Source organism: Cupressus sempervirens, chromosome 7, assembly GCF_028749045.1.
Source record: "Cupressus sempervirens isolate cs-2001-9-10 chromosome 7, ASM2874904v1, whole genome shotgun sequence".
NCBI lineage: Eukaryota > Viridiplantae > Streptophyta > Pinopsida > Cupressales > Cupressaceae > Cupressus > Cupressus sempervirens.
In genome coordinates, this window is record NC_143124.1 from 137,468,712 (window position 1) to 137,540,800 (window position 72,089).

General features: G+C 35.2%; 1 protein-coding gene across 1 annotated transcript; it reads right to left on the reverse strand.

Annotated features, from left to right (window-relative positions):
* Positions 1 to 5,803: 5,803 nt before the first annotated feature.
* LOC149545889 (uncharacterized) lies at positions 5,804 to 43,601 on the reverse strand. Its single transcript, XM_089793853.1, has 6 exons — positions 43,161 to 43,601; positions 23,409 to 23,624; positions 18,495 to 18,838; positions 17,624 to 18,163; positions 6,814 to 8,002; positions 5,804 to 6,687 (listed from the first exon to the last, which is right to left on the reverse strand). Exons 1-6 carry the CDS (start codon positions 43,599 to 43,601, stop codon positions 6,316 to 6,318), a joined length of 3,102 nt encoding a protein of 1,033 aa, XP_089649979.1. The 3' UTR covers positions 5,804 to 6,315.
* Positions 43,602 to 72,089: the final 28,488 nt, after the last annotated feature.

Below are 72,089 nucleotides of genomic sequence, written 5' to 3' on the forward strand. Positions count from 1 at the left end.
CCTATACCCTCCGAATGTGGCACCATCAATGTTTGCATTTCCGTTACTGCCCGACGGGGAAGCCTGCTGCGTAAGAAGCACCTGCGAAGATCCTCTTGTCTTCATGTTAAAGGGACAGTCCTTTGTCAAATGGCCCATGATCTGACAGATGTCACAGAATTGGCTCTTCGGACACAATCCCTTAGTATGACCGTCGGTCTTACATTCTGTGCACCACAGTTCACTACCTTTTGGCTCCTTCTGCATGTTTTTAAACTCCATCATTCAAACCATATCCTTCTGTAAGGCATGAACCTTTTTGCTACTACCTTCGTCGTCGCTGCTATCATCTCCGGCAGGCTCGTCGTAATTAGAACCAGGGGAGCTAGTTTTCTTTTTCTTTGTATTCTGTTCACTTCCAAGGTCCAGTGCTCTGTTATAAGCATTGGCATATGATGACGGTGGCACAACTTTCATTTTCCTCCGCAACTTCGAGCGTAGGCCGTCCACAAACCATCTTTTCTGCAATCCATCTGCTGGCTTGCTTTCCATTTTGTTTATTAAGTCTTTTAATCTCCTGACATAGATGCGGATAGTTTCATGCTTCCCCTGCTTGGTATTGAAAATTTCCACTACGATTTCATTATCATCCCGCAAGAGTTTAAACTCCGCCAAGAACTCCTTTTTAATCTTATCCCAGGTATCCAACTTTTGCGGATCCATATCTGAAAACCAATCAATCGCGACACCCCGTAGGGTTGCCGAAAATTGCTTGGCCCATTCGTCGGCATCTGTGATTTTATTTGCCTGCCAGATCGTCTCACATGTCTTACAATGTCGGAGGGGGTCGGCTGTACCATCGCCTTCAAATTTCGGCAACTTTTCTTTGGGTCCCGCCATAACACTGGAGGTCTGCACTCCTACACTGGTCGGCACTCCCACACCGGCGGTCGGCACTCCCACATTGGCAGTCTGAACTCCCACACCGACAGTCTGTACTCCCACACCGGCGGACTGGTCTCCCACACCGGAGGTTTGCACTCCCACACCGGCGGTCTGCACTCCCACACTAGAGGTGTCGACAGCTGCGAACCTTGGTGAAGACGAAGGATCCTCCGAAATTGTTTCCCACAGAAGTCTATCCTGGACGAAGAGGTCACTCCACGCTCGTGGTCCGTCGGCACTGCGAGCCGTGCGAGTTGATGCTCTCCCATCTGAATTTTCTTCCCTCGGCGAACACAAATTCAAGAACTCCTCTCGTGCTTCTTCCACCAATTCCACCCGCTGCTGAGTCTCCTCCAACAATTCATCCGCACTTCGGTTTCCGTCGGCAATCTTCTGAAATCTTCGTCGACGTTCGGCTTGCTGTGCCAGAATTAAATTTTCTTGCGCAATACGGATTCCATCTTTTCTCTTCGCCTTATTCCGATCCCTTTTAAGCTTATTTGGCATTAATCTTCATTCCTCCCACCTTCCAGATTCATAAGGCAACGGCGCCAAATTGTTTACCGTACAGGTAAAGAAAATGAACGCATACAGACAATGAACATGAACAGCAGAATTATATTCACAATAGTAGATTCTTGATTTACAATGATCCCAGACAGCTATAAATACTACTGCCAAACCTTCTCGAAGGAGTTTGTCGGCCACAATTATTCTATCCGCTACAAATTATTTACCACCAGACCGTCGGCTACAGAATATCGAAACACCGTCGGACCGTCGGCTACAAAATACAAAATACCATCGGAACCATCCAGTTGGCTAACAACAATTCGCTCATCGGGTTTAGACACTGCACTGCTAGCACAGAACATTATAGTGGTATCAGAGCTTCGGTCCTACTAGCCTGTGAACAATGTATGAGAATTTATAGCCAAAAGAGAAAAGGAACCCACTTTGTTGATAGAATGGTTGTCGAACCGGAACCCATAGCTGCCAAACTCGTGGCACTACTGAGAGAACTTGCGAAGAATCAGGCACAGATCAATGATACTCAACGACTCACGGAAGAGACTCTCAAGAAGTTGGCAGACAATAAAATATTCGGAGAACAAAATGGTCACATCGCGGACTCGGTGTCGGGTAAAGAAAATCCTCGTCCAACATGCTCTCGACCTTCCATGTCATCTTTTCCCCCACGGACGGGGGCAACACTCAGAGGGAAGCAGCCGACCTTTGAAGAAATGCAAAAACAATTGAGAGAAGATTGGAAAAATGCAAATTTGGAGGAAGATATATCCTATAAATATAGAGGATACTTTAATGATGATCTGAAGAGGAAGTTGAGTAAAGTAAATTTGTCTCCATTTGATGGATCTAGAACTATATCTGCACAAGCGTGGGTAATGAAGGCCGATACTTACTTCCAACTTAATCCTATGCTAGAAGAAGAAGCATTTAAATTTGTGGCATTACACTTGGAGGGAGTTGTGCATGAAAGGTGGCATTACAACACCATCACACTGGGGCATGATCAAATAAATACCTATGCAAAATTCACTGAGAGATTGATAGATTGATTTGATGGTAAAGATCTGGAACTCAATTTCAAAGATTTGGGATAACACCGAAAGAAGCCGTCATTGGATAAAGCTACCAAACAAAAGCTCCAAATGAAGAAACTATGTTTCAACTACAAAGGACCATGGGAAACTGAACACCGGTGCCTCAGGAAAGGAAAGATCCGCTACATTGAGGTTGTGTCCGATGATGAGGACAAAGATGAAGATATACCCATCAAAGACAGCCAACCCCACGAGGACACCAAAATGGTTAGTTTGAACTATACAGAAAGAATTACAGCATTGGTACAATGCGGAGGAACTATTGCCCAAGCCGGTAACCCAAGATGCACAGTGTTTCGTGTTTGGGGAACCCTTCAAGGACAAAGGGTTATAGTAATGCTCGATAGCGGAGCTACTGTAAACTTCATAAACTCCTTGCTGGAGATGCACTCAAGATTTTAGGTCAAAGTTGTCGGAGGAACTCTCCTTCCTTGCACACCTTATTCCTCAGCTAAGTATCACAGTGGCGAATCACATGATGATCGAGGATTTCTTCATAGTGGACCTTGATGATATGGAAGTTATTCTTGGCATACAGTGGATGGAGAAACTTGATGAATACACTCAGAGCTTCAAACAAATGGACTTCACTTTTGATATAGAAACTAGACATTGGAATTTCAATCCAAAATAAATCGCACCAGTACTAGAAACTATATGCATCCCAAATGCAGATATAATGGAAATGGAAGAACACTCAACCACCTTCAAATCCACATTGAACACTCTAATCTCTAGCTGCCCTTAGTCAGATCGATTCTTCCTGAAATGCAGGTGCAAAGATAGAGTATACCGCAGCCCACAGATACTAAATCTGCCCTCTTTCAATGCACAATCAACTCCAGATCCAAACGTAGGTAATTATCACTCCAGCAATTCACAATCTCATTACAATCAATGGTTATACCTTTCACAAATATCTCTTCTCAAATACAGAATGAAACAGTAGAGGAAGAGTAGACAAATTGTTAATCTTCAACAATAATTTGCAAGAGAACCTTCAGAACTATTTCCACACTTCCAAAAACCATCCACTAGATGTTAAGCAAAGCAAATAATAGTCAAGAAATAATCTCCTTAGCCACATAAAATAAAGTAGGAGAAATGGCCAATTGTATACCTCAGCACAATTGCCAATAATATCTCAGAGTCAACCCTTTTACTTCAGCAAGGGACACAAAATATCAAAACTCACAAAAAGCCACAAAGCCAGCAAAAGCAAATAAATATTCAAGCATTCTTTTTTCTAATGAAATGAGCTTCTATTTATAATCCTTTGTTGGCCAAAGTTTCCTAAAAATCTCCACTTCAAAAAATTGTGGAAGTTTCCCAAAAGAACTCAACATTAGAAACTTCCCAACACACATTTTAGAAATATCTCTTAATGCCATTATTATAATAATACAAATATTATTATAATAATGCAACTTAATAATTAATGAATAAATAAGAGCCCATGCAATTATTAACATTATTTATTGCAAGTGACAACCAACTGCCAAAGCCACCCACTGCACTACCAAAAATAGTAACTGTCAAAAAGAAACTTACTAAAAATAGTAAGTCCACAATTGGGACCCCCAAAATACCCTGTCAGCTCACGAGGGTCGCTATGATGAGCTAATTCCATCAATTGGACATACTTGCCAAAAACGGGGACATTGCAGTATATTTTGAACTGCTGCAAAAAAAAATGGCAGTCCATTAAATTTGTAACAGTAGTGACATAATTGTCATTAATTAGTTATATTTCATTGTGCTTGCAATTTGTTTCATTTGTATAACTTTCACATTGCAAAAACTTTACATTTCAACCCAAACACAATCTGAAAATAAAGTAAAACAAGATAAAACTTACATGCAAAGTGTTTGACGAAATGTCAAACATCTGAATAGCAAAGGAAATTGGTTTTGGTCAAAGTCAGAACCAGCTGGGCTTATTACACAGTTACTGCTGTATTGAATGTGATTGACAGCAAAGATGAATTGATACTTCCAGTGCACATTGAAGAGGTCAGTGCCAACAATCTTACAATATTAACAAGGTTTGGGCTATTTCAAACATGGAGTGAAATATTTTTAATCACTTCTGCAAACTGGTGAATTCATCATTTGGTTTCTGCAAACTGTTGAGTTAAAAGACTGAACTGGAATAGGAAAGAAGGATACAGTATCTTGTAGAGAAATAAGCAAACTTCGATTCTTTCTAAAATATGAGAATAATTCTGAAAACATTAAACAATGCTCAAATTCTGAGACAAAATGGGTACGGGACTTTACAAATACATAAATGAATTCTTATCTATTTATGAAATTAATTGTTGTATAGTATTCTTTAGATTCCAAAATCAACAAACAATAGAGCCTGACATCAAGAGCATAACTTATCATGATTAATATCCTTAATTAAAACAAATTAGACAACATTGACCTGATATTTGATGACATGTTCCCAAGCCCTCCTTTTTCTTTGTTAATAACTAATTGAATATAAATTAAATTCATTATAAAACTTAGAATTGGGTTTAAAGATGCACTGGCTGCACTGTAGTTTCCCAATATAATGAAGCAATTAGCAGCCAATTCTGGCCTCCCAATAGAAAGAAAAATTTCCACTGCGTCCGTTAGAGAACTCTTAGCACCTTCTTTGAATGTCTGAAGATTTCTCTCGCCGTCTTGCTGGAGCAATGCAGCTTTTGCCCATTTAGCCATTGTGAGATCTCGAGCCCTCTCAAAGCAAACATATGCCATGTCATATTTTTCCTCTTTGGACATCTGTTCATTTATTGAATTAATTCACATATCAAGGTAGTAAATGCAATGCTTTATGCATATAATATGATTTGCACAAGTATAACAAAAAGTAAGTATCTATGATACAAGTAGAAGAATGCACAAACTCTGTTGAATGCTTACAAATTGCTCTCAATTTTTAAATGTTTACAAATTGCTCTTTGAATCACATACACTAGTATACATCAAGTTAGGGTAAGTACATCTCGTTTGTAGCAGAGTTAGCTGCCTCCCACATAGAGTACGGGGTAGGTCCTATATTACTATCAACATGTGTAGACCCACAAACACATGGCTGGTATTGTGGACAATAGAAAGGTCCTTTTATTTCTTTCCATTAACTGTTTTCGGTCACTTTATAAGTTATTATCATTTACAACTTTTTCCTGAAAGCAAGTCTTACAAAGTTGCAAACAAATACTGTAAAAAGATGAATATAACCCACAAATAAAAGTTCTCTTGCTCAAAGTCATTTTATAAAAAAGAATAGGTCATATACATGTGTATTGCCTCTGCAATGTGGGAATAAGAGCTGTAATGTTTGACACAAAACTTCTAAGATGATAGCTATTCTTTCCCAATACATCATGAATATGGCATATTCATTCTAGTGACTTTGAATTTATTTTTCTCATGATGTTAATTTTAATTGAGAGCTACAAATGACAAAATGATGTCAGAGGACACAAGGTCACACCCAAGGTTTCATGTATGGAAGTGGATGATCCTTAAAGCATATGTTCACCTCCAGCTACATTTAATTCAACTTTTATGTGTACAGAATACAGGTCTTTCATTTTTTCCTATTAGAATTTCTTCTCTATTATTTCATACAGCTTCAAACATACTACTATAGTCAAGAATTTAACTCAATCAATTGACCAAAAATGTGACATTGCAAAAATTAGCTTTCAAACAGTATATTTTCACGAAAGCAGAGTTTCTTGCTTCCAATAGTGAAACCGAATGTTGTTTACTTATACATTCTACACACCTGAATACCACGCTGCTTCCAATCCTCACAGCTACTTACAACATACATCGATTCAACCAGGCATCTGTCCAAACATCTCAATTGTATAATATCCAGCTGTTTCCAATAATCTAGCATTGGTTGAGCATTTTGAGGGTTCTCATCATAAATCCATGATCTTTCCTTTGAACGTGTAATGGCAACATATAAATGTTTCATTTCACCGCACAGAAGATTATGCTTGGTATCATCAAACTTAGGATATTGGTTTTGCCCACAGCTGTTGAAACCTTTCTGAATCATGAAATCATACAGTACTCGCCACTTCATGCCCAATGGTGAGCTACTGAAGAAATTATACAGTAGTACATCCTACAAACAAAACAAATTAGATGATTATTTTGTACATTGGAATTAGAAATATTTGACACATTGAAGATAAACATAGCTGTGAACCCAAAATCTTCTTTCTTATAACATATAGGGAGGAACTGATACCTGAAATTCAAGACCTTTGCTTTCAAGTATTGTCAACACGAGACATTGCTTTCCCACTTGCTCAAGGACCTGTGCCTTTTGATTATCATCTCGTACTAGTATGACTTGTCCAGCACCAAATTCATAATTTCCCCTTCCAAAATTGTTTCCATGACTTAAAATGGTGGTAAAAAGACTTTCTCCATCGTTTGCATTTATAAATATAGGTGCCTCTCCATATATTGAACTGACCTCTGGACTCAATTTATCAACAGCAAAAGGAAAAAAATAATAAAGCACCTCGACCACACTCTGTGCTAGTCTGGTTATGCCAGCATGAGTTCGGAAATTTTGCCTGAGATGAAACATGTCAGGCATGAATTTTGATTTTGCATAGTCAATACTGTTTGCTTCCAGGAATTCCTTATAGAACAAATTTCTTATGTCTTCAAAACGAAAGTATACACCTCTTGCAATTGTTTGGGCAGTGTCACCAGCAAATACAAAGCCATCCCGCACATTAGAGCACACATATTTGAACAAAGAAATTTGAGCCATAGGAAGATCCTGAACTTCATCAACATAAATAAAGTTCATCTTCTTCCCTAAATACCCGGTAGATCCAATCTGGCAATGCAAGTGATTTACAACATCAGCAACATCGAAGTATCTGGTCCCTTTTTTTTGCTTTTCATACTGCATAAATATCTTGTATACCGCTTCTCTTTGTTCAACAGATAATGTCAAGGTACGACACTCTGCCATTTTGATGTAGTCGTCCTGAACCATCTTGAAGTCCGGAGAAACAAGAGATACTGAACTACCTTTGATGTGTGATATTATTTCAGTAAACACCACTGACGACTCAAGCCCTCTTCTTAAATCAGCACTAAAATGTGGCCAAAAGAATGAGTCAAAACGTTCATAGTTGACTTCATTTTTCCTCATTATTTGCATCAATGCAATAGATCGTTTATATTCAGATCGTTGTTCACCAAAGTGGTATTTTTGCTCTTCTGTGCATCTATTTCGGAAGAACGGGCACTGTACACTCCCATCTAACATTATCAAAAATTTCTGAAATGTTATAACCATAGGAAAATGCCTATCATCTATATCAATAAAATTATCTGGAATATTTTCCAAATCCTGAAGATTATCATTGTCACCCATTTTCATACAGAAAGTATGACCCTTTCCCTGCACGAAACTGCAACAGAAACAGTCTTCACCATGAGGATTTATATATTTTTAAATATTAGCTTATACACAATTAAGTGCATAAATTCTACTTTCCATATTGATCTAAAAACCACAGCCAAATTCTCTTAAGTGTGCTATTATAAACCATTTTCAAGACTGTCTTCTACCTAGGAGCTCCAAGACAAATGCATGACACTGCATGAATATTTTTACACCGATTTCAACGAAATTATAAAGGGTGATGTGTCAATTTACTGAGAATCTACAACAGAGCATATGTTCAGCTAGTAGAGGCATGGAATCAAGCTACCGAGTTCACTTATCTGCAGAGTCTATCTTTCCGGTAGAAATTTTGTGTAGGCTTATAAATCACATTAACAGTTATCTATAAAAAGACTTAAACGTAAGGAAGTAAGATTTCCCTCTAATAATTATACAATAAGCTGTGGTAACTATTTATCATTTCCCTATCAGTGTAACTTACTTCTGTTCTAGATGTTGCAGATGAGATGAAAATATTGTTAAGATTCCCTAATTGAATAAAAAAAAATATATTTTTTGAAGACCATACTCACTACATGTTCACTATTTTATAGTCAGCATTGCGCTAGTACAGGTTTACTTTTATAATCTAACATGCATGAGAAATTGGACTATCTAAAACAGAGGAATACCGCATTTCCGTCTAATCATTATTTAATAAGACTTGTAACTAGATTTTCCTGCCATTGTTGTTTTATATTTGCATGCATTAAGAATGGGATGAAAGTAAACGACTTTTGATAATAGTTATAATAAATGGAAAAACATTGTGATTTGCTATATTCTCAACATTATTTTTAGCGCTTATCTCATATGAAAATCAGCATAATCAAAGTTTCAGATGTTCCTTCCCAAGAACAGTTTTCCAGATAGCATAATATGTGACATGAACAAAAATAATTGGCTACGATCCCATTGCCATAGATTGCACTATCTAACTGAACAGTTGTGTAGGCTAGTTCTTAAAGAGAATAATACAATCTTTTCAATCCATATGAATAAAGTTCTTTGACATAATGCAACAATGTAATCTCCCCATTCTCCGTCACTTTACCATTTTTGTTGGCTTTGGCTTTCTCAGGTCTAACAACCTCATCAAAGAGGATGTTTATTATGGGCCATGGACTCACAAGGTCTGGAGGACTACAATGGCACTTTCTGAAACGATTCCTGGCTTCATAGGAATTCTTGGAGAGAACATCTGTTTACCATATTTCAGCTAATTGGGCCTAGCTTTTTGTATTCATCATTGCTATCACTCAAGTGTAACCTGATTTTGATTCAATACTTTTCGACAGTTTCTGCAACTCAGATGTACTAAATTAATTGTTTTACTTAGGTTGCTTCTTGTTTTAATAGAGAGAAACATTCACCGATCTTGGGTGCATGAGTTATTTTCTATATCTCACTACTTTGCTAGTGATCCTCTATTTGCAAGTCTTGAGCAGTGAGCTAATATCTATATCAAGTTTTGTTTTGGCTGTGAGCCTCTGTTTACATGTCCAAACCAGTCAGCTCCTAATATCTTTGTAATCAATTTATATATTTGATAATTTATGTAATGTAAACAAGTGCCCGCCATGGTTTTTCCTAGTTCGATTTATCCATGTGCAAAAATCTTGGTGTTGATGTGTTATTGTTTTAATTCACTATTTGTTGGATGTGTTATGAGATGAATATTCAAGATAGTTGATTACTTGAGATATTTGTTTATGCTAATTCTCCCCACGCCCTCCCCCCCAACCTTCTCAGTATTTGAAACTTATACCACTACTAGTGAAGTGTATATGTCCCATGTGTATTTGTGGCTTCCCGTCTTGATGATTCAGAACTTACGTTGGTGTATGTGTCCCATGCATATTTGTGACTGATGGAGTTATTGTCATTGATGTCAGAGAAGCGAAGAAGAAGTTGTCATTCATGAGAAAGATTGATGCATTCTTCTCATAATAATCGTACCTATGTAGCATGTCTAATAGAGACAAAGATCGAACAACAAATATGAAGCAAATTGTACCGAGCACATACAGTAGAGTTGAAAAGAGAGAAAGCAGTAAGATGGTATAAGGCACAAAGTATGTAAGCAGCAATGAAGGGAAAATGAAATGATTGTTGATTGATGGAAGTATAAATAGGATAACAAGATATTGAGAGGGGGGGCTGAATCAGAATTTCAAACACTTATTCTTTTCAGCAATTCATTCACACATTCACCAGTTGTCTTATGTATGCAAAACTTGTAAAAGTAAACTTGTTGTAACATGTAGATCTAATCTATCACATGCATGAAAATAAACACATAACACAATATTTGTTACCTAGAAACCTTCCAAGGTGAAGATAAAACTGGGATAGGGATGGCACTCACAAATCTTCACTACTGCAGTAATAAAGTTAACCTGTTAGGGTTACAATGTTTGAGCATAATATATGATTTACTCTATGAGTGGTCTAACCTATTCAAAGCTTTTGAGATTGTTAAATCCCACCTTGTGAGAGGATTTAACACTTACAATAAAGTAAGGACTCTGTAAGGAGACTTACATAGATCTGTTAAGACCACCTTGTTAAGATATTTACCCTGATTCAAGCTGATTAAAACTGATTCAGTGCCTGACTCTCGGTTTGCTCTGTAAGCTGATTTTGAGTCTCCTCTTTGCAAATTGATCCTGTCTCTGATCTAATAAAGCTTTTCTTCCCCTTCACTACACTGATTAGGTCACTTGTTTCGCTATTAAATAACAAAACACTTCTACTTGATGTCACAGTATATTTTTTGATCTAGGTTAAAACCTTATCTATTTAAAGAATTTCATAAAGAGTTTTCTAGATGCTTCCTTATCTCACCTCTTCATCTGAGTTGTTAATCACAGAACATAGAGATTTGTGATCCACGTCATAAAACACATAAACCTCTACAAATATTAAATGTTCCTTCCATGTCGGCTTGAAAATGATTTACCTCAAATTTTGTATCATTTCTAACTCACATGTAAACTCTATGTTGCTTGGCACTTACCATCTCTGATACTCAGCATGTTTCTAATGCTCGGTTTGTATTGTGTTCGGCACATGCTATTTAATTAGGTACTTATATGCTTCAACTGCTTGGTAAGTGTTGAACTCGCCCTGTATAAGAAACACTTGGCATCCACATACTTGCTCGGTTCCTATAGAGCTCGGTACATACATAGTTATGTACATGACTTGACCTATATAGAGTAGCACAATCGTAGTGATGACCGTCTGACTCTACCTTGTAAATGACTAAGTGTTTGACACTAATAGACAACAATAGTTAGAGATACCAACAATGATTGAGCAAGAACTATGACAAAGCAGTCTAAGACTTAATCTAGCACCAAAATGATAACATTTATTAAAAAATATTATATTTTGTTCATGCAATTTGGACAGAATGAAATATAAATATATATATATATATATAGAGAGAGAGAGAGAAGACTGCAAATCAAAGGAAGTCTAGGCAGTTCCAATCACACAAAGAATGTAATATTGTTAACTATATTCAATAGTGGAGAAAGAAATTGTTTAAATCAAAAATAATTATTAAACACAGCAACCATTGGAAGATACAAATGATTAGATGTCCTCAGCAGTGATAAGATGTTATCGAAAGATTATTGTAAAGAAGAAGATTTATGCCAAACACATATATGGCAGAAATCATTTGTACAAGCAGCACTATTAATATACAAATACATCCAGAATTTTTTTTTGGTTAAGAAAATTCTAGTCAATATTATTCAGCTGCCTACTCATACTCATAATGATTTAGTCAGGATTGCCATGATATACATACAACAAATACCAAAATGGAGATAGAATGTTTAGTAAACGTAACAAACCTACTAAGCATTGTATTATTTGAGTCAGCATGATTAAAGTCAAACATCAAACAAGGCATGATATAATGTTCCCGTTATAAAATAAATAATTAATCAAACCATTGTTTATGGGCCGATTGATTTAGTATATCTCGGACTCATTTTTATTTAATTATTCTATAGGTGTGGCCGTTGGCTATTTTTGTAAATCTTCGGGAGTTCCTCCAAAGGGTATTTAAGCATTGACAAAGAATCCATGGGAGAAGCAAGCACATAGAAATCGGATATCACTTCATTAGAGAGTTGGTGCAAAATGGAGAAATCAGAATAGAATTTTGTAAGTCTGAGTAGTAGCTATCAGACATTTTCACTAAGTCATTGGGTATAGCAACTTATGTGTGCTTAAGAAGAAGTCTTGGCATAGTTGATTTGGATAAGGAGTGATCCTTGCTTGTTTGGCTCGGGACAAAGGGTGAGTGTTGAAATTAATTGGTTGCCCTTGAGCCAAACGTCCACCTACCTACGTGACACGTTAAACTTACTAGGTGAGTTTGAAATACAAAAAGAGAGGGAAAGTTTTTAAGACAAGTCAAAAGGGAATGAAGTCTCATTCATTAAATAAGAGAAGATCAACTTATCAGAAGAAGAGCAGAGGAGAAAAGAATATCAGAGCAGTCAAAGAGCAGAAGGAAGGTTCAGGAAGAAGATCAGAGTTGCAGTACCACAGCATCACATTCTTCTTTTTCTCCATAAGTTTATTTTGTTTGTCTTGTTGAAGCAGTGATTGCTCCAGGTATTATTGTATGCGGCCCTCTAGTGCTGCAAGTTTATACCATAAATAGAAGTTTTAGGTTAATGTATTTTGATTTTGGCTGAAGCCCTATGCTCCCCAATTTGTAATAGTTGAATCAGTATTTGAATAGAAAGCAAGCAAGCAGGCATATTAGTCGATCCAGTCATTTGGGTCATTATTGTCTCCTCTCTATCTATTCTACATTGTGTTTAGTATTTGAGAAGATCAGAGTTGCAAGCTCTCTGATATTATCTCTGTGTTTAATGGTGGAATAGACCAGACAACAAGTCTGTTATTGACTCGCTCAACTCTCTTGTTAACTAAGCCCTCCTTGTGCTAACTCAATTAGTATATGTTTTGTTGTTCCTGTCATGTTACAACTAAGTCCATCGAGTTCCACTCCCATGCTTATCGAGTTCACTCGGTCACTATATCTACTGAGCTCACTCGGTGTAGTGTTGTGTTAAGTCTCCACTCGGTTCCTTAAGGTGTTGAGCAACTCGGCACCCACTGCCTATCACTCGGCTACTTCAAGTGTCGAGTAACTCGGCACTCATTGTGTCCTTTGACTGTCGAGAAAAAATTGTTGTGAAGCTATTTTTTACATGAATACTACCATTTGGTATTACTATTTAATGGTTGCTAAAATATTGCTCATGAAAATTCATAATTGCATAGCCATATCGATATATCAAACACAGTACTACACAGCTTTATTGCTATCAGTAGGATATTCATTGCGTATCTTACATCGATATATCAAGAAGAATAGAATTCTCTATATATCTGCAAGTTGGAATATCTCAACTCTGCATAATCCCTTAAGTCGTATAAGATACAACAGTGATCTAATATTTAACCCGTATTTTGTCAATTGCAGATTACACATATTATCATGATAATCTTAATATTTTCTTAATCTATATATGTAGACTTAATCACCTTGCATATATCAGACTGTCATATTAGTGATAGCAATGATATTGTCATATATGTTTGTCACCTAGTTATAAAATTGTTTCAATTTCTGAGCCACAGTTATTTTTTAAATTTGCCTCATTTTAAGCTTTAAATTGGTCTTTTCATCTCTGATTTTTTTTTAAAGATCTTGTCCTTCAACATCTCCAGTTCATTCCCAGCTCTGCCTAGCACTTGGAATTTTTGAAATCTGGCTTCTAAGCCCCAAGTTATCACAGGTTAATGGAGAGACCCAAAATACGTGTTTTCAAGTTTATCATTAACCATTAAACTCTCAAAAAGGTTAATGATAAGATCCAAATTACGTATTTTGGAGGAGGTTAATCAACCTGTCCAAAATCACGTATTCTCTCTCTCACCATTAACCTCTCAAAAGGTTAATGATAAGTTCCAAATTATGTATTTTGGAGGAGGTTAATTAACCTCTCCAAAATCATGTATTCTCTAACCTCTTCGAAACAATTATTAACCTCTTTGTTTAGCCGATTAAGGTCAAGAACTGGAAGTAAGATCATCTAAAAGGAAGTGCCGACATAGGAACATGAGATGAATAGTGGATATGGGGATACTGGACTTCTCCTATGAGGTATGGTCAGAATTCCATAGCCATCAATGAGTAACTTGATGATCAATTGAACAAGCCTAACAATGATATCAGCATTGATGAACGTACCATTGGGAAAGCAATTTTAAAGAGTTGAGACATGGTTACAAAAGATTCTTTTTACTAGATTTCCAATATTCTTTTTACTAGATTTCCATTGGAAATCTAGTCACCTTTTCAGTGTTGTTCAACATTTTCTTTACATTGGTGTTGAAGTACCTAAATCCTATTGGAAATCCTCAAGTCACCATCTTCGAGGAGGCCCTTGAAGAGAAACATGCCAATCATACAGGTGAAGAGTTATCTTCTAGAATTCCAAAACTTGAGGTTTGTCATCTCATTCGTTGGGTGCATTAGCCGAAGATATTCACCTGGCAATGAGACGATCTAGCATCTCCTTGGGTGGACTCTCTAACCAAGTCAAAGCTATTGATGCTGATGGTGTGGCTCCTAAGAGAGGGATGGTATTACCATTTCAACTTCTATCACATGCGTTTGATCATGTCAATTACTATGTTGACATGACTGCGGAAATGAAGAGACAAGGTATTCCAAGAGACAGGCTTCAAGTGCTACGAGTGTCAATGGCACTGGGAAAACCACCTTAATGGATTTTCTTGCAGGAAGAAACTTTTACTCGTATTGCAAGTTATTGTGAGTAGAATGATACCCATTCCCCATTCGTGACAACTCATGAAGCTCTAATCTATTCAACTTGGCTTCGTCTGCCTGCAGAAGTTGATGTACAAACATAGAATATGTTTGTAGATGAAGTAATGGAACTTGTTGAGCCATCACCTCTAAGACATGCTCTCGTCAGTCTCCTTGGAGTAGATGGCCTCTCAACAGAGCAGCACAAAAGACTTACCATAGTTGTTGAACTGGTTGCAAACCCCTCCATTATTTTCATGGATAAAAGCACACAATTGTTTGACTAAATGCTCTAAAAGCATTGCTATAATATCTTAGGTTCACCGCCATATTTTGCCTTCTATTTGTGCATGGGATAGGAGCATTCGAAGTTGGCAAATACAAAGCCTATGAACTGTTTGATGGAATGAGCCATATGTGCCATTTCATGGGAATCAAAGAGCATAGCCGCGAAGGGAGGATGAGCGGGAATTGTTTGATTTAATGCTCAGTCATGAATGCAAGATAAACCACACAGTCCTTATCATAATATTTTATGCAAACACCAGATATGAATATATGGTTGATGTATGTGGTTTGGAAAAGAGCATTCAAATTCTCTAGTGAGTTAAAACTCATTTGCTACCCTTGACTCGGCTTCTAGACACTATTATGTGAGGCATTTATAGCATATTAAAGCGTTGAAATTGGAGTGGGTGGTGGATGTTTGAAACACTCAACATCAATGGAAGAAACAGACTGCAGAGACATATTGAGAACCATTACAAGATATCGAATGAATGGGTTACCCGAAGGAAGAAGTGTTTCCTTGCATGAGGATGATGGAAAAATATGAGAAGGTACCAAATGGATGTTAATGTTTGAGTAGAAGATATAATGTGATGAGATGTAATCTCAGACTCCACAAATTGAACATTCCTTCCATATTGACAAAGCATCTTATATATATGAAATAACGTCTCAAGGAGGATACATATATGTCAAGGATGATGATGGATTGTTAGAATCTGTTCACCATTGCATAATTACATCAAAACTATAGAGGGAGGGCACATTTCTTACATGCGTAGGTAGATGAAGTCAATGCATTGGAATCAGTGAATAAAATGCCATCTCTTGGGGATGCAGTAATTGCATGAATCATAAAGTTTGTCAACTTTTATCAAATATTTGTAGAGGCATGAATCAAATTATAGATTGGGCACCTAATTGCATTCAATGGAATGTTATGTGATACTCTCACACAATATGTGATAATTGCAAGACAGATGAGAATTTTGGTACTGGTGTCTTTACAAGGGCCAACCTTTCAATAGATGTCATCATGGAAGTAAAGCACATTTGGTAGAGATAAGCACAATTGGATAGATTATGAACATAAAGTTAGTATTCAGCACATTCGTATATGCCACATGCTCTTGATCTCTTCATGAAAAGGAGGATATGCGTTCATTAATAAAGTGATGTAACTTGAATGAATCATTCAAATATCAAAAGGAGATCAGCAAGGATTAATTATTCAATCTTCCTCTCGAAAGGTGTAAGGTCTAAGTTTCAACTCATTCTTGGTTAATTTCGTTGAGGTTAATTAACCTCACCCAAATCACGTACTTGGGAGATAGTTATTAACCACAGAGGGGTAGTTATTAACCTCTGTGTCTATATAGGGCTCTTTTGGGCTTTGTAAAGGGACTTTTTGGTTTAGAATAAGGGAACACTATGCTGAAATTTTGATCAAGAGATAAATACTGGAAAGTATGTACAATTTTTTCTCTAAAATCGAAAATCTCTATTATGTTCTTGGTGCAAAGAAATGAAATGAGATACGCTTTTGATTTCTTGTTCTAAAATCAAAATTGTTGCAGTTGCAGTGAGCATCCTCATGGTATTGTGCAAATGTTCATGAATCATGAATTTGCATGGTAATACTGGTCCTTTTCAAGCGTAGTTCTTGATCACCTTTTTTATCATTCTTGTTGACTCAAGAAAGTTGTGAGGTCGTGTGGTGCATTCATCCTGAATGGCTTTCTCTCAATCTTTAAAGTTTTAGATTCTTTATTTAAAAACCCTTTAAAAATTATATCATACGAGGGAGCTGGCCCTCTAAACGTAGAGGAAGGCCGCATACCAAGGGCCTATCCAACTGTTGTGAATGGTTTGCCACATACACTCCGTTGGGCATTTTACAATGAAAAATCTGTTTACCAACAATGTTTTATCAATTATATGATGCAATCATGTAAACATTAATGGTGGTATCATAGATCAGTACTCACAGCATTAATTGAGACTTGGAGGAAAGAAGATTCTTGCAATCAATTTTGCAACTTAACCATCCGAATTTCATAAGTTATCACAAAAGGAGACATCACAATGCACCACTAAATTATGTTAAAATAATAGACAAGTTCTCATCTACTAATATTCTCTGCTCTAAACTATTCTAGTTCTCTTCATTTTTTATATTATATTGACGGTTTCCAATACAAATTGGGATGTGTTGTGTATGAGATGCGAAGTTTCACTCTTAGAACATTTGAAATAAATTCTAAAGGTCAGACCAATCGGAAGATAAACATTAACCATTTATAGACAAAATTAATAACTGACACTAATGTATTTTTACGTGTTTAAAATTAGCAATTTAAAAATGCACATAAGAAAATAGTCATTGGTCTATTTCTTAATGAATAGGATTCTGTCGAAACTTACTTGTCAATAGGACTAATATGATTACTAATTGCTGAGCAAAGCCTGGCACTAACAGTGACAAACATTTGCCGAAGACAATTTGAATTAAGATACTCTCGTTGAAACTCTACTCTCCCAATTGTGCTTTCTACTCTAGTCTGCTTCTCCGCAGACAAACCATGAATAGATAGATTAAACTGCTGTTCCTTCTGAAGAAGTCTTGCTGTAAGCACAGTTGTTTTGCCAGTACCAGAGCGACCCAGAATAAATGAACTTCTTGGGAACCTGATTATTCGTGATTCTTCATCATTTACCTCAAACTGAAGAGCAATCTCTGATCCATCTTTTGCTGTTAGCAATTGATTTGCGATGCCAGAAGACAGAGAATAGAACTTCATTAGCAATAAACTTTCTTCAACCTTTCCATGCTCCAATATAATAGTTTTTTTTCCGGAACCTTCAGAATCAATAGCCTCAGACTTTCCTAAACGTTGCATATGTTTATACCAAACAAAGCCAGGATCATCCTTCCATCGCATTGGTAGTACTGCTTTTGCATTCCTGTAACAATATAACCTTTAGATATTGTGATTCCAATAAATAGGCCAAATTTTATAAATATGTCCATTTCTCTCCCTTATTGCTACAGAAATTATTCATTCTTTTAGCTTTAATAACGTCTCAGAAACATAAATACTACAGTGTAAATTTTCACCCACATAAACTTTATTACCGAATAAGAACTTATCTCTAAGGGTTTTAACAAATCAGATTGTTCACCAAAAGTAAGGAACACCTCAATCAATGCTGGACTCAGGAACATTAACATAAAAGGTAAAAGGAAATTATAGAGTATTTTACAAACAAGATTTAGGAGAAAAATAAAACATACTTATCCAAAAGCTTTGCTTTGCAACGCTCAATGTACTGTGGAGTATATGTTGCAAAAAGAAATTCCAAGTTTTCCCTAAGCCTAGAAACTTCTACAAGGTTAAGAACATTCCATATTTTTAACACTTGCATTACTTCCTCTTGTCGTTCAACATCAGTTGTCCAGACAAGATATAATCCTGAGGTTGCGTATTCATTTATAAGATCTTTCTGAGCAGATCCAGCATGTTTCCATTTTTTCCGCCATCCATTAGCCAACTTCACTATCGTGTTAATTATGTGCTGCCGCACATATAAACCCTTTAACTTGGTAAAAGAATTCTTAAAATCACTGCTGAAAGTAACCTGAAAAAAGAACATGAAAGAGATGAAATATTAGACAAAATGCATGCATTCAAGTAAAGCATTTCATGAAAGTGGGTATCACCATGTAGCATAAAGAATTAAATGAGAAAATGAATAATTATAGCAGGGATACAAAAGAAATAAGACTTTTCAAATCATGCAATTCCACTGATAGAATTAAAAATAAAATTTAAAACAGTATTAGATAATAAGTTAATTGGTTGTACATGCGGCTCTTGCATCCAAATTGTTAAATTTTTCTACGAAGAAATTGTTGTATTTCAGACTGACAAATAAAGGAAGACTTCCCAGCAAAGAGTTACTCAAAATGCAAAGGAACACATCAACATGCTCAAATGGACAAGAATTACAAGAAGGAAATCTAAAGTAGGGGTATTGTAGAAGGAAAATAAATCCGAGGATTCAACAAGCTCGAGGGAGGACAACTACAACAATAAGAAGATGACAAAACAATTCCAAAGAACAAAGATGGAAATGCAAAGTAAGGAAACTAATGGTGAGCACAAGAGAAAGACTCAACAATACGAAGATCCAAAATTTAAAGTCATTAAAGAAGACGATAGCAAAAGATGAAGATGAAATTTGTAAGCATCATGTAATTTCAGAGGATTTAATCAAAGATAGAAACTCAGCTAGTGGAGATGGATATAGTGATACAAGAAAAGGCATTTCAAAGATTTCCTTGGATGAAGAAAAATGATACTGAGTATCCATAGATATTCCTAGAGATACAGAGGACTTCTTTATGATTAAGCGTGAAAGTTACAAAGATGTACATGCAAATGCAGTGTCTACTCATTTTCAACCAAAATAAAATCCAAGTAAGCATGTCCAAGTTCATCGAGGCTAACTCATCAATAACTAGACATATGGATCTCAATTGTTCATCCTCAAAAGGATATGTATTCAAGGATTTGTAAATTTCCCATAGGTGGATATTAAATGTATGAAGGTGGTAGTTGTATCATCCCAACTTAAGGTTTTCAATTATCTTGGCCATTGATTTTGAATCAACGTGAGCCAATTATTTGTAATTGGGAAGTCTATAAAAGGCTTGGCCTTTTCACTTCTAAAAGGTGGAATATATATTAGGAGAAAAATGTAGGAGGAGGTGGAGATCAAAAATTGTTGTCAAGACTATGTTTAATAATTTAATTTCATAAAAAATTTACCTTGATGCTATGGTGGATCTTTGGATAAGTTTTCTACAATTTGCATGGTTTCTACTTCTCATGTTCTAGTCAATATTCATTGATTTTGATGGAGAAATGAAGAGATATATGATGAATTTCTTAGTTCATACAATTGTATCTTGTTAATTGCAAGTTACTTTGATTGTTTTGCCTCAAAAATTAAGAATTTTTTCTTTTCTTTGTCTTTGTCAGCTCTCTTTCTCATTACAAAATCTAATCTAATCTAAACTTTGAAGATCTCTATTATAAACTTTGAAATCAATGCAAACATCTTCCTAACTTCTTAATCTAATATTCCAAAGATCAACTTGTCTTGAACCATCTCACTCTTTTCTCCAAGGGACTATTGGAAAATCTAATATGTACCAGACTCCTAAGTTCATGCACCACTTCTAAAACTAGGAGGTATACGAGTTGCAAGTTGCACTTGCACTGATGTCTTCTTCTCCTTTAGTTATCTTCTTTCTAAATACTTTTTTAGTTTTTCCCTTATGATTGTTTTGCCTCAAAAGTCAATAAGAATTTTTCTTTTCTCTGTCTTTATCAGCTGTCTTTCTTATTACAAAAATAGTTCCTTTTTGTTTTCTCTTTGTATAATTTATCTTATATTCTTTATGTGATTCTATAAATCTATATCTGCAATGTCACGCTAAGTAATCATTTCTCCATCCATTTGTGTTATGCATTCTCTCGCTCTATGACCAAGGTGATTACATAAGTGACAAGAAGCCATGTTGGAGTTTAGATGTATGCTCTTGTCTTGGAGTAAAGATTTTTCTGATTTCGTTCTTCTTTCTATCTTCATCTCTAATAGGGTTTATCAACTATAGTACATAATAAAGTAATATGGTACTTTGAACTTGTTTAGCTTGAGTGAGTTGGGTAGTTAAGAAGTGAGGGAATGTGTCAATTGGTTTTCCCAACCAACCAACCCTTTTATAAGACCTTTGGAATATTATTGATGTACTCATTATGTTTTAGTATTAATAAAATAAATCATTTCCTCACCATCTCAGTGTTGTGGTAAGAAGGCATGTTCTATGTTACTTCTCTATATGTATCTTATTATTCTGTGAACTTTGGTAATATTTTCATTCTACATTTTGGCGTCCTTGCCTAAGTCCGAACTCGAAAGTCATCAGCAAGACAGGATGGAGCAATGGGAAGACCCTTCCAACCATGTATATAAGTGAAATAGTGACAGAGAAGAGGAGGAAATAACCAGAGAAGATTAGTTGACATGCAATCTAGTGACGGCCTAGAAAGTTGTGGTCAACCAGTATGTGCAAAGGGAAGCCCATGAGAGAATGGTTCCCGAGAGCACGGTAGGGGATGAACTTTTGGTGGCACAAGCAGTGTACGATCTGCTTGGACATATTCCTCGCCTGTTAGCAAGAAACTCGGTACATGTCGAGGAAGAAAGAACTGAAACAAAAAGAGGAAGAATGAGGCAACAAGTGCTCCAACAATTTGCTAAAAGGACACGAGAACGCAACTTGGAGGAGCGTGATTATCCCAGGAAGAGAAATAGACACTAAACCAATTCATGTCCTTAATTCCAAACAAACATTTGAGGTGAGTACCAGAGGAAGAAATTGAGGAGGAAGTCACCTTGAGGACATTATGTTTCCAACAATAGGAGGAAAGATGTCGTAAGCTAAGGGGATAGGGGAACCCCATCCAAATCCAAGAAGAGTTGATTGAACATACAATTGAAGGAATACCAATTTGGCTATCTCTGAGACATCAGGAAGGAAGGTAGGGTGCACAAACTCAAAAACCCCTACACGCAAAGAGCTTTGATGGGAACAAACCCTAAGCGTAGGAGAAGATACTATTAGGACTAGCAACCACAAATATAGCCCGTGAAGAGGGCGCTCAAGAAGGAGCATCTTGTTAGAAGGGAGCATCCCGTCAAGAAGGAAAAAGAGCAAAAGAATGACAATGGAAAACAAAAACTCCCTAAATTCACCAAGGATGGCTCGAAGGATACTGCATGTCACTATAAAACATGCATAACCATATGGCAAGCAAATGAAAAGAATGATCTGAATGAAAGGCTGAAAGCATTTCCAACCACACTAAGAGGTATAACCATTGACTGGTATATAGATTTGGAGGCAAGCAAGAAGAATACATGGAATAATCTTCATACAGCATTTGAAGAAGAATTCAGACTCCTTCAGGACGATGATGAAATAGTGACAGAGATTTACATGACAAGGCAAGGGCAGAATGAATCTGTAAAAGCGTATAGTAGGAGGCTGAAGGAATTGATTAGGAAGCTTGACAACAAGCCTACAAATAGACTGAAGAAAGGTGGCTTATTGAAGGGTTGACGTCGTCCCTAAAGAAAAAGATGAAAATAGTTCCACCATCAACCTTTGTGGATGTGTGTACTTGTGCAATGGATATAGAAAGTTAAAACAAAACCTCCAAGGCCAAAAGACATGCAAGTGAGAGTGAAAGCTCAAAAGAAAGTGGGAAGGAACCCACAACCATCCAAACTTTGAGGAATGATATGATGTGATTAATGAAGCAGGTAACAAGAAGGAAGGAAGAAAAAATAGGAGGGAACTATGGTGTATAGATTGTGAAAAGGAGGGCCATACAAAAGGAAAATGCCCGAGAAAAGCATTCTGTGAGATCTGTCAGGTATTGAGACACAATCAAAGACTGCCTTTACAACTTAGAAGTACGAAATGCACAAGTATTCTTCACCCAGGGGGAACATTGCAGACCACCCTCCACTCCTCCATGAAATACTAATGTAGAAGCCTCACCTGGAGGTTATAGAAATAATAGACGAGGAAGTAATAATAACAGCAATAACAATACAACCCAAAGAGCAATCTAGTATTATTCCAAGGGAAGACCTATGATTCAATGTAGGCAGTGCAACGAATGGGGTCATTTTGCACGGGACTATCAAAATGGAGGAGGACAAAATGGAGGTATAGTGTGTAAATGGTGTGGACCAGGCAATCACAAGTTTAAATTCCATTATATTTTAGAAATTTGTATCTACTACAGATTCACCCCCCTGCCCCAGTAGTAGAATTGTGTTCTTTAATTATTGCTTAAACCCTAAAAACTCTATAAACCTGAGAATATTCAAAATATTGCACAAGTAATCTATTATAACAAACTACAGCAATAAAAAATTCCACCCACTTTATATTAATAATTGAATAAATAACCAGAGAAAATATAAGTTTCAAAGATAAAAGAAATTTGTTTAAGTCATAAATGTCTAAGGATAAAGTTAATCATGAGCTACAAGAACACTCCAGAAAAAGACACAGCTTCAATATTCCCATGGTGGTAAATCTGAATAACTTTAGCATCCAAGTTACCTTCCAGAGTGTGTTGTTGAACAAGATAGAATCAGTTTTTAATAGATCTTGAAGGTTTTTTATCTCAGCCTTTGCATTTCTTATTACTTTCACCATATCACTGTATTTATTTGGATCTACAAAGCAGTTCCTAGCAATTGCATCCTTTGCTAGCTTCTCCCATATAGATTTGCTTTCACAAGCACAGATCCATTCCCGACAACCCAAAGACATGATCTGCTCATAAACACCACAATAGCATTCTATAGTTGATAATGATAATCATGCAAGGGACAAAGCCTTTTACTGAGAATGATTTCAGTTAATAGAACATAAAAATGGCAGAATATTAATCCCCAAAAAAAAAGAGATGAAAAAAATTACCGTGCACATTTCAAAGCAAAATATGCTCTTCCATAATCAGAAAGGATCCCAATATTGTTAGTACTAACAGTAGAAATAATTATGATGTCTTTTTCTCTAGTCTGAAACCCATCCAACGTTCTCACTTCTACATCAATATTGTTCCTCCATTTATTGTTCTTCATCAACCTACTCTTTAAGTAACTAACTTGAGCACTGTAAGGTGATATAACACCCACACTAATCATCGGTCATGATCTGTGAGCACAAACTGATCAAATTTTTTAAATTAGCAACATTAGTTTTAAATTTCCGTGAGAAATACAATACTATTTCAAAGTTGAGAAACAATAGAGGGGAAATAAGAAATATCAATTATTTCTTGTTTTTCACAATGCAACATATACCCAAAACATTAGACATTTACATTTATTTAACGCACATTAAAAAACTTAAATAAATAATAAAAAAGCACATGTTAACATAAGTTGCAGAACTGTCTACCTAGCAAATATGAAATACAAAACAAACTTGAAAATCTTAAAAACATTTTAACTGAATCTATAGCCATTGCATAATAGTAATCAGACACTATCGAGATTAATCAAGCAAGTAATATCAAATAATGTAATTTTTCAATATTTTTGATTAAGAAATAGAATTCAACATGGAGGGAACATTTTGAAATTGGAAGAATAGACAAATAATTCTAATTGCAGAACACTTGAGCTAATACCAGATATGCTTATCATGCAGAACCTTTATGCGTCATTTGCTCACTCTCTAAATTCATCTATTCTACAAGTTATTTAATTACAATTTTTTTTAAAGATTCCTATTGTAAAACATAATAAAGAATTTTTTCTTCAACACAAACAGTTGCCTATCTCACAATGCTATGAATCTGGGTGAATAGAAATCTCTCATCTCAGAGCCATTCAAACTTGCTAATAAATGACTGTAATCTTGGAATCTAAATATGCATATATGCATGCAACAGCAAAATGTACTTTCACAACACTTTATAATTAATATCGACTCTGCACATAAAATATTTGTAGCAACCAAATTTAAAGCTGGACTTCATGCTAGATGATATGCACCCTTTAAATATTGGTCAAAACATATACTCTGCTCCAAACACCAATAATTTTTATAATATAAAAATGTGTTACAAAATGCATTTTTTTAATAGTTATTTATAGCAACAAGTTTCTTGAAAGTAACTTTCATTGTCAGTTTACAATATATTTTAAGATATAGAAATAATTGATCTAGTTCCAGAGAAGTAATTGCAATGTGTATTATCCGAAAAAATAAATATAGAATAGGACATATCTAATTCCACTATATTACATGCTAAACTTAACAGTAATTTATAACATTAAATTAAATTACATAGTTTTATGTTTGAGATAATATTGTATAACAATATTACTTCAGGCTTACCAAAGCTGCCTAATAATTAAAAAAATATTGAAATTATAAATCCAAAAGCTAAAGTTCCCTTACCCAAGCTTTTCATCACTTCTAATGTTTCTTGTCACAGATTTGAGCTCTATGGTAGCCCATCAAATATCATTCTACCCTAAGCACGTTAGATCAAACTCCACCTATGAACCAATGCTCTTTGAAGCAACATATTTAAGAAATCAGAAGGGAGACAAACCATGCCAACAGTCTCCATCACTGGATATGAATTCGAGGTAATATGGCTTGTGTTTCTTGCAATCTTATTATGAGGAAATACTTGTTTCGTCAAATATTGTAATGTCCCCATTTTTAATAGGTTCCTGCAGTTGGCCAGGTCAGTTCACCATCGCGACCCTCATGAGCTGACAATGGAATTTGAGGGTCTCAGTTGTGTGGTTATAGGCATTTTTTTGGCTCCATTTGAGGGACTTACTATTTATGGTAAGTCAATCTGTTGGTTCCGATGAGCTCGGTTGAGTTAGAGGAGTTCGAGGATACGCTTCCGGTTTGAGTTCCAAGAATCTTCGAGGGAGCATTTATTTATAGTAAGTCACCTCGTTAGGTTCATTCATCATCTTTTATCGTCAGGTTCACTTTGGTGTTGTCAAATTTTGATTTTGATGCTTCTCCAATTGTTTTTGTATGACGGGTGTGTTGAGTGGATATTTTGCAACCGACAGTTTTGGGTAAAAATCCAATTGCAAAATAGGATGACCAGCCAGAGCGTGTGAAACAGAGTCTCTCCTACCTTAAAGAGAAGGCTCTCCCTTCTCACCATTCCTTGGATCAACTCAAGGTAGGTAAAAAGTCAAGAGATCTTATAAAATAGGTGTTACCAATATCCTTTCTTCTTATCTTTCAAGAAAGAATCCACTTACTCATGGGGTGAGTAATAGGCACAGTGAATCTCTAACTACACTTCTACCAAGCGCTAGAAACAGTGATATCAATAAACCTTCACTAACTCAAAGGCTAGCTAAAAATGTACTACTTTGGCTCTAAGTCCGGTCATACTTCTATATTAAAAGTTTTACAATTAGGGCACAAAGACTCCTAAAAGTAAGAATAACTTAACTATTTTGCAAATTAAGAAAGAAGTACAAGCTACAGACAAAGCTTAGCTATATTTATCCACAATCGCTCCCAATCAAAGCTTAAGCTCCGATTGCTGCTTAAATCACTATGCTCTTTTATTGAACACACAATAATAACGTGCATCAAGACAATAGGCACAAATTACAGTCAAAGCTTCGAATCTAATTGCTTCTTTTATTCACCTTTCTCCCAACTTTGTACTACACAATCAAAGTTATGTTTGCACAAACATGGCAGAGCTTTCTTGCATACTAAAAAAGATGATTTTTACAATGAGGGGGCACTCCTTTATATAGGCACTGGAGTTGAGAAAAAGGTGGACGAAAAAGTGGGAGCAACTCAACCAACTTTTACCTAGTCTAACTGAAAGAAAAAAATAGGGTTACATGCAATTGCATGTGCAACTCGCATTACACCTTATGTACATGCAACTGTAATGATCCCATCTTTTGGCCTTCACGTTCTCCAAAGTCTAAGTGGAGGATAAGAAAAAATTAGGGCCAAAACAAAGTTGATTTACTCAATTTCAGGCATACTATTTTTAGTAAGTCGATAGGTCACAGTGCAGGTCAATTTTGGTGATTGGATTCGATACTCCTCTGTGAGAGCTTTCCGATGAGCTATCACTCGCATTATTCGGAGTCCGATTGCTAATACATTTTAATGCTTGAAGTTTTATTAAAGTAACGTCTAATTTAATTGTAAAATATTAAAGTGTTACTTTAATATTTATTTTGTGGTGATGTGTACCCAAGGGAGACATAAGGGGTATTTTAATATATGTTTTATATATTACACATCTTTTATCCCACATTGCCCATATGAGTTGAGCGGACCCTTGGGAATAGAATAAAAGGAAGCATTTGTGGCTTCATTAGACAGGTTGAATATGAGAAGAAATTGGTGTGTGAGTTGCAGCTCTATTCTTGGCATTTGAGGACGTTTATCCTCTCTTGTAACATTCTAGACGTCATTCCCTTGGGGTTTGACCTTTGGAATTCTTTGTTATCGGCTTCATTATCAGGCAGTTTAGTTGCATTTCCGGCTACAAGCAAATTTGGTATTTTGCTCATATCTTCTTCACTACTTGTCCGACGCTTATGCCGCTTTGAGGGAATGATATTATGAAGGTAGTGGACTGATTGAAGGACAAAGTACTGTAGCAGCAAGTTCGAAACCATGCGCTGGAGTATTATGTCAATAATGCTGAAGTAATTAGTGAGTTGATAAATCTGCCATGTATTTGGTTTTATGAATTCTGAAAATAAAATTTTATTGGCAGCAGTTCATTTCCACTTTGCATATTATTGTATTTTCTTTCTTGTTTATGTTGTATGATACCAATTCCATGCACAAAACACAACAAACAAATAAACGTTTGATTTCTGGAGTTATAAGGGATTTAAAACATTAAACGGAAAAAATAAGAGGTTGAATACAAACTGTTTGACATAATTCCTTTTAGCAATTTGGTTTAGTTTTTGGGACATTCAGGGGTGCCCATTACAGCAACTCGCATTACATGTAATTACACATTTTCATGTAATACATCTTCAATTACAAACATGAAATAAGAAGAAGAAAGAGGGAAGAGAATTGAAACAGTCCTAGAGATTGTCCTGAAGGGCCTTGTACTTGGCGATGCTATCCCGAATGATAACAAGATTGGGAGTCCCTTTATTTTGTACCACTGCATTCACCTTGATAACCATAGTGTTGTGTCTTTTGATAACCTCTAACTTTGATGAATTGTTCATTGTCATTTGAAAATTTGATGTGATCTAGCTTCTCGCTCAAGTTGTCGTGAATTCTCCTTTGTAGATCACCACAAACTGGAGTCTTTGACACTTTGAAAACCTTCTTGATGGTGTCTGGATGTAAATTTGGAACAACTTTCTATCAACACCTTTAACTCTTTTTTTTGTTTTAAAGTAAAGTGCTTGGCACATGGGAATGCATGCAAAAAGATATTGCTGATTTTTAAAAAGTGACTTGGGCTTTGAAGATGTCATTGCATAGAAAATGGATTACATGTAAATGCAATATGTAACAGGAGATGAAAGGTGAGTGAGATGCGAATACGGATGAAGGATGCACTTTACATGAAAATGCGAATAGAGGATGAGTCACAAAGCATGGAAAGAGTCAAAAAATATGTAATCACTCATGGAGGTGAGAATGCATATGGAGAGACGAGAATGGAAAATGGAAGAGGATAATGAGCTTTATAGTCACCTTTGGTGAAAAGGTGAAGTCAAAGTACATGGAAGATGAAAATGACATCTTTTTGACTTTTCAAAAAGTGACTTTAATCAAAATTGGACCTTTTAGATGCAATTACATGTAAGGCTTTCCGTGTAATTATGTCGTGCAAGTGGATGCGAAAAGTGAGATGAGCGAAAATGGAAGAGAAAAATGGGATTACATGCATGTGCAGATGGTGAATGAGATGAAAAACACGTAATCGCATTCATCAAATGAGAGGTGAGGTGTTCTGACACAGAAATAGAATGTGGAACGTGATAATGCTTTTGCATGAAGTGAAGCAACAACAAGTTCTTGGGGAAGAACTTGTGACTTCTCCAAAGTGGAGAAAACCGGCAAGCAAACACAAAAATCAAAAACACAAAGAAAAATGTACCTTTGGAAAGTGACTCAAACATGCCAAGATACAAAAACACTTCAACACTCAAATTTGTAATTGGAACTTGGGAAAGAACCAAAAACATGAAAATGAACAAATTCTTCATTTTTAAAGGAAAAATGCACTTTCCATGGCATAAATTTCAACAAGTGGCAGTCATCGAGAAATTATGTGCATAAAATCAGCAAGATAAGCACAAATTAAATAGCAAGAAAGAAAGAGTCCACTTACATGAAGATTAAGGAGCCAAAATAGCAAGTTTTATAGACTTTAAGACCAATTCTCCCTCAAATCTGGATTTTCAAACAACTTTTTGACTTTTTCCATACTTGCATGTAATGGACATTCAATGGTTGAATTTGACATGAGACGACCAAAAACGTGGTCTCCAAAGACAATATCATGCATTTAAAACTAAAAAACATCTCTCTTGATCAAAGGTATGGGCTGAAAATGCATTTTTTTGAGTTTTTTGAACAAAAACATGACATTTTTATGCAAAAATCTGGGCCATTTTTGTAAAAACATGACCAAAAAATGCATGTTTTTGAGTCATTTTTGACTTGTGAATGCAAATACGATTTCCCCCAATGCATATACATGTATCAAAATGCAAAAACGTGACTCCAAAATGCAAAAAAGTGGATAAAAAACCCAATTTTCTGGGCGTTTTTAGCAAAAACGTGATTCATAAAAGACATGAAATGAATTTGTTTTTGGCTTCTAAGTGCAAAAATATGAGCCAAGATGTATTACAATTGATTGAAGATGCCAGAACTCCTTTTTTCCTTGCAAAAATGTGATTTAAATCACTCAGAATGGATTTATTTGAAGATTTTTCCTAAAATGTGCCCTTAGAAGGAGTTTGAAAATTTGTTTTTTAGCAAGATAAATCCATGGCTAAGTAAAAACGACCCTATTGGAAAAGATCTCATGCAAATCCACTGAGAAAATCTCTACTTATGATCAAAATCAAGTTCTTGGAGGGCAAAAACATGTTCTTCAAAATCAGACTTTTTGAGTGTCATTGCATATATTAATACATATTTTTTTATCAAAATTGGACCTTTTTGAGTCACTAGCATGTTTTAAAATATGTCTATAAGAAAAATCAAACCTTTTGAGAGAGGATGCATGTTTTAAAATGCATTTCACTTTTTAGATGTGAAAGCATAAAAACTTCACTTTTGATGCAATAGCATAAAAAAGGTCCACTTATAATAGACTTTTGATGTAATGACATCAAAAAGGTCTACCAAAATGAACTTTACATGTAATGACAATTGCATATAAAATGTCCACTTTTGATGACTTTAAGTGATTTAATAAACACATGTCAATTTAAATTCATTAAAATAGTACTTAAGTGGGACATAAATTATATTTACATATCATATTAACAATATAACATGTAAATATCATTTAAAAAATAATATTTACTAGAGTATTTGATTTAAATGCTAAAAATTAAATTGAATTATATAGTTAATATAGTCACTTAAGTGAAAAATCAAAAATTAACTCAACTTAAAATTATAGCATAAAGTGCACTATAGTCACTTTAAGTGAAAAATTTAAAGTTAACGTAACTTAAAAACATAACAAAAAGTGAATTTAAGTTATATTTTTCAAAAAGTGAATATCAAATTAGAAATATAACATGATATTTTAATTCGTGTTGTTGCATCAAAAAGGTCCACTTTTTGGGCACTAAAATGACCATATCTCTTGACTAACAACTCCGATTGAGCTCTAAGTTAGACTGAATCGAAAGGAAAAGCAAAATCCATAACATGAGCAAAATCAAAGGACTAAAAACCAACAAATGCAAACTCAAAAGCAAAGAAAAGGATGATGAAAGCCTTAAAAATCAAGCAAAGGCTTAACAAAAAGCAAAATGAAAAGGACTTGATGAAAGCCTTCAGTAAAACAACTTGATATATATGAATTGAAGTTGATTGATCAATCAACATTGAGCAATTGAATATCAAATTCAACTTAGAGAGATGCAAAACTAGGTTGAAAAAGTTTCATGCTGTTATCTGCATTTTGTGGTGACAAAATGCAGGACAACGGGGTGAATTATTATTATTATTCATCTAAATATGCTGAGGTTGCTATTTTTGTTGGTATTTTTTGTTGTTCACCTTACTATCATAGTTCATTGGAACTGGAACAAAAAGTTTAAAACATGGGAACAAGAACCAATGGCCTTACATGTCAGAATTTTAAGTTATGGTAGAAAATGTCATTTTCAGAGCCAAAAGCAATTAATAAATTAGGTTATAATGGCACTTTATTATAATTTGATGTTGTATGTGGGAAGCTTCCTAAGTGAAGTTCATTTGGGAAACTTTGTGCCATTTGGAGATTATAAATGTGAGCCCATTTGATGAGCAAAGCATCCTATTAATTATTTACTTTTGTTGCCTGCGAAGAGTTTCTATGTTTGCGGATTTCTTTTCCCTTGCTGAAGTATGAAGGGTTTTGAATTAAGAAGTGCCTGGTACTTCACAGCTTAGGTATTGTGAATTAGTTCTTAGAATTGTTTGAATTAAATTATAATATTTCGCGACTGTTATTATTGTACTTGGGAATTTCAGTATGGCTGGAGAACTTGTGATTTAGAACGCAATTATTGTCTACTATTTGGTGTGGTTATAAGAGGAATGTACTGTGGTTGTCATCTCTATATTTGGTAGTGATTTCAGACTTTGTGGAAGGCTGCAATCAATTATTGGAGGGCAGCAATCAGGTTTTAGAGCACCTGTGATTATTCTGAGAGGTGGTTGGGTATCACTGGAGGTTGTTGTTCCTTTCCTAAGACAGCATTAGGCATCAATATAGGCTTGGAACCAACAATTAGAGACCTGCAATCATTAATTAGTTTCTTGCGAACACAATTTAGGGACTGTGTTTCATGTCAAGAGCTCAAATTTACTGTTGCAATTAGTGTTGAAGAATGTTGGAGTAATCATAGGTTCCGCACTATGTAGTTATAAATGTCCATTGAATTCTTATAAATAACATTGCAATAGCATTTTGATTTCAAAACTGGTTGTGTAATAACCCTGCCTAGCTATAGCTCTAACAAATACTAATATTTCTAACTTTTAACATTATGTCAAAACATTTAGCATACAATGCCAATACTACTGAAAAGAACTCTAAAGCTAACTAAATCACATTCCCCAAGATAATGCAATTTTTGAACAACATTGATGATGAACAAACTTAATTCAATGGCAATGATAGATTTGCATTTGATTTAATATGCCATGTAACTTAAAAAAATTGAACTACTCCATATTCATCTCTCAATTCAATTTACATCAGCATTGAATCAAATTACATCTCTGAATTTCACACACTTTCTTCCAAGCAACAGTAATAACAGAAATGGAAGATGCAAACCTTTAGAAATTGATCCACAATATCTCAGTTGCAAGATCAATAATCAAGTCTAAACTCCAAACCCTTAGCTACATGCTTCAACAAGCATATAATAATCAAGATTATTCTCCTTAGCTACAACAAATACAGCAAGAGATATGCAAAATGAGCAGAAAATTGCAAGCCAACCTTCAACTAATTCTCAGATTTCGAATCGACAATACTTCAGTTGTAGATCCAGTGGAACAACTCAAAATTCAGACCCTTATTCTTCAGCAAGGTCACAAAAATCAGAACTCAGAAAAAGCCACAAAGGCATCAAAAGCAAATAAAATATCCAAGCATATTTTTCTCAACAAGTGGGCTTGTATTAATAACTTCCAAATTCCCTTTTGTTGTCAAAATATAACTTCACTCAAGAAGCTTCACCACACAACATTAATTAGAAGCTTCCTTTAAATTCTCTCACTTGACTTGGCTTAACTAATTAATAAATGACACTTTCCAATGATAACTCAACTTCTCAACTTAAGTGAAATTATAAAGTTAAATTATAACTTTATAATAAGCTATTTAATAATTAATACTAATTTGACCACTAAAAATATAATAACTCCCAAAATACTCATCATTTAAATATGTCGTCTGAAATAGGAGTCATACTTATTATTTCTCCATGTGACTAAATGCACTTTTCAAAAATAGAAAGGGTCTATCTCAATCAACATCTAACTTACCACAGATAGTAAGTACACAAAACTCAGCTCAAATGAAGTCCAATTTGAGCCAAATGAAGATCAACCGGTAGCTTATCGAATTGTGGAGAAGACAAGACCCTCCCAAGCGAACTCGCTACCATAGAAGACCCTCTATTCACAATAATTAGCCTATGCGGATCTCAATAATAGAAAAATCTGTCAAATTCTAATGTCTTCAAAAATGGGGATATTACAGGTTGATTAGTGAATTGTTAAAATTTAGCATTGTCTTTTCTTTACCATTATTTATATTCAAAAATTAAAAATAGGGAATGTCCCATTAACAATATAGCTCAAAGGGAGTTTGCATAGAGTGGGAATGTTTGCCAAGTGTTTAAAAAAATTGTCAAACTATTAATTCAGTAAAAGAAATTGGTGTTATAAAGTTATAGCCCGCAAAGAGTTATTACAGTTGTATCAGAGCTTGCTTGCAAAGTGTTTGATGAAATGTCAAACAATTGAATTATAAAAGAATTTGGTGTTTGATGAAGTTATAACCAGTTGGGATTATTACAAATATTGTCTTTTTATCCATAGATAATTTTTATAGTGTGTCAAGTTTCAAGCTAAAATACGTTGTTTCCCTAAGTGAAATACTTGTTTCTATTATGGAAGTAATTGGTAAATACTTGCTTGATATTAACAAAGACCGAAAGATCAATTTATACAAAAGAATGAGACGATGTTTCCTTAGGAAACGATCATAAAGAATAGAAACATTATATTCTAAAGAAAGCAAAAAATGAAAGCAAACTAAAGCTTATTAGATATTTACAATAGATAATCATTAACTAATAATAGACAATTATCTATTATTTTAATACCCTCCCTTAATGGTTAATCTATCTAACACACCAAGCTGTCCTCTGAATTTGATTAACTTATCAGGACCAAGAGACTTGGTGAGAATGTCTACAGTCTGATCTGTGGTAGGAACATACTTCAAATCTAGTCTTGTCTTCAACCAGCTATCGTACGTAATGACCATGAATATCCACATGCTTGGTTTGTTCATGGAAGACTAGATTTCATGCTAACTTGCTAACTTGTCATCTGCATATTCCCAAGCATCCAACGAAGTCAAACAGTTTCACATCTTGCCTTAATGGTCCCTCTATATTCGGCCTTTGTAGAAGAGAGAGAAACTGCCTGCTACTTCTTACTAGTCCATGTGACTGCACCAAATCCCAAACTAAACACATATCTAGATGTTGAATTTTTATCATCAACAGAGCCTGCCCAATCTAAATCTGTGAACCCACTGAGTTTAGGATTAGAAGTTCGAGAGTACAGAAGTCCATAATCTGAAGTGCCCTTCACATAATGAAACACACGCTTTGCTACCATCCAATGATTAGCTTTAGGAGCTGTCATAAAGTGCGAAATATAGCTGACCGCAAAGCTGATATCAGGCCTAGTAGCAAGGAGGTAGATGAGGTTGCCTACTAGTTACCTGTATGTATATCATCAATGGAAGGAGAATCAGACTTTGCTGATAACTTGAGACCTTTCTCCATAGGTGTAGATGCAGGTTTGCAATCTTGCATACGAAATTCGTCTAACAGGGCCTTGGCATATTTGGACTCAGAGATGAATATACTAGAAGATTGTTGCCAAACTTCAACACCTAGGCAATAATGCATGAACCCAAGGTCAGTCATATCAAAAGACTAGCATAAATTCTATTTAATTCCTTGAATCAAAGATGCCGAACTGCCAATGATGATCAGATCATCCACATAGATAACCAGAAGGATGATGTCAGTGTCAGTAGTCTTGATGTACAGATTTGAGTTTGAAGAACTACTCTTCAAGCTTTGATCACTGAGGTACTTATCAATCTTGATGTACCATGCTCGAGGGGCCTGATTCAAGCCATAGAGAGCTTTTACCAATCTTAGAACCTAATGGTCTTTACCAGCAACCTTGAAACCAAGAGGCTACATCATGTAGATCTCTTCATGGAGATCACCATTCAGGAAAGCACTCTTGACATCCATCTGATGGACCTTCCAGCCAAACTGTGCTGCCATGGCTAGGACTAATCTAATGGTTCTCATCTTTGCGGTAGGAGCAAAAGTCTCCTTATAATCAATGCCCTAATGCTGAGAAAAACTCTTCACCACTAGATGAGATTTGTACTTATCCAAAGTACCATTCGATTTGTATTTGATTTTGTAGACCCATTTGCAGCCAATGGGTTTCTTCCTTGGTGGAAGATCAAAAAAGACACAGGTGTTATTCTTCAGCAAGCTCTGGTGTTCAAATGTCATGGCCTGTTCCCACTCTGGAATTCTTTTAGCCTCGAAATATGTTTGAGGTTCAAACGCATTGTGAATGTTGGCCATGAGAACAAAGTTAACAGAATCTATAGTTTTGCTCTTTTTCTGAGCAATTCTCCCATCAATGAGCTCATCATCATGAAGATCAGCAGGTGTCCTAGCCCACCACTTAGGCTGGATAGGAGAATGACCAACATTAGTACTGAAGATGCTTGATCAGCAGGATCCTCATCAGAAGAATTTGGATCAAACTCAAGTGAAGCATATACAAAAAGAGGTGATCCTACAGGAGTAGCCGGAGGTGTCTGTACAGGTATCACTGGAATAACTCGAGATGTATGAGCTACTGGAGCCCTCCCATCAGGTGGACCTAATGGAAACCGAACTCCCAAATCATGAGCCATCATAGGCTGGTCTACTGGATCAGGAACAGGAGAAACAGGCATGAAAGGTCCTTGTTGCTCATCAAAGACTACATCACGATTGTAGATGAGATGAGATGTCTCAACATCGATCATGCAGTAGGCTTTGTGAAGACTGCTATATCCAACAAGCATGAGTTTTTGACTCTTGGCATCCAACTTGGTGCATGACGCATTAGGGATCCAAACAAAAGCAAGGGAGCCAAAAACCTTCAGGTGACTGATTCTGGGCTTGCGACCTGACTAGGCCTCTTCTGGAGTTTTGCCTTTGACCACCATTGTGGGTGACCGGTTCAATAGATAAATTGCAGTGTTAACAGCTTCTGCCCAGAATTGCTTCGGAACATGTCTATGTTCAAGCATGGAACAAGCCATCTCGGTGATTGTCCTATTCCGATGTTCAACTACACTGTTCTGTTGTGGCATGTGGGGTGTGATTAATTGGCATTTGATGCCATGTGTATCCAAGAAGCTAGAAAAAGCATTAGAAGAAAATTCCCCCCCATTGTCAGATCTAAGAGTAATAATAGATTTCCTAGACTCTTTTTCAACTAAGGGTTTAAACTTCTAAAATATAGGAAATGCATCTAATTTCTTTTTAAGGAAATACACCCACATTTTTCTACTGAAATCATCAACAAACAACAGAAAACACCTAGATCCAAGAACAGAAGGAGTGGTCATAGGGCCACAGATATCGACATGAACAAGCTGAAGTACCTAAGAAGCTCGCCAAGAATCACCACTGGTGAAAGGTTGGTGATGTTGCTTCCCAGCCTGGCATGCATCACAAACTCCAAGCTGTTGAGTCTGAATCTCTGGCAATCCAAGAACAAGCTCATCCTGAGCAAGCTGAGAGAGATAATGCACATTTAAGTGCCCATATCATTGATGACAAAGTGTGCTGATAGAAGACTGCCGAGCAGCCATAGCTAAGTCCTGAGAATCACTAGAATCAGTAAGTCTAAAAAGACCATGATCCTCAAGACCCACTACAACAGTAAACGTAGTCGCCTGATCAGTGATCGTGCACTGATGTGAACTGAAGGTGACTGCTAAGTGTGGAGAATGTCCCAGCAACTGACTAACTGAGAGTAGATTTAGTTCCATTCCTAGAACGTAGTACACATCAAGGAATATGAGATTCCTCCCAACACACTGAATCTGAATGTTGCCTTTACCGACAACTGTGTACTCTTCTCCGCCACAAAAAATAATAGTCTGAATAAGGCTGGTAGTGAGTAAACCAGTCTCTACGGTGAGTGAAATGACGAGAGGCACTTGAATCAATGTTACAGGTAGATGACTTCACATGATCTGTAGGTCTTTTAGCTATGAACGCATAAAGGGCAGATTCCACCTGCTCAGTGTGCTCTGCACTGTTCACTTTGGGTTGCAAACCTGACTGCTTAGACTATGTAGCTAAGCGTTTCTGACATTGAAACTTCATGTGTCCAAACTTGTGGTAGTAATTGCATTGAATGTTCTTTCTAGAACCATCTGATGCTGGAGCAGAAGACTTCTACTAAAACTTGCCCTTATCCTTCTGAAAGGATTTTGCAACAAAGGCTTGCTCTGTGGAGGTGGAACTAAAGTTGGTATCGAACTGTTGTTTCCACCGATCTTGCTAAAGCAGCAGGGTGCAAAGATCAGTGAACTTCAAATCAACACCAGAAGATGTGATGTTGAGAGTCTCGATAAAATGCTCATAGGATTTTGGTAAACTCTGAAGAGTGATAACCACAATATCCTCTTCCTCCATCTTGCAACCGATGGCAAGTAACTGATCACGGATTTCCTGAATCCGATTTAGGTGTGCCTGGAGCGAGGTGCGCTCATGCATGACAATAGAAAACAAAGTGTTTTTCAGAAAGAAAGCTCTGCTTTTCTCAAAAGTCTCATGAAGACCTTTGAGATGTGTCCAAATCTCGGCAACTGTCTTGCCTGATGAAATCTGAGAAAGCTAATCATCAGCCATGGATAATTTGAGAAGCATCACTGCCTCTCGATTATTCAAATCCCATGTATCTTGATCAAGACTTGGAGAAGTCGGATGCTTCGTAACACCCAGAACAAGTTGATCGGTGTTCCAATATTCAAAAATTGCGATAATTCGTTGCTTCCAGGTGACATAATTGCGACCATTGAATTTGGAGGTATGCTCAAGCATAATATTTGTCAAAGATGCCATGGCACATTTTTCAATGTAAAACTATGAAAATCTGTGAAGGCACATTCTTTGAGGCAAAAAATGGAAGGCCTGGAAGAATCAAAGAGTGACCCAAAAGAAATCTCAAAAAACCTAGAAGGAATATGTTCTCATTTTTTGGATCAATTGGCTCAAAAATCGAGGCATCCAGAAAAAATAGATGACAACCTAGTTGAGCTCTCAAAAAACCCACCAAGAATCTACAATCAAAAAAAATTTGCGACCCCAAAAATTAGGGTTTCAGGCAAAAAATCAGTCGATGGCCATGGAAGTCGAATCTGCAAAAAAAATGGCAATTTCGTTGATAAAATGGTCGATTTTGCAGTGGCAAGTGTTTGTTGGGAAAAAACACAGAGCCTTCAAACAAGAACGACTGTATTGAACCTCCAAAAAGAGGCGGATATTGTAGCTTCAGGTGGTTGTAAAACATATAGAGCCGTCTAAAAAATGGCAACCAAAAATGCAGACCTTTTTTTCCGCAATTTTGCAAACGAATCCGGCCTAGAAATAAGTCGATTCTAGTCACAAATCCGACGGCCAAAGAAAAAACGTGATTGCAAAAAATTGTGCAGTAGAAACATACATTTTGTTGAAGTCGCGGTTAGGGTAGTCTGGTCCGATTTCTCCAATCTGCAATTTTTGATTTTTCCAGAAAAAATCCACGATTTTAAAAAAACTCAGACAAAAACCCTAGTTTGAAAATCTTAGGGTTTTGAGATTAGGAAGCAAGAATCACAGAATAATTTCGAAAATTGACTCTAATAATTTCGAAAAAGAAATTATAATTTTCGAAAAAATTAAGAAATATGCTCTGATACCATATTATGGAAGTAATTGGTAAATACTTGCTTGATATTAACAAAGACCGAAAGGGCAATTTATACAAAAGAATGAGACGATGTTTCCTTAGGAAATGATTGTAAAGAATAGAAACATTCTATTCTAGAGAAAACAAAAAATGAAAGCAAACTAAAGCTTATTAGATATTTACAATAGATAACCATTAACTAATAATAGACGATTTATCTATTATTGTAATAGTTTCACATCTGGTGTAGTTTTCTTTATCCTAACATCTTAATATTTTCTTTTGTGTTTTTACAAGATTACAAAACAAGGATTTTGAAACCATTTGTCACAGTAGAGGAAATAAAGTCGTTGAAATAATTTACTAAATTTGGAAGTCGAAAGCGCAGTTGGTGAGAGGAACAAACCCTCAACTACGACGGCATAGCGGAGTAGGTTTTGAGATGGAGATCTAGAATTTTTTTTTTAATCTTATCTATAATCACAAAATAAAAGAAATTGCATAGTTGTTGGGGTTCTTTATTTGGAGCATTATATTCAAATTTCCCTCTTCAGGTGTGCCTATATTTATAGTGGACCTTAGCGAGTTGTAGGGCCAAAGGACAGCTGAACCAAGCACACGACCTACTAAATACTTAAGGAAATAAATATAGGTGCACCTAAAGTAGGAAATTTGAATATAATGCTCCAAATAAAGAATCCCAAGAAGTATGCAATTTCTTTTATTTTATGATTGTAGAAATGACTGAAAACAAATTCTGCAAGAAAAAGTTGAATTATTTAATCAAACTCTTAAAGTAGTTTATGGTATGAAACTGAAACCTAATTATAACATTCTCCTCTTAAAAAAAAATTTGATAAACAAATACAAATAATAATAACAATATATAATCATAATAAAATTTTAATATTTTAATATAAGGTAATAATAATGCAAATATTATATATAATTGTATATTTGATACAAATATAATATAAATATTGTAAATGATCATATTTTTAATATTATCATAATGTGAAAATATAAATAAATAGATTTATTACAATAAAATAGGAATATAATATACATAATTTAATTATTAACAAGATAATATTATTGATGAAAAGACATGACTTTGGAGAATAAAACGATATATCTATATATATAATATTAGCATTGAGAAATACGGAAAAATATGGAGGAAATATATAAAACCAGTTTGCAGAGACTCTAAATAGAGAAATTTAAATTAATAAATTAATGTCCTAACAGGGGAATTATAGTGTTCCATCTTTCTCTCGATATATAACTGATTACATTAGTTTTGTCTAGGCCAGATGTAGGTTTTGTTTTTGGTTAAGGATTTCTTTTGCTTTTGCAGAAGAAACGTTTTCTGGTTTTTTCTGATGAGATTGTTATGAGGGGTGATGCCTCTATGCTGAAAGATTACTTCTTGCTTTTGAAGTTTGCTAGTTTTTTTATGTTTTCTAATATATACATATTTTGGAGTTTTTTCCAAAAATATGAAATATAATAATGCATGAAATTAAAATGCCATCACAACTAACACACCAACTTTATTCACTATATGAAAGTTTGCAAATATTTACGATGCTAAAATAACAAATGATGCATACATTTAATTCTCAGAATTTTCAAGGAACCTAGCATGGTAGGATGTTGACGTTGGTTTCTTGCAGCAACAAGATCTTGTCCCAACATTGACGTGGGTGTTCACAATGAATTATGGGTGCCAAATTATGTCTATTTCGCTTTCTCAGACTTAAACATAGTAGTACATTAAATGCAACTCGTATGAGTTCCCGACACTGGCTCAACAAATTCAAATGCCACCAAATGTGGTAGTCTTATAAACATCAAACGTTGCCATTGCATGCTGAAATATAATCAGACATGTTAGCTATCCATACACAAATAGATAGCAGCAATATTAAACCAAACTCTTGCACAAATTCCCCCTTCCAAACCCTTGACTGATTAGCAATATAGCAATCAGATTCAAGCACAATTCATTGGCATAGCAATCAGCAATTCAAAGTGCAACTCCACCAAATGAATTCACCATTCTCTCAATAGGAAAATGCTCAAACCCTTGAATACCTCATGGTGTTGTTATCTCTAAAAGTTGCACCCGGATTGAGTTCTAAAACCCAGTTGTTAAGTACCAAAATTTGCACCCCGTGTTGAACTGAATGAGTTCAGTAATTCTGGTATAACATGGGAATCACTTCTACGTGGGACATGCAAATGAAGTGAGACCTCCAGGTTCTAGGCCGGTTCCTATTCTATTATCACTTGATACTCTTCAAGAACAATCTATAAAAGGATTTTGGGGAAAAAGGAAGAAAAAATATGCAATTAACAGCCTTCTAAACGAAAGAAATTTAACGAAACTTATGCTAACAGGTGATGCACCAGAAAAAATTGATACAAAATACATGAACAACTTCACTTTGGAATATTTTCTCCATGACTTAAACACTTCTACTTTGTAAAGGTTTGCATAAATATTTCACAATGAGGTTTTTAAAAGAAAAGCTAAGGAAACAATATTATCTCACTTAACAATCCTAAGAAATGACACACAATGTAACCTGCAAACAGACTTACACTCCTGCAATTCGGTAAGGGTCGAGATAGAGACAAAGTAGTCCTAAAAATCACAAATTTATCTTATCAATCAAACTTTTTACACAAAATTGTAGAGAAAAGAAAAGGCTTGTAATTAATCTGAAGAAACTTACTCCAAAATGCTCCAATTCATATATTTGTTCAGAAAGTAGAGTTACAAAAGACACAAAAATATCTTAAGGACACCAGAAAATATGTCACAATATCCCTTTCTGCATATTTAGAACCCCAAACAATAAGAGTCCAAGGGCTTAACTACAAACCCCTTGGGGTCGAATTCATGTAGAAGGCCTTCAAAATAGAAGTCATAATCACCAGAAATGATTACTAACTACCTCATAACTTCACTAAGTCATTATGAAACCCATGACTCACACCTAACCACCCATGAAATGCTCCAACTAATCATAAAGACCCTCAAAATGCTTGGTCAAAGACTAAATCTGACCCAAATTGATTCCTATATTCATTCCTTAAAATCCCAATCAACCATAACACTAAGTCTTCCTTTAATACTTGAATAACTTCCAAGACTAAGTATTATAGCACATGTCAAATCCATTACTACCCAAGGAAATATTCTAACCTCCCTTTATTTGCATTTAAGAATAACAACAATACAAAATGATTTATAACACATCATTTAGTATTGTGTTTTACAAAGTGGACTCATGCAAATAAAAACGTCCAAATAACACCTAATTTGAAATATTTTCTTAAAGCTCCCACCATGACACACTTAGAAAAGAAATAAAGAAAATAACCCCATAAAATACAATAGACTTTAAATTTTATGCAAAATATTTGAAGGCAAAATGTATTTTCTCACACCACAACCCTAAAACCTATTCATTTTGCATGTTACATTTTCTAGAGAGCTAGACTAGGGTTTGGGTACACAGTTTTCTTCAATTTTTACTTTCATGTTGAGATCTGGAGTAACCTAGTGTTTGGGCTGCCACTGTACAAGCCGTGACTGGAATAGCTGAAACTTGGAGCCGCCATGGTTTATTTCCTCCTTTTCTTGGCTTGGAAGTCTAAATTCAAATGGCAATATGGGTTTCTTTGCATCCAATGCATGGCTGTGTGTTGTTTGCTTGCACTGATGATGACTGTTGTCTTTTCCTTGGTTAACAGTAAAGGAAAATTCCTTACAGCATAGAGCTTCAGCTGCTCATAAGGTATTTTTGAAAACCATCATTTGAACATGTATTGTTTTCATCTGTTGCTCATTTGAAAGCTGAATCTGCGGTTTTACGTGAAGAAGATACTTGATTATCTAAGTCTTTTTCTAGTTAAAAGTCCACCTTTTTCTTGCTTCTCTTTATGTTGTGCGAGCTTCATCTGGGTTGTCATACTCCATTCTTTCAAAAACCTAAGTTGGGTTTCTCATGTGCTTCCTTACCCTGCTATTTGGAGATTATGGCTGCTTATATGCTGTTGTAACTGCTCATTACTGGTTTTGAAGTGAGCATCTTCTAGTGATTTTGGGCACGTTTTATTTCTCTGTCTTTTGAAAGACTTGTCCAAGGTTAAAATAGGTGGTTTACAAATCTTCTTGTACCTTCCACAACACTTTTATAATTGTATTCTTTATAAAAAATGTCATTGCTAAGTCTTTTTGTTTTAGAACTTTCTGTACAAGAGCTTTAATGGTTCCTTGGCCATTTGTAGCCAACTTTGTGGGGCTCCTACTCTTCCAGCACTTATAAAATGTGATGCTTTCTGATCACTGTTATCTAGATTTGGACCGTAAAATTTGTAACAAGTAGCAACCTTTGAAATAGCCTTGTGGTATACAAACACCTCATTCGTTTCACTGCCACAAGCTATGTTCTCACTGTTGATAGTAAGCCCAATAAAATTCTTCTCATTCGTATATCCCTTGTATGTACGCACATGGCAATTTTCCTTTAGATCCCACAATCGCAATGTACTATCTATTGATGCAGAAGCAAGTACATTTGCTAATATGAACTTGATATATGAAATTTCTTTCCTATGACCTCTAAAAACATGCAATGGTTCACTGATTTTTCTTAAGTCATAATAATGAATGCTACGATTTGCTGAAACAGCCACAATATAATTGCTTGAACTTGGATTACACTGTACACAACAGATGTTTGCTTTCATAACTATGTTGAGAACATTTATATCTTGCCTTGTGCACCATATCTTAACCTTTTCCTTTGTGTGTTGGAGCTTAGTATTCTAATTTTCTCTCTTCTATTGTAGATGAAATTTCACAATCATTTGCACTATATAGTAATCTATTTTGAATCTAGTCCTTCCTCATTCCTGCTTAGTATAAAAGAACACCAATTTGATGCTTCTTTTACTGATTTAAAAATTATATATACTGGAACTGGCCTTATTATAGAAGGTTTCAAGTTAAGAATAACATGTCCCTTTAATATCACGTATTTTTGCTTGCAATCTGTTAGATAACTATTCTAATATGCATGTCGGGCTAATACCCAAAGGGAGCCTTGGTCAGGGGCACGTACACATTAGAATAGTTAACTTCCAGATTGCAAGATCAAGTAAATTAGCAGTAAATTTTCTTTTCCCTCACTGAGGCACTGAGAATGCACTTTACTATCTTTGATATGTATTCATAATAGGGAAAGATAGTACATGTGTGGGATGACTAGTTATAGGTATTCATTCATTGCTTAGATCTTTCTAGATCTAAGTCCACTTTTTTCCCCTCATGTAGGAAGTAGAAAACTAGAGCTTGGCGGATCAGGAGCTAGACCAGGAACAACATCATGGATCACTTAACTAGTCAAAAGCTGAAAAGGCAATAACTAGTTACCTCTAACCTTACCTCATATTTTTATTTTTTCATATTTTGAATATGTATGAAAGGTAGTAGTTAGACTCACGGCTTGTGTGAGATCTTCACTTTCAGCATTTTCAATTCATTCCATATTTGTAAAACTAAAATTGTACACATCAGTTGATGATTTATACAATGAACATTATTCTTTTCTTTTGCTCATGATTTCTATATGATTTGCAAAAATTGTTAAATGCAAATTATGAATAGGAAATGAATAGTTTGTATGTATTCTTATGCAATGTTACTGTTTAAGATAAAATTCCAGCATGTGTAGAATTTTAGTAACACTAGTCACTTTGAGAAACATGAAAATGCTCTTGGGTTTGTGGATTACCCAAAATTGGAGTAAATCTTTGATTTCTAGGTCAGTTCCTATAGATGCTTTCACCTTAAGCTCTTAAAGTTAATTTTTTTTGAGGAAAATGGATAGAAGGACAACAGAAATGAAATCTAAACTATGGTGATGCACCAAAACGTATCCTTGAGCCTTAACAAATAGCACACACACAATAGAAGTCGGTAATACATGAAACTTAGTCCACAACTTCAATAACATCATCTTTGCATAAATAATTTATAAGAAGGTTGAATAAGCTCGACCCTTAGAAGGAGAAGACTCTCTCACAAACTAAGACTGATTCCTAGGACCAATACAACTTGTAACCTGAAAAGCACTATTTCTTCTGCATAAAGGCAACAACATGCAAGACAACTCCAAGGACAAAGAACATCACATGAACCTGCATCAACACTAAGTACACAATAATAGAGAAAATGCAAAGGCACAATCTATGTATTACTGTCCAAAGGTGTTACAAATCTGTATATCTCAAAATTAGTTACAAGAAATATGGCAAGAATGAGGAAAATGACTGAAAATATCACAAATTCCCAATCTGCATAAAACCAAAACCCCCTACAAATGAGCCTTCAGCTCATTCTTATGCCTTTTTCCATCCAACTACATCATTAATGCAAATAACAACTTGGTTGTCGAATTCAGCATTCATGGTCAATTTTGAGCCCCTAAAAATTCTTAAAATTGTGTAAATATGGATCAAAAGTCATGCCTTAACAATATCAACATAAAGACCCCTCATTAATGCACTCTTATCTCTCAAAATATCTCACAAAAAGTCCCTGAAAAGTAATAACTTTCTGACCTTCAAATCTCATCAATATGACCTTAGACACCTTGCCATAACTCTCAAAAATATTGTTGGACTTTTAGAGATAAAAAATAAACATCTTTTTATCTTGCATTGTAAGTAATAATTATTAAATAACTTATAATAAATTTACTTAATAAATATCAATTAAGTAATGATTTATAAAGTATTTAATATGGTTATTTAACAATTATTAGGTAATTTACTATTTATTATTTAAACAAAATTAATTATATTAATAGTATTTATTGAGTGATAATTAAATCACTTAACAATATTATCAATATAATAATGTTCATTAAAAATAATAAATAATAAATTATTTAATAATTTTTTATTAGATGATACAAAATAAAATATTTATTTTTATTTTAAAAGCGAATTTTCATATTTTGTATTTTTTAAATAAAATCGAATAAATGATTATTAGAACATCATTCATAAATATTATAAAAAAAATACAATACAAACTTACAAAAATTAAAAAACCTAAAGCTTGTTATCATTTCCAGAAATCTAGAAGCTCTTTGTTGATTTCTCTTTAGATCTGAAACCTTGGGGTAAAGTTTTATACAAGAAAAACTCTGCTTCCTTTTACAACTGTTGCAGATGTACTTTTGTTGGTGGTATTTGAAACTTCTAAATGTTTCCTTTACTTTGCTGCTATTTATGGTAGAATCTATAGTTGTTGCTTCATTTTTATTTCCCCTTATGACCAAAATGATGTATTGCATATCTATGCTTGTTGCTTTGTAACCCTTCAATTTGCTGCAAATCTGACTCATGTATTTGGTTCAAACAAAAAATGCACCATTGATTCACATTACTATGACTCTACCTGAAATAAGCCAAGGGGTGATTTAGGTAACATTTTTGGTGACATTTGCTATATGTCTGCCTTCTAGACATCAAGACTAGTAGTATAAAACAGTCCATTGGGTATGGAGTCAACAAAAAATACGATTGAACCTGAAACTTAGACTATGGATGCAAGATAACCCTTCCTTGCTGATTGAATGTATGCTTATGATTTTTGACACTAAGTATTAAACTTCATTATCACCAATTATAGATGTATGTATGACCATTAGGCAAGGATTGTTTTGGGTTTGCAAATACTTAAAACAACCATTGGAACACGAGCTTCCTTTTTTCACAGCAAAGTAACTCCCTTTGTAACTTGAACAATTCTTGGACTTGGAACACTTATTGAAAATGGGAAAACTACAACTAAAACTACTTTATTGCGTTGGACGGCACTTTGGGAAAACTGAAAACTAACCTATCCTATCCTAACCAGCAACAAGATGGTAAACAAAGCCATTTACTGGTTTTGAAAAATAGTTTCCTTTTCTCTTCAATTTCCAATGAAAACCATGTTCATGGACAATTATAAGGAGATACAAAAATAGCCAACATTTGACCAGCTGGTACAATATTTCTTGAAGTACAAAAACGATTCTACTTATTTCATCAAGATGATCAGACAAATTGGCATCTTGGAAAGAGTCAACATGTATTTTCGCTTTTTCATCAATATCCCCATGCTTAGGTGCTTGATGAAAACGAGATCCTCTCACTTGTCCCAAACTGAGAAAAATATCTGAATGGGCAGCCTCTTAAGAATATGAATTTGGAGTTTGCTAGTTTCTTCTATATCTTTCTTTCTTTCTTATTTATTATGGTTGACTTGCAAAATTTGCAGCCATGTCAGCTCCTCTTCCATTGACAAGGGACCATCATCCTCCATTAGATCGGGTAAGAAATTATCGAATCTATCAACCTGCTGACAATTCTTGGAAACTAGCTCCAACTTGGATTCAGACACATAATTCTCAAGAAGAGTACTTTACATCAGGAAGACTTCTTCAATAAATACATATTTTGAAATTCTAATAGCAAGATTCTCACAGAAATCTTTGATAATGTTGTAAAAACAACCCTCTATTCTTTGGTCAGTTTCCATATCATGAACATTTTGTTGTTGTGTTGATGTGATCGGAATCACATTCTCCTCATTTTGATCAACAAAAGAGAGTGACTCATCAAAGATGAGAATAACCTCTACTTCTTGCTCAACCTCCTCTCTTGCAGCCAATGAAATTTATTCATCATCCTGCCCAAAATATGCAAGCAACTCAGCCAATAAATCAAAAACAGCAACATCATCTTTTTTATCATCATATCTCTACTCTTGAGCCTCTTCAAATGGTTCTACCAATATAGAATCAACAATATCATCATGTCCTCCAGCCCTTTGATCTTGAACCAGCTTAGATGGGACAACCTTAAAAAGGTTTGGCATTTGAAAATCGGGATAGTTGGTCCAAGAAGGCTGCCATGTCTGTTTAGTACTTTGATTGTTTGGTTCAAGCTCATGAGTTGACTATAAATGAGAATTAATGAGGTGATTTGGATGGCTTTGCGCATTTAGATGCTTATGTAGGGGCTGACTTATTTCTTTTGCAAGACTATGACCCCTAAAACTTGGAATTTTAAAATTAGGAGACCCACTTCGATATTGTACAGGCTCAGCCTGCCTAGACCTTGGAATCTCCACCTTCAAAGGCTGCTTAATTGACTCACGAGATGTTGGTTTGAAACTAGGAACACTAGGAACTTGGGTCTTTATCTCTTGAAGTTGAGCAAATAGCAATTTCATCTGCTCTTCCTGTACAACTATCTCTCTTGTAAAATATTCTTCACACTGCCTTTGTTGCAAATTCATCTCTTGCTGATTTTGGTGAGCTTGGTAAGCCCACACATCCTATTGCATACTATACCCCTATTGCCTGTCAATACTCTACATCTCCCCTTGAAAGCTTAACAAATAGTCATCTAGGCTTACATTATCAACAGGTTGAGGATGATTTTCAAAATCATCATGATAGTTGGTAATAAACTGGCCTTCATGAGGTTGCAGATGTATATTGGCAGACTACCATAAAGCTTGAGTAGGGATGGGTGGGTGGTAAACATATGGAACGTGTTGGGTATTTGCTGCTAAAAGATTATTTTGATTCTTTTGGGTATAACTAGCGACGTAATGTTCTTGACATGGCTGGTAAGATATGATATGGGGAGGACTTTCATGGAAATGAGGGTGATAAGGCAAGCTTGTATGAAAAGAAGACGTGTTGAAACATTCGTATAAGAAGGCGGCCTAGAACCCAGAGATTTACTCCAATTTTGGGTAACCCATAGACTTAGGAGTATTTCCATGTTTCATTAAGTCACTAGGTGTTAGAACTTAGTCCGGGTAAAACTTTTAGAGATAATAGGCACAAAATATAAAAACACAATAGGATATCAACCCAAATCTAGATGGTTGCCTTTATAATTAATGAAGTCAAGAAGGTTTCTTCCTTACACAGCTGGTGGCTTCCTCCATACACTTCACTTAAATCAAACTATGATTTTGGTTGCATATTTATAATTCAAAATATAATAACTCCATGTGTTAGAGTGGGGTTGTTGTTACACCAAAAGATTGATTTATCAATGCCCTATACAACCACTCAACATATAGTACACAGGAAGCGGTTAAGCCCTTGTCATGAATACTGAGGGGAGTGCTGAAAATTTTGCCAACAATCTCCCCCTCAGCATTACTTGAGGACCTGAGGATTTGAACCTATAACCAACCTCTAATACCACTTGTTAGAGTGGGGTTGGAGTTGCACCAAAAGACCAATCTATCAATGCCCTATACAACCACTTAACATATAGTACACAGAAGGTGGTTAAGCCCTTCTCATGAATCTCGAGGGGAGTGCTAAACATTTTGTCAACACCATGTACCTCTTATTAATGATTAAACTTGACTAAGGCTTATAAGTTAATTAATTAAGTATAACTTAATTAATAACTTGCATTATACTTCTAGCACAAGAAATTGTCAAGTATTCATCAAAATGCAGAAATACCCTGACCAAAAGCATCTTTGAAATGCAGTGCTAAAAATAGCAACTGACTCAACTGACTTAATATAAATAGCAATTCGACCACTTGAGACTCAAAAACAACCATTAGCTCACAAGGGTCGCAATGATTATGTAACATAACCAAGCTATTGAAACCTACTAAAACGGGGACATCATAGTCCTTCCTCTTCAAGATCGCTTGTCCTCAAGCAATCACAATCATGGATGCTGAAGAATATCCTTTGATTCCACAGTAGCATCCTCATCAAGTATACCCTACCACTTCACCAAAAACTCCATGATGACTTTCCTATGCAAATGTCTCTCTACGGTATCTAATATAGCCTCAAGAATCAACTCCAACTTCCCCTCATCAGCCAGGGGTGGAAAATGAGACGACATGACTACCTAATGCCTTCTTGAGATGTGATACATGGAACATATTATGCACTCTATTGTCCATTGGAAAATCAAGATCACAAACCATCTCACCCACTCTTCTAGTAACAAGGAAGGGTCCATAATTATGAGGCTTGAGCTTCTCAGCTCTAGTCTTCCAGATAGACAACTACCTATAAAGTTGCAACATCAAATATACTATATCACCAACTTGGAAAGAGTGGGAAACTCTCTATTGATCATCATATTGCTTCTAATGTTGTGCCCTTTGAATATTGTCTTTCAAAGACCTCATTGTATCTTGACTATCCTGCAATAACTCACCTGCACTAGGCACCCTACTGTCACTAAACAACAAATCCATGAAACTCGGAGGATCATACCCATACAAGGCCCTAAAAAGAGTCATCTGAATAGATATATAGTGAGTGGAATTATAGCAATGCTTACATAAATGTATCCACTTCACCCACACTCATTACGTTGACACATAATTCCATAGATAACCTTTTACCCACTTTTAACAATTTCAGTCTAAGGGTGGTAATTAGTGCTTGGAGTAAACTTTTCCCCACACAACTTGAACAACTCCTACCATAAGCGACTCATAAAATGGCTATCCTGGTCAGAATACTCCGAGATAAACCATGTAGTTTGAAAATCTCCGCGAAGAACAACTCAGCTACATGTGCCACTAAAAATGTAGTGGTGATAGGAATGAAGTGTCCATATTTGGTAAGACAGTCCACCAATACAAATTAAATCCCTGCTTTACGTCTTCGGCAAGCCCACAATGAAGTCTATACATAAACACTCCCACATCTTGTCATGAATGGGAAGTGGGTGCAACAAACTATCTGGATAAGTAAGCTCATATTTGTTCTACTAACAACCAAAAAACTCTCTACATTATTGTTGCACATATCTCTTTAAGCCCTTCCATGTAAATCTGGCCACAATCTATCTGTATGTCTTAAAGAACCTAGGATGTATGGCTAATGTGGAACCATGAAAGGCTTGCAATACAATTTTCTCGACGCTCAATCCTGAGACCAATAGAATCCTCTCCTTGTAAATGATCATCTTATTTACAAGAGTATCCATGGTGTCATGTGTATTACCATCTACAATACTAGATGGTCATTCATCCCTAGCATACTCACCAATAATCAAGTGTTTCCAATCCTCAAATATCTGAGTTATAGCACATAAGTGGGGTCTTCAAGATAGTACATCAACAACTACATTATATGTACCCTTGACATATGAGATGTCAAAATCATAAGATAGAAGGTTGTTGACCCACTTTTGCTGCCTCCGATTTAGATCCCTTTGTCCAGAGAAAGACCTCGAGCTATTATAGTCAATTTTGATGCAAAACTTACAGACAACTAAATACTACCTGAACTTGGCGAAAGCCTACACAATGGCCAACATCTTCTTGTCATAAACACTAAAAGCTCTCTCAAGACCCCTAAGCTTCCTACTCTCAAAGACAATTGGATGGTAGTCTTGGGAAAGAACAACACCTATGCCCTCACTAGAGGCATCACAATGTAACTCAAAAGGCCTTGAGAAATCTAACAATATTAGAATTTGGCATGATGTCATAATTTGTTTGAACTTTTAAAAGCACTCATGTTCCTAAGAGGTGCACTCAAATGCACCCTTATCGGTCAAATAAAAAAGAGGGGTTGCGTGACATGAAAACCCTGCCACAAATCTACAGCAGAAAGTACATAGACTAATAAATCTTCTAAGTTGTGTCAAGTTTTCTAGAGTAGGTCAATCAAGTATGAAGAGCACACAATTATACTGAGAGGGGGGGGGGGGGGGGGGGGGGGGTGGTGGATTAATATAATAACAGTTTTTGCAATTTAAAACTTTTATCACACAATTGCCTCAATAACGTTAAATGATGAAATCAACAATTATGCACATGAACACAATAACACAATAGTCAAGTGGAAACCCAAAGTGGTAGAAAACCACGACAAATAAATGTTTTCTTATATAAATAATTCGCTTACAAATTAGTTTGTAAGCTCCAACCTACTAGAGGCTACAACCTCTATGTTTATGAGCACCAACTCACTGGAAGCTCCGACTCCCACACTTTGCAGGCTCTGACCTATAGGAAGCATCAACTCGCTCTGTTATCTTTGTGAGCACCAACCTGCTGCAAAAAAATCTCTTTTCCACCTTTACGATGTTGCTTGCTTCAACTGCTGATGGACTCCTTTCTTTCCTTATCTTTGTCTCTTTCTTTCTGAAGTCGGCCAATATCCTCCTTTTTCTTTTCCACTATTTCCTTCAATGTATATATCAGATATAACAAGTTTGTATATATATAGATTATCTTTATTCTTTCTTCTATATCTACGTTTTTCAATTCTTTACTATTCTTCTTCTCTGACCTCACACATCTGACTTAAATATCTTCCATTATTATTATTAGTATTATTATTATATTCTTTTATATCTGCTTACACACTTTTATATTTCTGATATATCTTTTGAACCTTCTTCTACGTTCATATCTTAATTCTATATTCCCCTTTCTACTTCTAAAATCTTCACTCCTTCCATTCACTTCATACGCTTCTCTCCGTATACTCTTCATTTTTCAATTAAGAGTTATGAATCTTTGTAAGAGACAAACAATTCATACCATTTCAATTAAGATAACTTTTTTTATTGTAATCATAATTTTGAATTGCACCTTTATTTAGAGACTATAATCGCAACACTCATGACGACATTACTTTATATTCAAATTTTTGGTCTTTATGTTCGATAGCAGTTATAACATGGCAGGCTTGACTGGAAAATACCTGCATGCTTAAGGAACATCACCCCATATGCTTGTCACGCTATATTGTAACATCCAACGACTGTTATTAGCATCCTTTATTAATTGTGACACATCAGATGTCTTTATCATGTTGCCGTAAACCTCAACACAGTTACTATCTCCGTTCTAGATGTTGGATTGCATTTCATTCAAATGCATTCTTTTATCAATCTTGTTGTTATATATATATATATATATATATATATATATATATATATATATATATATATATATATATATATATATATATATATATATATATATATATATATGTATTTCATTCCCAATGCAAATATAAATAATATTTTTTGTATGCTTTCACTTTAGTAATGGCAAACTGCCTGACAAATATTATCTGACAAGGTGTCCTTGAAAGTCATCATCGGTTCCTCTGACTGCCATCGCACAAGCTTAACTTCAATGTGTCGTCTTCATACCTGACTCATCCAATTTTGTGTTTTATTGAGACTTCCTAAATTTAACGAACTTGTCTTCAATCGCTTCATTAAATCGAATTGCACTTCCATAAAAACTTTGTTTTAAACTTTCATTTACTCTGTAGCTGCTCAATACTTTTGTCCGGGATGATGTTATTAATTTGACAACTATTATCCATGCTGATATGATTGTCACTGTGTACAAATTGATGGCCTTCTTTAGCTTATCATGGAATGGCAATATGTTCGTGTAATGTCTTTTCAACGTTTTTGAGATATGCATCAATATTTGCTCTTACTTTATTATTGCATTCATTTCCAAATGTTGAATATGTCAAGACTCACATAGTTCTTTGCTATGAGTGACGCTTCCATCATGATATGGTAGACATGATTATTAGACATCAAATGCCTAAGCTTCTCTTTCTTCCATCGCAATATATTATCGCTTGTTATTGCTTCATTCTTATGTTGAATGCATAACATGAATACAATCGCTGAATATTTCACACAAATATTATCTTCTCAACGCACAAATCTATTGTATCCAAACTTTAATTTATGACTTGGAAGATGAATCGTCCTATGATATTGTTTATTCCGGACGCTGCAAAAAGTCTACTCCAACTCTCTGAATTGGCACGCTGTAATCGGCGGGTCAAACTAACTGCATGCTTATAAAATATCAAACCTTATTCAGGTTATGCACTGTATTGACAGATTTTATTTTATTTCCTCAAAGATATCTTGCCCAATATCTTTGACTTAGTTTGTGCAAGATATCTCTGTGATATATACTTTACTAATAATGTTGCAGGGTAAGGGTATTGAAAAGTCTTGACGACAACTCTTAATTTAATTTCTTTGTCATTTCTTTTTATATCCTTACCTTCATATCCTATGCATACTCTTCACTACATTGTTGTTTATGTTGTTTTATAGCATGATATTCTAATAGTAATATAATACTATTGCATCAATGTATCACTTATTTCTTTATATATCTAAACTCATAATATAAGCTTTTCTTTGGTACCTTTGCACAAATTAATCTTGCACTGATTAAATCATCAAGTTATAGGCAACTACAATCTCATGCTTTCATTTGACATCAATGACAACATCACAACAATCTTCTGAGTGCCTTTGACATCAATGACAATATTCCATCAAAGTATAGCACAAACCTTATCAAGATCCATGCAAACTCCCTCTATAGTGATGATATGACCAAGATAAAGTAACTTTGTAATACCCAAGTCACATTTGGACTCCTTGGCTTAGAAAGAAGCCCTATCTAAAGTATCCCTCACTATATCCAAATGAGATATATGATCATCCCATGTCTTACTATGAACAAGAATATCATTGAAAAGACTGCAACAAACCTCCTCAACTAGTTGTTGATGACTCTATTTGATGCAAGAGCATCTTGGGTCTTGGAGCAATCTGCATCAACCAAAAACATTTCTTTACCAGTCTTTTGTTTGTAAAGTAGCATTGCTGCTGGAACTGTGTTTTTTGCTTTTTGCGTGCCTATTACGGGTGCTGTAACTAATTTTGTACAATGAGTCAGAGGCTGAAAATTTAAGGGATTGAAGAGGGCCTAGAGTACTAGCTATGGTTAAGAGCACAAGTCCTAATTGTTATGAGTTGGGAAATATGACCATTTTGCTAACACATCAATTTTCTGCCAGTTTTTGCGACAGGTTTCTGTGCGTGACTTCCGAGATGGATGCACACTAATCCTTAATGAATCAGCCTTGGCGCACATAAGGGGTTGAAGAGGAACTAAATTACTACCTTCAGTTCAACACACGAGTTCTAATTCAATCGGACCTAGGAGATATCATCATTTTCATCGGACATTGATTTTTGATCAATTTTCACGGAAACGTGTGGATTCTTCATCTTGTACAATTTCGTATGAGGAAATGAGATCTTTTTAAGATAGGGTCATGTTCTTGGATCATTTGTGGACCTAAATATGGATTGGTATTAAGTTTCATTCATATTTTCTATAGTTTTGGTTTACTCTTCCAAGGAGGACCTATAATGTAATTAAATGCCTGACTAGCCAACTTGTGGCTTAGCTGGCTATATAAGGAGTTTGGGTTGATGTAGAAAATCATTATGGTGGATGTAGAAGATAGATCATGAGAAGATCCTAGAGAAGAAGGATAGATGCAAGTTTTGGGCTTGATTTCATAATTCTTTGTATATGGTCATAACTTGGAAGGCCTCATAGCCGGGTATGTTTGGATTCATTTTCTCATTATATCATATGGTTGCACAAAATCAAGTCTCTTATTCTTTGTTGTTTATTTAATTTGTATTTTGCTTCCCTGTGTAACTCTGAACAAGGGATGTTCACTGGTTTGAGTTGGATTAATTCCTCTTGAATCTGCCCATCCTTGTGTCAAGTGGTATCAGAGCAAAGTTCTTTCTTGTGGATTGGATCGTGGAGAACCTTATTGGATTGGTTGTAAGGTGGTAGATCTGAAATCTTACCTATAACTTGCAAAAGGTTATGATCTTGCAGGAACTTAATTGTCAAGATGGTTCATGGTAGAGGAAATGTTGATAATGCTATAATGGATATGTTGAGACAGATTGCAACCAGACTTGAAGCTGTGGAGACAACGCGGAGAATAGGTGTACATATTGAAGATGTTAGTGATAAGAAGACGCAACACCTAATCTTGAACCTATACTTGAAGCTGAACAGGATGTGGAAAGACTTTTGAGAGTCTTATCTAAAGCTAATTCTAGACCTACTGTAGAAGTTGTGCACTATGATGGAAGACTTGAGATTGATGCATTGTTGGATTGGATCTCTAAGATGGAAAAGTATTTTGAGTATGAAGGTACTCACAATAAGAAGGTTAAGATTGCAATCATGAAGTTGAAAGGTCATGCATCTCTTTGGTGGGATCATTTCCAAACCGACAAACAAAAGAGAGGAAAAGAAAAGATCAAGACATGGATGAAGATGCTTGGAAAGATGAAGAAGTTTCTCCTAGCAGAGTACCAAACTAGTTTGTTGAGAAAATTGCAAAATTTTAGACAAAAGGACATGAGTGTGAAGGAATATACTGAGGAATTCAACAAGGTGGATATCAGATCTGAACATGTTGATGATGAAGTTGAGAAAGTGGCTAGATACCTGAATGGCCTGAGAGCATCAATTCAACGTGAGATTAGTTATGTTAAGATGGATAGCGTGGAAGAGGCATATTAATTTGCTTTGAAAGCTGAAGAAAGATTGTCAAGGAGACATGATCAAAGGCAGCAAGGAAGAGGTGATAGATTTCAAAGAAGTAGAGGTAGAACCTATAGAGAAAGTAGCAAATCTAATACCACAATGCAAGATAAAGGATGGAAAGATGAACCTGCTAAAGAAGGTAATTACTCTAGAGGTAGCTATACTGGTTACTCTAGGAATAATAATAGTGGAAAAAGAAAAGAGAGATCTTAGTTTAGAGGTACTTGTTAAAAATATGGTGAAGAAGGACATAGGGCCTTTGAATGTATGAACTCTGAAAAGAAGATTGGAGGTAATAGTAGAAATACTTTAGCTTGTGAAGAAGTTGTTGAAACATCTAATGAACCTGAAAATGGTGAGAACCTAATGTTAAGAAGGATTTTGTGGAATGAAGAAGTCGATGAGGAACCTATTTTGAGAAGAAGTTTGTTCAAAACCAGATGTAAGATCACTGAAAAATGTTACAAAGTAATCATTGATAGTGAGAGTTCAGATAATTTGGCATCCGAAGAGTTAGTTAACAAATTGCAATTGTAGAGATTGAGACATCCTAAGCCTTACCATATTGCTTGGATCCATAAGGAGCATAACTTACTTCTAAGTGAACAATGCCTTTTGAAATTTAAAATTGAGAATTATCATGATGAAGTCTTGTGTGATATTATGCCTATGGATTGTTGTCATATTCTTTTTGGTAGACCTTGGAAGTATGATAGAAAAGATTTGCATGATGGTAGATTGAATCAATATAATATTTGGAAGGAAAGAAACAAATATTGTTACCTTTGGTGGAAAAGTTTTATGAAAGTCACTGTACTATAGTCAGAGTATGTTTGGTAGATGGTAAAAGTTTGCAAAAGAAATGAAAGAACAAAATGTTTGCTATGCTTTGATTCCTAGAAAGACTGAGAAACAAGATGAATTGGAACATGCAACTGAGATTGAACCTCTATTGACTGAATTTCATGACATCATTTCTGATAATGTACCTGATGGTTTGCCTCCTATGAGAAGTATAAGTCATTGTATGGATTTGATAACTAGAGTTAGTTTTCAAAGCACCACACAGATTGAGACCTAATGCAAAGATTGAGCTTAATAGACAAATGCAAGAATTGCTAGAGAGAGGTCTAATCAGAGAAAGTTTGAGTCCTTGTGCAGTACTTTTTGTGTTAGCACCTAAAAAGAATGGAGAATGTGCACTGATTCCAGAGCTATAAACAAGATAACAGTGAAGTATAGATTTCCATTGCCTAGGATGGATGACATAATGGATAGTTTGAGTGGAGCAAAGTATTTTACAAAGATTGATTTGAAAAGTGGTTATTGTCAAATTAGAATCAGAGAAAGAGATGAATGGAAAACTGCTTTTAAGACTAATGAAGGATTGTATGAATGGCGGATTATGCCTTTTGGTTTGACTAAAGCACCTGGTACTTTCATGAGATTGATGAATGAGGTTTTGAAAAAAAATTTGAGTAAATTTGTGATTGTATATCTTGATGACATTTTGATATTAAGTATGAGTAAGGAAGAACATCTTGAGCATATTAGACAAGTATTACAAAAATTGAAGGAAGAAAAGTTGTTGATTAATTTGAAGAAATGTTCATCCATGAAGGAAGAAATTGTATACCTTGGTTTTGTAATTTCAGCTAATGAACTGAAGATGGATCCTGAAAAAAGTGACAGTTATTCTTGATTGGCCTACACCAGAGAATGTTGGAGAGCTAAGATCATTTCATTGATTGGCAAGTTTTTATAAAAAGTTTATCAAAAATTTCAGTTCTATTTGTAATGCTATGACTGAAACTATGAGAGGAGATAAAAAGGATTTCAAATGGACACATGGAATACAACGAAGTTTTGAAACATTGAAACAAAAGATTGCAGAATTACCTATACTTCTTTGCCTAATTTTAGTAAAGTTTTTCAAGTTGACTGTGATGCTAGTGGAAGTGCAATTGGAGCTGCTTTAAGTCAAGAAGGAAGATCTATAGCTTTCTTTAGTGAGAGGTTGAATGATGCTAGGAGAAAATATTCAGTTTATGATCAGGAATTCTATGCTATTTTTCAAGCTTTGAAGAAATGGAGATATTATTTGATGCTTAAAGATATTGTGTTGTATACTGACCATAAAGCTTTACAGTATTCGGGAAGTCAGCATAACTTGAATCAGAGACATATGAAGTGGGTTGAGTTTTTGCAGAGTTTTTCAATTTCATTGAAGCATAAAAGTGGACAATTGAATAAAGTTGCTGATGCCTTGAGCCGTGATGGAGCCCAAAAAATTTTGGTCTCCATTTTTTGAAATAATGTTGAAAGCTTTATGGTATTGTCATTGAGATGTGAATACTTTATCAAGCTGATTAATTTCCCATAAAATCATATGCATATTATAATAAAAGAAGGAATGGGCAAAGTGCAGCATCCACTAGAACTCACAAATGATATTCTTCGGACACACCGTAATCAAGGTGGATATGACCTACTGGGAGGAACAAAAGATTAGATAAGGACAACTCCACAAGTTAATGCTGCATTAGCTGCATGTCAAGATTTAAAGTTGGATGGACTTGTTATTGGAGGTATTAAATCAAATACTGATGCTGAAGCATTCGTAGAATCTGGATGTTAAACAAAGGTAATTGGAATTCCTGTAGCTAAACACTTATGATAGGAGTGACCAAATGGAGAGATGGATTGCATCGAGTGTAGAGACTAGCGCATTACCAATACATTTATTGAAAAATAGAAATTTGATGGCAAGCATCAGACTTAAATACAGCACAACTGTAGATATCAAAGCAAGATTGTAACAGCAACAAGTATTAGAAGTTGCATTAAAAGTATTGATAGAGTCAAATAGGCATGACTACTCATAGCATTCAGTATCCCTTATTAAAAATAAACGTATTCATCAGGAAGACAATGATGAATTTTCAGGCATTATATTAATAAAGGCAAGCTACAAAATATGCAGCATTCACATATACAGAGAATTGGGATCAGCGTATTTAGAGACTCAGAGGAGTCGCTGCAATTTTCTGAAGAGGAAATATAAGGAATCTCAGAAGATGAGTCCTGTGAGTAGCAAGGATGCAAATACCTCTTGTCTTCTGGAGACTTTGAATCATTTTCTTGTTTCAAGTAAAAAAGAATGAATTTGCAACATGGAATAATTTACAAGGTGTGTTAAAACATGGAGATCATTTCTAAAATGTAAGGGCAGACTCTTAATGCTATCCATCTATTCTTAGTGATACTATTTTTGCCCTGAAGTTGGTTGCACAATATCTGGTATGGAACTGGACTTACAGTGAACCTATTCCTCAATTCTGGAGTACGTTACATTTTTTCTCTTCATAGGCTGCAAGCACGTATTAAATGGAGATATCTGGAGATGTGGCTGAATTTGTGGGAGAATATGGGATTTTTTCTGCAGCAGTGACATGCATATAAATGATATTCTTCATCCCGCGTCCAAGAGTCACCGTGTGAACGGGTTTCGCTGGAGAAGAGCCATTAAAATGTGAATTTTTATTAAACATTGCCCAGCGGCTTGCTTCTAATTTTTCCTTTCATTTTATTGGAGGGCTGAGTGCGTGGGAAGATGTGAGAACCTTCTTGCGATAAGGGTACTCATTCCAATGTTATTCTGCATTCCACGCATCCCCAGTCTGGGAGCACATCATTCTAATACATGGAGGGCAAAGGTCTGCCTGTGCGTGAACGGAGAAGTAAATGGTGCAAAATGAATAATCTAGGGAATTATCTGGAGGCTTAGCGTGGATGCGAATGATCTCACAATAGGAGCACTCACGGGAGTGAGAAATATTGTCTCAACATTATAATTCGTGGAAATTATTGGAACATCGATTTTGTTGGAATATAATTTAAATTATATTAAGTAATTTGCAAAGGTTATAATACCATTAAACATGATCGGTTATATGTTATGACAAGGTGTCAAGGATTCAATAAGGCAACTGATGCCCCTTGGTCCTCTATATATATGAGATGTAAAAACCAAAACAGGAGACTTAGGAGATAGACAATATTCATATCCATATTTTTAATTTTTACCTATTATATAAGCAATTGATATATTATATTCTTCTATTGGTGAAGAATGAATTTTTGAACTAAGTCTATGGATGCAGATTATTGAATAAATGTATTTATATGCGACTTTGGAGTCAAATGCATTGGATGGATCATCTAAAGGATTGTCTCCAATGTATTTTATTTCCGGCATGATCAGTAAGAAGTATTTATTTATTTTATTTGCTTAAAGTTTTTAGAAGTCAAGAATACTATATAGTTTGTCCTTAATGATCATTTCTCAATTTTATAAATAATTTTTGTCAGAGTAAGTAGAATAAATCAATTGTGGCTATTTGAACTCGACAAATAAAAATATTGTGAAATATTTTAATTGTTTCCTTATTTGTATCTATTTTGTCCTAATAAGGGTTAAAATATCATAGATTGGTTTAAATATGTGTAAAAACAATTGATTTATCGCATCCTGATGACTAAACTATTTATAAATTCAATGTACATGACATCATAAAGTTGTATGTTAAAACTTATAGTTCTGACTCTATCACCCTTTGGTACTGGTCTTTATATTTTTTCATAATTCAAATCTATAGTTGGCAATTATTTCATATCCTTCCTTTAAAGAATTAATATATTCATTTGTTGCAATCATTATTTTTTTATTTAAAAAACATTCATATATTCATTTATTATTCTTAACTCGTAATTTGTAAACTTAAAGTTTTCTATTATTCTTGCCATTTGGAAACTTTCACTATATTTGTGCTCTAACCAATCTACTATAAGGATCTTGGATATAAGGCTGTTGTCTAGGATCAGGTACACCCGCCTCGGTTTTGCAGAGCCAGAAGTGCAAAGAACTCGGACCTTGTTGTTCAGTTCCGTCAAGTTGGCCTTAACCAGTTGGATATCCCAACATCGAGCAGGCAAGGCTCGTAGGATTCCAATCTACAGTTTTGGGAACCAACAAGCCGAAGAAGAAATTTTTTGATAGAGATGAGAGTTCAGGTACTTGATTTTGATGATTTGAAGAATTTATATGAGACTAATATTGATTTTGCAAAACCTTGGAAAGCTTGTAAAGAACAAACAGTGAGTGATTAATGGGCTGATTATTTCATTCAAGAAGCCATGTTGTTTAAAGGAATTCAGTTATGCATACCTAGAGGATCTATGAGAGAAAACATAATGAAGGAGAAACATAGCAGTGGACTTGCTGGATATTTTGGGATTGATAAGACAATGAAATTGATTTTAGAGAGATACTTTTGGCCACAAATTTATAAGGATGTGCATAGAATGGTAAAAAGTTGCAGAATTTGTCAAACAGCAAAAGGAACTAATTAGAATTTGGGATTGTATTCACCTTTGCCTGTACTTGAGAAGCCTTGGGAAGATATCAGTAAGAAAAAGAAGAAAGACATCATTGAAAGATTCTTGAATACCAAAATAAGAAAAAGCACCAGAGGAAAATATTATTTGGAATACCTAGTTCAATTGAAAGACAAGCTAGTTGAAGATAGTTCTTGGATTACACAAGCTGAGTTGGATCTTTATGATTTAGGTCAGAATATGAGTAGTACCTAATGTGAACATCAATTCTTTATTAACCCCAGGTGTCTAATGCAAGAGCATCTTGGGTCTTGGAGCAATCTTACAACAACCAAAAACATTTATTTACTATTATGTTGATTGTAAAGTAGCATTGTTGCTAGAACTATATTTTTTGCTTTCTACGTGCTTGTGGCGAGTGTTGTAACTAATTTTGCGCAATGAGTTAGAGCTTGAAAATTTTAGAGATTGAAGAGGGCCTAAATTAATAGCTATGGTTAAGAGCGCAAGTCCTAATTGGTTATGAGTTGGGAGATATGACCATTTTTCTAATGCATCGATTTTCTATCAGTTTTCACGACAGGTTTTTGTGTGTGACTTTTGGGATGGATGCGCACTACTACTTAATGAATCAACCTTTGCGCACTTAAGGGATTGAAGAGGATCTAAAGTACTACCTTCAGTTCAAAGCATTAGTTCTAATTCAATTGGAGCTAGGAGATATCGCCATTTTCCTCGGACATCAATTTTCAGACAGTTTTCACGGAAATGTGTGGATTCTTCATATTGCATGATTTCGTATGAGGAAATGAGATCTTTTTAAGATAGGGCCATGTTCTTGGATCATGTGTGGACCTAAATATGGCTTGGTATTAAGTTTCATTCATATTTTCTATAGTTTTGGTTTACTCTTCCAAGGAGGACCTATAATGTAATTAAAGCCTGACTAGCCGACTTGTGACTTAGCTGGCTATATAAAGAGCTTGGGTTGATGTAGAAAATCATTATGGTGGGTGTAGAAGATAGATCATGAGAAGATCCTGGAGAAGAAGGATGGATGTGAGTTTTGGGCTTGATTTCATTATTTTTTGTATATGGCCATAACTCGGAAGGCCTCATAGCCGGGCATGTTTGGATTCATTTTCTGATTATATCATATGGTTACATAGAATCTGGTCTCTTATTCTCTATTGTTTATTTAATTTGTATGTTGCTTCTGTGTGCAACTCTGAGCAGGAGATATTTTCTGGTTTGAGTTGGATTAATTCCTCTTGAATCTACCCATCCCTGCGTCACTATTCAAGGTAGATTGGGATCTCGCAGGACCATTAGTTAAACCGAAAGGCATAAATAAAAACTTGAAGTGTCCATGATGATATCTAAATGTTGTCTTCTCTACATCTTGTTCCCTCACTCTAATCTGATGATAAATAAACCTCGAATCAATCTTGGAGTAGCATGCCCATGTAGCTCATCTATCAGCTCATTAATGTGTGGAATAAGATATCAATTCTTAACTGTCTTCTTATTTAAAATCTGATGATTAATGCACATCCTGAGTGTACCATCCTTTTGCTTCACCAAAACAATAGATGAAGCAATTAAAAGGGACTTACTCATCCTGATGTGACCCATAGCTAGCAGATCTTACATAGCCTTCTCAATCTCATCTTCCAAGCACTTAGAGTGTGGGTAAGAAGTAATCATGGTGGGCTTAGTGTCCTCTAACTCAATGATGTTCTATATATGTCTCTATCAGGTGGCTTGTCAGGTGGTAGATCTCTAAACCCTTTCAGAGTGTTGAGTTCTAAGTTGATAAATATTAGGGTGATAAGCTTATTTCTATATCCCATTGAGAGTAGGTAATATCCTACACTTTGTTGTGTTGTCCTGCATTTTGTCACCACAAAATGTAGGTAACAGTACGGAACTTTTTCAACTTTGTTTTGTATTTCTTTGAGACAATTCATTATTTATATTGGCAAACATTGATCAATCACACGACCCTAATTCACATATTGAATCCTTTCACTAAAGGCTTTCGTCAAGTCCTTTTCGTTTTTCATTTTATTAAACCTATGATTGATTTTTTAAGCCTTCAACATCCTTTCTTGCATTTTTGGTTGTGTGTTTAGTTGCTTTTAGTCTTTTTGTTTTGTCCAATCTTGTGCATTCAGTTTCCCCTTTGATTTGGTATATCTTAGGGCTTAATCAAACTTGGCAATCAAAAAGATGTGATCAATTAAGTACCCAAAAAGTGGACTCTCCAAATGTAATTGCATATTTAAGATATCATGTTATATTTTAATTTTGACATTCACTTTTTGAAAAATATAACATAAATTGACTTTATGTTATATTTTTTAGTTACTTTATCACTAAATTTATCACTTTAGTGACTATAGTGCACTTTATGTTATATTTTCTTGTTGAGGTGCTTTTAAATTTTTCACTTAAGTTACTTTATTACTATATAATTCTAATTTATTTTTGAGTATTACTTTATGTTCTATTTTAAAACATCGAAGTAAAATATTACCTTTTGAATAATATTTGCACATGATATATCTATATACTATAAATATTATTTTTGACCCAATTAAGTTATATTAACTCAAAAATCGATTAGACATGTGCTTAATTGGTCACTTAAGTTGTGCAAACTCAATAACAAATCTTTTTAGATGTTTACATGAAATATGTAATGGACTTCTAAGAGTCCATTTACTTGTAAATGCACTTCCAGCCAATGAACTATACATGTAACATGTAACATCCACCTTTTCTAGGTCTTAACTAACAACTAACACATCATGAAATACAATTATTACTTCACTTTCATAGGAAGACAGTTATATCAATTATGTTCATGTGAATAAAATTAACAGTTACAATCAGTTAAACGGAAACTTCATAACTAACAATTAAAGATACCATCAATGAATTTACTACGAAAATTAAAATCTACATACCTTAGAATTCGAAACTAAAATCTATCTAGGGATGCTTCTGCAAAACCCAAGTTAGTCCATAAATACCACTTACGAACAAATGCCAATTTCCCTCAAATACCACTATATCATTTAGGATATCAAATACCATTGTATCTATTAGGGCATCAAATACCACTGTACGCATCAATATAATTGCATCATTTAGGGTATTAAATACCACTATATCATTTAGGGCATCAAATACCATTGTACCTTCCATTTCTAATTATGGCAATAACATTCAATTAGAAAATACGCTATTATTCAAATAAATGAAAGACTGAAATAACAATCCATGAGATATACCTATCTCTTGCATATAGTTATATTTAATGTTTAGTTGAAAGATCAATCAATCTAACCGGTTACTATTTACATAAACTTAAAGTTGCTTTCATTCAAGAAATAACTGAATCAATGATATAAATCAATCCATCATATCTTCTACTCGTATAAACATCATAAAATAACCTATTTCCGACAAACATTTGAATGCATAACTTATCTTTGTCTGATGCATGTCCCGACATCTTGTGGAGAGGGGAAACATTGTTAGGGGCTTAACCTCCCAACCACAAACCTTAGACTTATCCCCACATTTTTTTTAACTTAGAAAAGCCCTCCCTACTCGGAATAGATGTAGAACACCTTGTCAACCACTGAGTATCCTGGTACTTAATCACACCACTCAACTTGACAACAGATAATGAATTGGACATACATGAATTATTTAATGATTCTCTTAAAGAAGTAATAAATTTATTAATCGCTTATGATTTTGGTTTCATGTTCTTGGAAATTTTCTCTCACCTCTTCACCCTCTTTCTTGGCCATCCAGTCGAGTGACTCCTGGGTGTCAAATCTTAGAGTAATCCAACTCTCTTGCTAAACCTCAGCTGGTGTAAGAAATAATATATTTTTAGAATTGTCATAATACAATTTTTATGACCCGAGAACTTCTCTTTAATGACTTCAATGAAATAGTTTGATTCTGAAATCTGACTATAACAGAGACGTTTTTGCATAACATATACAATTGATCTCGATTTAGCCTGGAAAGAATGGACTCATCGAATGTCTATTTGATTTTGCAATTCAACAATGATTCTTGGAATTTTTTGACACATATCGTACTGCTGTAAATTCAATTGCAAATATTTATATAACAAATACGACTTGGAATGGATGACCATATAACTTGATCAGGGAGATGTGATTTGGCTTGACTATATGCAGCTGACTTGTCTTGACGTGAGTAATCCAAAGTGCAAAGCTCAGAGTAACCAGTAACTATGATTTGTCCTCAATCATTTGCAGCAAATAATGATGAAAGAAAACATAAGAGAGGGAGGTATAAAATGCAGAACAACAGTTATTGGTTCTCCCGACCTATATATAAAAGGAGGCATTTGAAAATAATAAAAGCTTCCAAGAAGCCATGACTCTTGAGCGGTTATAAGAAGAAGAAGAATCATCTTCTTGAGTCATCGATAAAAATGCTAAGTGTACATTCTCGCCTCATATAAGGAAGTAAATAATATGGAAGAGAATTCCAAGGTTACTAACTCAAAAAGGATAATTTACAATTTATATTTATATATATATTTGCACATATATATATATATATATATATATAAAATTTAGAAAGGTGGTATCATATTATTATTTGTCCAGGGTTGTACCTACTAAGGTATGCATATCTAAATATACGTATCACCTTGGAAGATTATTTTAATTTCACAAATTTTCAAGGTATACACACATTTAGGTATATGTATTTTAATAGATATGAGCTTGTATAAATTAATACTATGGTGTCACCTTATTTTTATATCTATGTGCATGTATGTATATATGTATGATATTGAAGGGATGATAAAGTCAACATAAACCATTAAGGGTATGCACTTTGATTAAATTAAAATGTTTAATGTGTTAATGATTGTCCAATAGCTCATGCGTGTCCAATGTGTGTATCCTGTTATGCAGTCACTAGGTCCTCAACAATGGTGATTCAAGATTCATACCCATTTGCCTAGTGACGGTGATGCCCCTGTGCCCAATTCTTTCTGACAATGCTTCCACCTCCTTTGACGTGCGTCCTACAAGGAAATTCTCCACAGTTAAATTATATTACCATAACAAGTTATTAATCATAAATGATCATAACAGCTGACCTCCTTTTCAATTCCCATGAATTCATGATAAATAACCAACTTCAAAATAGCCTAAAATATCATCATAACAGTTAGCTAGCATGTCATCTTTATATAAAATTGTAACGATTAACCATCTTACCATTTCGCATGATTATAACAAATTTTAACTATCAACTGACTTCGCATGAACTTCAACGGCTATATGAACATTTTTAATTGGGTAAAAAATTGGGATGTAACATAATATGCCTTGGAGAATCCGATTTTGCATTGAAAACTCATGTAATCACCCTCCAAGACCCTATTTTTGCACTCTCAAGTCAAAAAAGTCCAAGTACATGATATGTAATGACTCCTCTAGAGTGTAGTTTGCACTTAGGAAGGAAAATAACATATGCAATGGCCCATCTAGAGTGTGATTTGCACCATTACATGAATTTTAAACTTGATGCAAATATGCAATGTCTTTATGAGAGTGCAATGCGCACTTCCAGCCATCATATGAATACATTTTAAACATGTAAATGCATCCATAAGGTCTGATTTTACCATTCCAACACATGCAAATGGATTTCGAGCTCACATTTTTGCATCCCTAAGTCAAAATCACTTCAAATAAATGCATTCTAAGGGCAAATTTTCACCAAAAAATCCCAGAAATTTGGATTTTCATCCATGTTATTGAATTGGAGAGCCACAATTTTGCATTTAGACCCATGTTTTAGCATTTGGGGAACATGTTTATGCTTAACCACTCAGATTACAAGTTCACAAAAGTTGAACTTTGTTTAGCAATCATGGCTGGGGTATTTGTAAGAAGCCCAAGATGCACTGACCTTTCTGTCTAGGAGCAATCATGAGCTTTGGGAGGAAAAGAATCAGCTTAAAGTGGAGGTTACTCGTCTTAATGAGGTCTTCCACCAATAGACTTCATAGCCTGCAATCATCACATCTCAGACAACACATGAGAAGTGAATTATAATTGAAGTAGCCAAGACTTGGTTCGAAGAAGTTATTTCTGGAGGAGTTCAATCCATCAAAGATTCAGTCAAATTCCTTGAATGTATCAAAGGTATTTAGGAGATATTACATGACATGATTGCTTCTTTGAATCAAGAAACCAATACCTTGAAAGAAATTTTCCGTGATCACTTCCTATCTCTTTGGCAGCTCTTATTCTCATAGCAGAACAGTGTGAGAATTTGGGAAATGTGTTGGAAGATTTCAAGTGAAAGAAAACAATACCTTGAAAGAAATTTTAGGTGATTGGGATCAAATGATGAACATTGATCTAGATGCCTTGACTAGATGTGAAGTCATTCTATCTTCAGTTATGTTCTACAGATATTTGGGGCTCATGGGTTACAAGGAAGAGATACTTGGAAAAATTCTAACAAAATTGTAGGGAGCCTTAGAAGGCTGTGAAATAGTGGAAACAGAGATCATGTGTGATCTGGAAAAAATGGGATGCAATGTCCTTATCGAACATGACAACCTATTCACAGAAGAAGAAATGACTTCAAAATATACCGACAAAGTCAATGCTGATCTTGATTCTAAAGAAGTCAGATCACACACGATGAACATGTTCGCTACGTACAAATCTATAGCAAAGCGTTTGTGGGATTCTCTTGCAGAAAACTACAAGGTTGTAAAATAAGCATATGTGAATACAGTCATAATCGAAGCTATCTCAAAGACAATGGAGACCCAAGATCTTCCTATAATTCGTGATTGTATCACCAAGGCTCTTCAAACAAATCCTTAGGCTTGTAATGTTCCTTTCCAGCAATGGCCAAGAGAGTCCTTCCTCTACTCCAAAAATGCACCTTAGGAGTCAACTTTTGTTGTGCCTAAAGATAAAACCAATGTCCTTATGGTAAGGGGAGGATGGTGGTCGTACGGTGGCCACAAGGTAGGGCCGTACAGTGGGGAAGCAAGCTATACGATGGCAACAAGGCCATGTTGTACGATAGGGAGTGCAGGGCATAAGGTGACAACCAGGCAGGGTCATATGGTATCAACAAGCAGGCCTATACAATTAATGATGCAGGTTGTACGGTAGCTGCTACAAGTCCATATAGTGATAGGGGAATGCGTACAGAATGAGGGTTGTTGGAGGGTGATAGGGGAATGTGTACAGAACAATGCAATTTTTGACCAATCACAAAGGAATTAATAAAACACAGAGTGCACACTGCCACGATATTTGCTTATAAGACTAATGCTCTGATTTGCCAAATCCGAGCTACGTAATACACAAACAAAATAGGGTGAGGTTTGAATCCCACTGAAATCGGAATAGCCAAGTAGGGAAGGTCTTTCACTTCTGAAATGGCAAACATAGGGATCCAACAAGAATTCGCAATACAAAGAGAATAATCCAAATCACATAACAACTACAACCTACATGTTGTGCTTAAATACCTTTTGGAGGAACTTTTTGAGAGTTATAGCTGATGGCCACACCTACGAAAACAATTAAATAAAAATGGGAACATTACAAGGCTTGATTCAACTTTTTCCGTCTTCTTCTTCATTCAATTTTTATGTTTGTAGTTGGAAAAGATGAATTGGATGCAATGCAATTACATGTAATTCGATTACATGTCCTTATGACATGTAATCCAATAATTCTTCTTACCTAGTTTTACCAGGTCAAAGTGGTTGACTTGCTCCCACTTTTTCCTCTTTTTTCTCACTTATTTTCCTATACAAGGAGTGTCCCCCTCATTGTAGAAATCATCTTTTATTGTATGCAAGAAAGCTCTGAAGAATTGTGCAAGCATAACTTCGATTGTGTAGTACTATTTTAATGAAAAGTGAATACAAAGAAACAATTGGAGTTAAAACTTTGATTAAGTGCAATTGTGACAAGTGCAAATTGGAAGCTTTGACTGTAATTTGTGTCTGTCTTCTTTGATTCATGTTATTGTTGTATGGTTTAAATAATTGAGTATAAAGAATTAAGAAATAATCAGAGCGAAAGCTTTGACTAGGAGTGATTGTGGCAATATATAGAATAGAAGATTTGACTGTAGCATATATTACCTTCTCAATTCACAAAATAGTTAGAATTCCCTACTTCCGAAAGTCTTTGCACCCCAATAGTAGAGGTTACTATTATAGAATAGGTTAAAAAAGGACTTAGAGCTAAACTAGTACCCTCTCAACTAGCCTTTGAGTTAGTGTTGATTTATCGATATCATTGTTTCTAAATATTAGATAGAAGTGTAGTTAGAGATTTTATCTTGCCCATTCCTTATTTTGCGAGGAAGTGAATACTTTCATGAAAGTTACGAGGAAAGAATATCGGTAACACTCTTTCAAAATCTCTCAACTTCTTTCTTACCTTGAGTTAATCCAAGTAACAGTGAGAAGGGGGATCCTTCCCTTAAAGATAGGAGAGACTCTGTCAAGCATACACTCTGACAATTCTACCTATTTTGCGATTGAATTTTAACGAACTGTCAGTTGCAAAATATCCACCCAACATGTTGCACACTTAGCTGCATTGCAATCAATGAGATGTTACGTGCGCCTAAATGAAATCACCTTCAAATTGTTATCCCTGATAGCCTTAAGAATATGAGTCTTACAATCAATTATGAATCTCATTTCCATTTTCTTAAGGCTGAGATAGATGTCCTCAATAGTATGTAATGAACTCATCCCAAGAACCGCATCAATACCTCCCATATTAACAACATAAAACTGCCTTAAATTTATAATATTTTATCTTCATGGGAAGCTTAGTAATCATCCTATTATTCTTAAAGTGTGTAACCACCAACCACCTTTACTCTAATACGCTCAAACTCTTCAACTTTAATGCCTCTGCTAGATACCAATGTGAATCAATAAAATATGAGTCTTGCCTATATCCAATAATGCAATAACTCACTACCCTGCTAAGAGACCTCACAACTTGAAAGATCCTTCCTTTCTCATGCTCGAAAGGTATACTACCTTAAGGTTGGAATTATCAATAACATACTCATTATTAACAAGCCCGTTACAGATCTTTGGTTTATGTTCAGCTGGTTGGTCCAAACAATCAGAACTTTGCTCATCATCATAAATTCATTCCATAATCCTATTTTTATCTTGAGGTTTCTAAGCACAATCATGATTTTCATCACATGGAACCTACAACAAAAATGTCTTTCCCTCCTTAGATCACTAAGTGATTCTTGACCTAAAGGGGTTGTCATAGGTCTCTTTGAATCAGAAGCTTCAGCTCTCTTTGGGGCTACCTGGTGTCATGATTTGAAGTGGATGGTCTAGAGGGAAGTCAATTCTATGGAGTGGACATTTCTAGATTCCTTTCTTTTTTGATAAATTCCTACAACCTCTAAGAGGCTCATCCAATCCCTCAACAAAGAGCATCACATGCCTCCTCTCCCAAATGTCATAAACTATCACTGAGATGTGCTGAAACTCATTGATGAAAGTCTCCAAACTACCAATTTGTCTAAGTTGTGCTAGCTCTAGGACATGGGACTTGTGATCCTTCTTGTCAAACCTCTTAACCAATCGATCCACAAACTTCTAGTAGGTAGTAATCTAATCATGATGTAAAGATACTAACCCATGATACCACCAATCATGGGTTATGGGCTACATCATCTAAATGCAACACAATAGATATTACAGCATCCTCCTTACACATAGGACACAATGAAAGATATGTGTCAAGGTTGTGAACGTAAGCTCTAGCTATCATTCTCCCTATCCCATCAAAATATGTCATAGTCAAATTGTTCATCGCCTGATTCAATTCATTACTGACTGTCCTTTCTCGCATATCAGGTATGCAGCTAGAATACTGTCTTGTCGAGGTCTTTAACCTATCAAAGTTAAGTTGTTGTCTAACATTCTATGGTAATGCATCTCCCTCAGCATGCATTGTCAGCACATCATCAACAAAAGATTTAGTCTCACTTGTAACACTAGTCTCCTCCAACTTAGGCCTCAAGAAAGTAGGACAATGTGCCCTATCATGAATACCTATAGGATCTACCCTGCCATCTGCTCAAGACTTGTGAGAACTAATTGATATACTCCTTGTCCCCCTATCTCCTCTACAACCTTTAGGTATTGAAGCATTTTGTACTATATCAAAGAGTTGTGGGTGAACATTAGCAACTTGGTATTGACTAGCTACAAATTCATGTTGT

Coding starts and splice junctions, on each gene's coding strand:
- LOC149545889 (XM_089793853.1), bottom strand. CDS start 43,601: ATGAAAGCAAACATCTGTTGTGTACAGTGTAATCCAAGTTCAAGCAAT. Junction 23,625..43,160: donor ATTTTATAAGTGCTGGAAGA/GTAGGAGCCCCA, acceptor GTTTATGAGCAG/ATCATGTCTTTGGGTTGTCG. Junction 8,003..17,623: donor CATATTAGTCCTATTGACAA/GTAAGTTTCGAC, acceptor TTTCTGTTGCAG/TTTCGTGCAGGGAAAGGGTC.